Source organism: Coregonus lavaretus, assembly GCF_964263955.1.
Source record: "Coregonus lavaretus genome assembly, chromosome: 12".
Classification (NCBI taxonomy): Eukaryota; Metazoa; Chordata; class Actinopteri; order Salmoniformes; family Salmonidae; genus Coregonus; species Coregonus lavaretus.
The window spans coordinates 33,516,193-33,588,281 of NC_139999.1; the positions used below are offsets into that span (position 1 = coordinate 33,516,193).

General features: G+C 41.0%; 3 protein-coding genes and 1 long non-coding RNA gene across 6 annotated transcripts; 3 read left to right on the plus strand and 1 right to left on the minus strand.

Moving 5' to 3' along the window:
• Positions 1 to 5,568: 5,568 nt before the first annotated feature.
• Positions 5,569 to 7,961, plus strand: LOC311138215 (galactose-specific lectin nattectin-like). 2 transcript variants are annotated; one of them, XM_084172888.1, is made up of 6 exons: positions 5,569 to 5,633; positions 5,845 to 5,952; positions 6,119 to 6,291; positions 6,508 to 6,621; positions 6,730 to 6,823; positions 7,417 to 7,961. In XM_084172888.1, exons 2-6 carry the CDS (start codon positions 5,889 to 5,891, stop codon positions 7,485 to 7,487), a joined length of 516 nt encoding a protein of 171 aa, XP_084029014.1. In that variant the 5' UTR covers positions 5,569 to 5,633; positions 5,845 to 5,888; the 3' UTR covers positions 7,488 to 7,961. The 2 variants fall into 2 exon arrangements, with proteins under 2 accessions (XP_084029014.1, XP_084029015.1); XM_084172889.1 differs by having other exon boundaries at positions 6,733 to 6,823; positions 7,417 to 7,575.
• A 16,371-nt stretch (positions 7,962 to 24,332) lies between these two features.
• Positions 24,333 to 26,452, plus strand: LOC311138937 (caveolin-3-like; the record flags this gene model as incomplete). The annotated part of the gene is made up of 2 exons (XM_084173751.1): positions 24,333 to 24,449; positions 26,111 to 26,452. The coding sequence occupies 2 exons, from the start codon at positions 24,333 to 24,335 to the stop codon at positions 26,450 to 26,452; spliced, it is 459 nt and encodes a 152-aa protein (XP_084029877.1).
• A 2,857-nt stretch (positions 26,453 to 29,309) lies between these two features.
• Positions 29,310 to 37,860, minus strand: LOC311137824 (isotocin receptor-like; the record flags this gene model as incomplete). Its single annotated transcript, XM_084172422.1, has 2 exons — positions 29,310 to 29,563; positions 36,939 to 37,860. The coding sequence occupies 2 exons, from the start codon at positions 37,858 to 37,860 to the stop codon at positions 29,310 to 29,312; spliced, it is 1,176 nt and encodes a 391-aa protein (XP_084028548.1).
• A 1,527-nt stretch (positions 37,861 to 39,387) lies between these two features.
• Positions 39,388 to 40,881, plus strand: LOC311137981. 2 transcript variants are annotated; one of them, XR_014614000.1, is made up of 3 exons: positions 39,388 to 39,574; positions 40,012 to 40,178; positions 40,355 to 40,881. It is a non-coding gene; the product is annotated as an uncharacterized lncRNA (long non-coding RNA). The 2 variants fall into 2 exon arrangements; XR_014614001.1 differs by having other exon boundaries at positions 40,012 to 40,100.
• The last annotated feature ends 31,208 nt before the right edge of the window (positions 40,882 to 72,089 follow it).

Genomic DNA, 72,089 nt, shown 5'->3' on the forward strand with positions numbered 1-72,089 from the left:
CAGTGGGTCAGAAGTTTACATACATTAAGTTGACTGTGCCTTTAAACAGCTTGGAAAATTCCAGAAAATGATGTCATGGCTTTAGAAGCTTCTGATAGGCTAATTGACATAATTTGAGTCAATTGGAGGTGTACCTGTGGATGTATTTCAAGGCCTACCTTCAAACTCAGTGCCTCTTTGCTTGACATAATGGGAAAATCAAAGGAAAAAAAATGGTAGACCTCCACAAGTCTGGTTCATCCTTGGGAGCAATTCCCAAATGCCTGAAGGTACCACCTTCATCTGTACAAACAATAGTACGCAAGTATAAACACCATGGGACCACGCAGCCGTCATACCGCTCAGGATGAACGTATTTGGTGCGAAAAGGAGACAGGTACAAAAGTATCTATATCCACAGTAAAATGAGTCCTATATCGACATAACCTGAAAGGCTGCTCAGCAAGGAAGAAGCCACTGCTCCAAAACCGCCATAAAAAATCCAGACTACGGTTTGCAACTGCACATGGGGACAAAGATCGTACTTTTTGGAGAAATGTCCTCTGGTCTGATGAAACAAAAATAGAACTGTTTGGCCATAATGACCATCGTTATGTTTGGAGGGAAAAGGGGGTAGCTTGCAAGCCGAAGAACACCATCCCAACCGTGAAGCACGGGGGTGGCAGCATCATCCTGTGGGGGTGCTTTGCTGCAGGAGGGACTTTAGCACTTCACAAAATAGATGGCATCATGAAGAAGGAAAATTATGTGAATATATTGAAGCAACATCTCAAGACATCAGTCAGGAAGTTAAAGCTTGGTCGCAAATGGTCTTCCAAATGGACAATGACCCCAAGCATACTTCCAAAGTTGTTGCAAAATGGCTTAAGGACAACAAAGTCAAGATATTGGAGTGGCCATCACAAAGCCCTGACCTCAATCCTATAGAAAATGTGTTGGCAGAACTGAAAAAGTGTGTGCGAGCAAGGAGAACTGCAAACCTGACTCAATTACACCAGCTCTGTCAGGAGGTATGGGCCAAAATTCACCCAACTTATTGTGGGAAGCTTGTGGAAGGCTACCCGAAATGTTTGACCCAAGTTAAACAATTTAAAGGCAATGCTAACAAATACTAATTGAGTGTATGTAAACTTCTGACCCACTGGGAATGTGATGAAAGAAATAAAAGCTGAAATAAATAATTCTCTCTACTATTATTCTGACATTTCACATTCTTAAAATAAAGTGGTGATCCTAACTGACCTAAGACAGGGAATATTTACTAGGATTAAATGTCAGCAATAGTGAAAAACTGAGTTTAAATGTATTTGGCTAAGGTGTATGTAAACTTCCGACTTCAACTGTACTTTCAGCCAATCAATCAAGGCTCGAACCAACCAGTTTATAAATAGGCTTATTGTTCATATTATGAGGTCAAATCTGCTTACTCATCTTTAACTAGTTAATCAAAATAGTTGTATTTATTTCTACATATTATTTTCTTTACCTTGAAATTGGGAAGTAGATCAGTGGGGGGAAATAAGTTAAAATTGTGATGTAGGCTAGGTTTTGTAGTAGATCAGTGAAGAAAAGTTACAGTCATGCATTTAAATTCCATATAACGCAACAAAATGTGAGGCAAGTGACAGGCAGAACCTCCCACCCACAGAGCAACCACCTCCTCTATATTCCACACAACAGAATTCAGTATTTTAGTCTATGATTTTCATGTGAGTGTACAACAAATCTGTGAAAAATTAATTAATTACACAACTGTACCAAAAACTATAAAAGTTTATGTATTAAAATCTTAAATATTGCCAGGTTGGTTTTCACAGCTGTTTCACAAGTTGTTCATTATTTTAAGTTGTAAGGTATCCTTTGATGGTATTTATTTGTTCCGCATTATTCATTGTTGTATCCTAGGACCTACAATAGATACATATATATTCAACCACAAGGCTGTATACTATGCGAGATAGAAAAATGTAATCATAATAGAGGACTACTGAAATTATATTATTTCCGTGTAGATACGGTGAGGGAAAAAAGTATTTGATCCCCTGCTGATTTTTTACGTTTGCCCACTGACAAAGACATGATCAGTCTATACTTTTAATGGTAGGTTTATTTGAACAGTGAGAGACAGAACAACAACAAAAAAATCCAGAAAAACGCATGTCAAAAATGTTATAAATTGATTTGCATTTTAATGAGGGAAATAAGTATTTGACCCCTCTGCAAAACATGACTTAGTACTTGGTGGCAAAACCCTTATTGGCAATCACAGACGTCAGACGTTTCTTGTAGTTGGCCACCAGGTTTGCACACATCTCAGGAGGGATTTTGTTCCACTCCTCTTTGCAGATCTTCTCCAAGTCATTAAGGTTTCGAGGCTGACATTTGGCAACTCAAACCTTCAGCTCCCTCCACAGATTTACTATGGGATTAAGGTCTGGAGACTGGCTAGGCCACTCCAGGACCTTAATGTGCTTCTTCTTGAGCCACTCTTTTGTTGCCTTGGCCGTGTGTTTTGGGTCATTGTCATGCTGGAATACCCATCCACGACCCATTTTCAATGCCCTGGCTGAAGGAAGGAGGTTCTCACCCAAGATTTGACGGTACATGGCCCCGTCCATCGTCCCTTTGATGCGGTGAAGTTGTCCTGTCCCCTTAGCAAAAAAACACCCCCAAAGCATAATGTTTCCACCTCCATGTTTTCCGGTGGGGATGGTGTTCTTGGGGTCATAGGCAGCATTCCTCCTCTTCCAAACACGGCGAGTTGAGTTGATGCCAAAGAGCTCGATTTTGGTCTTATCTGACCACAAAACTTTCACCCAGTTCTCCTCTGAATCATTCAGATGTTCATTGGCAGACTTCAGACGGGCATGTATATGTGCTTTCTTGCGGGCGCTGCAGGATTTCAGTCCTTCACGGTGTAGTGTGTTACCAATTGTTTTCTTGGTGACTATGGTCCCAGCCGCCTTGAGATCATTGACAAGATCCTCCCGTGTAGTTCTGGGCTGATTCCTCACCGTTCTCATGATCATTGCAACTCCACGAGGTGAGATCTTGCATGGAGCCCCAGGCCGAGGGAGATTGACAGTTATTTTGTGTTTCTTCCATTTGCGAATAATCGCACCAACTGTTGTCACCTTCTCACCAAGCTGCTTGGCGATGGTCTTGTAACCCATTCCAGCCTTGTGTAGGTCTACAATCTTGTCCCTGACATCCTTGGAGAGCTCTTTGGTCTTGGCCATGGTGGAGAGTTTGGAATCTGATTGACTGATTGCTTCTGTGGACAGGTGTCTTTTATACAGGCAACAAACTGAGATTAGGAGCACTCCCTTTAAGAGTGTGTTCCTAATCTCAGCTCGTTACCTGTATAAAGGACACCTTGGAGCCAGAAATCTTTCTGATTGAGAGGGGGTCAAATACTTATTTCCCTCATTAAAATGCAAATCAATTTATAACATTTTTGACATGCGTTTTTCTGGATTTTTGTTGTTGTTATTGTGTCTCTCACTGTTCAAATAAACCTACCATTAAAATTATAGATTGATAATTTCTTTGTCAGTGGGCAAACATACAAAATCAGCAGGGGATCAAATACTTTTTTCCCTCACTGTAAGGGAAAGGCAGGTTAAAACAAAAACATGACAACCAGACAAGCCAGTGTACGAATCAAAAGGATTTGCATATGAATGGAGTGGAAATTAGCTGACTTCTTGATCTCTAAGGTAAGTCACTTTAATGTGCCAAGCAGATTACACATTTTCTTTGCCGTTTCCGAAACGCAGCAATGTTTAAGAAATTGATTTCATGTTGTATTGTTAACAAGGTACCCAAAAGTACAGTGAAGAGGCGACTCCATGATGCTGACCTTTTATGCAGAGTTGAAAAAAAAAGCCATATCTCAGACTGGCCAATAAAAATAAAAGATGGGAAAAAGAACACAGACACTGGACTTTTTCTTTGCAACTCTGCCTAGAAGGTCAGCATCCCGGAGTCGCCTCGTCACTGTTGACGTTGTATTTGTCCTCTTGCTCAGTTGTGCACCGGGGCCTCCCACTCCTCTTTCTATTCTGGTTAGAGCCAGTTTGCGCTGTTCTGTGAAGGGAGTAGTACACAGCGTTGTACAAGATCTTCAGTTTCTTGGCAATTTCTCGCATGGAATAGCCTTCATTTCTCAGAACAAGAATAGACTGACGAGTTTCAGGAGAAAGTTCTTTGTTGCCTGTAATCGAACCCACAATTGCTAATGCTCCAGATGCTCAACTAGTCTCAAGAAGGCCAGTTTTATTGCTTCTTTAATCAGCACAACAGTTTTCAGCTGTGCTAATATAATTGCAAAAGGGTTTTCTAATGATCAATTAGCCTTTTTAAATGATAAACTTGGATTAGCAAACACAACGTGCCATTGGAACACAGGACTGATGGTTGCTGATAATGGGCCTCTGTATGCCTATGCAGATATTCCATTAACAATCGTCCGTTTCCATCTACAATAGCCATTTACAACATTAACAATGCCTACACTGTATTTCTGATCAATTTTATGTTATTGTAATGGACAAACTAATTGCTTTTCTTTCGAAAACAAGGACATTTCTAAGTGACCCCAAACTTTTGAATGGTAGTGTATATATAATATTCACTAAACAAAAATATAAACGCAACATGTAAAGTGTTGGTCCCATGTTTCATGAGCTGAAATAAAAGATCCCAGAAATGTTCCATGCGCACAAAAAGCTTATTTCTCTGAAATGTTGTGCACAAATTTGTTAACATCCCTGTTAGTGACCATTTCTCCTTTGCTAGAATAATCCATCCACCTGACAGGTGTGGCATATCAAGAAGCTGATTAAACACGCTGGGGACAATAAATGGGCACTCTAAAATGTGCAGTTTTGTCACACAACACAATGCCACAGATGTCTCAAGTTTTGAGGGAGCGTGCAATCCACAGGCCACAATCAACAGCCTGATGCGAAGGAGATGTGTCGTGCTGCATGAGGCAAATGGTGGTTACACCAGATACTAACTGGTTTTCTGATCCATGCCCCTACCATATTTTTAAAGGTATCTGTGACCAACAGATACATATCTGTATTCCCAGTCATGTGAAATCCATAGATTAGGGCATTATTTATTTATTTCAATTGACGGATTTCCTTATATGAACTGTAACTCAGTAAAATCTTTGAAATGATTGTATGTTGCGTTTATATTTTTGTTCAGTTTATATAATATAATGGCATATACTGTATATTAACAATGTAGCATCTCTCATATGCACCCATTAAACCCCATAATTGTCATATGAAGCAGAGATAATTTATGCAGGATTATAATACAATATAGATACAAAATGCTTGGTTCAGTCAAGTAATAAGTTGCATTCTAAACATTGCATTCTAAACAGTAATCTCACATTGCACACAATGACGTTACAGATCCCAGTGACTGATTAGTGTTGCAAATACTGATGGAAATGAACACAAGCATGACATGACATGACTTGCAGATGATATCTCGAGCAGAACTTCTCAAAATCTCTGTTTATAAGGCCTTACATTTTGACTGAGAAGACACCTGAACTTTCTGAAGACTCTTCTAGGAAGGCAGAGGTCAGCTTCTCTCTGCTGACTTTGGTAAGGACCTTTAAGATTTTGGTGTTTTACTCATAACAAGGCTATGTATGCCACAAAAAGATACAATTGATTTCTACCTGTCGCTCTCAAAACAATGTAGAAGTTAAATTATAATGCATATATTTTGTATGGACTGATTTTAATTGTGCATAAATCCGTGATATATTTTCTGAGTAACACACTGTGTTGTTATAACCCTGTACATGAAAAGAACTGCAGCGAGACCACCAGAGCACCACCATTGTCCAGGTCATCATGGGAGTCATGACTGTGTCTGTTCTTCTCTGTGTCCTCACCTTCCTGGGGACCGAGGTGACTGGTGAGTGCCAGCCATGCTTGAGCTCAATCCCATCTCCACTCCAGATACATAAAAACGTTTTTCCATAATTTACTCTCAGGATTTTTTTGTTTGGTTTAATCTGTAATTGTTGTAATTATGCATGGAACATACAGCTCGCAGGGATCTGAAATATCTGTCTTCTCAGGGACTTCTCGACCATGGTATCACAGATTATCCCGACAAGTGGAGAGATTTGCAAGAAGATCTGAACCATTGCCAGATCCGTACCAGTGTCCACCTGGGTTTTCTCGACCCAGCCGTTACTGGAGCACTTGCTACCGTTTCGACAACAGTTTGAAATCATGGTCGGCGGCAAATGTAAGTGTCATGACTGATGTTTACTGACATGCATCCCATTTAGAGTGATGGTACGTGAGGTGGAATATAGTTAATTGTATTGTTCATCCTCAATATATGAATATGAATGAGATGGAACGCCTATATCACTTGAGCTTTATGGATGATAAAAAGAAAGATAATGAATTAATAAGGATAATAATAAAGTCAATGACATGCTCTTGCTTCCTCGTACAGAATGCATGCCGTCAAAGAGGTGGATCCCTTGCTTCTATCACAGACAGTAACGTGTACGAGTATGCTCTTTCCCTGGTAGAAGATGGATACACCTGGGTTGAGGGGAGCCATGAGGTAAAACAACCTGTTCCTCATCCCCAAAGTACTCTCATTTAATATTTATTTTGGTTACCACTGACTACTAAGTAAATACTGACGTTGACTTTTCCCTTTTCTCCCTAGCAGTCTGGAATTCAGCAGAAGTACTGGTTGACAGGCTCTGTGCGTGACCAGAATGGAAAGCATGAGGGCTGCTTGTCATTGGTGAAATTTGATGGTCAGTATTGCAAACATATTCTTGCTTTGGTAACACTAAACAATAGGGGTCCGGTACAAGGACTTTTATAGGGACCACATATTAACTGTATTCATATAGTTGTGCCACAACTGTCTGGACAAATGTGCTGTACAACCTTTGTGGAACCCCAAGTATAATGATCTAAGGGCTGGATTCAATCTGTATTGCAGAAGTACCGCGGAACATCTGTGTTTTAGCTCGATTTAAATTTAAACTCAATGTTCCCGCGTTCGCGGAGAATGCATTCACGGTAAATGCTGCATATGTCGTCTCAATCGGAAATCACCATTACATTTTAAATCGCATGTTCCGCGATACTTCCGCGATACGGATAGAATCCAGCCCTAAGTTGTATGTAGGTGTTGGGTGAGCAGGAGTGCAATCTCCATTCACTCCATAGTGGGTTTTAATAGCTGTAGACGAGCTCCTCTGGTTAAATACAGAATGAGAAAGTTCAGTCATTTTCATCAGTCCCATTCAGTGAATGGTAAACAGCCGTACCTGTTTTCCATGGTCACTCTTCTTCTGTTCTGCCTTACCCTGAGACTCAAAAAAGACATTCTCCTCTACAGATAGAACAGGTTTTGATGATATCAGCTGTTCCAGTCAGGACAACACCGCCTTCACCCTCTGCGAGATATAAACGTCTTATTTCGTAGTGTAAGGCCAAACAGAGAGTGGATTTTGCCAATACTCTCTGATGATCTTTTTCTCCTATCGCACCACATTGTTCTGAATTGACTTTGTCTAATACTTAGAGACAATATCATGAAAAGTGATGTAATGGCTACAGAATCATACATAATGATACATTGATTCAATTGTATTTTAGGTGGCCTTTTTTCTATTGAAAGTAATAGTCTGGTTTTGCAATGGAATTGTCACTATAGTATTTTTGAAGCTATCTTTAAGATACAGTACCAAACATGTAGGTAATGACAAAAAATGTTTGATTCCCTTACATTCCCATACAGTTATTCTCAATACTTACTCTAAAAGGGGAAATAGGCTATATCCATTATATCTGGAATATCTATTGAATTGGTGGAATTGTTATGTCATGTACATCCCTCAGTGCTTCCTTGCATATCTTTTTGAATAAAAACATTCAGCATCACCCTGTCTCAGCATGATCAACTTATACCACTGTGAAATAAACAACATCAAACAATAGGGTCACCTCAACCAGCAGCACTTTTATAAATAGTATGTGCACTATCTATTCATCTTTTATTGATCATATTTGTGAACATTATTATAAAGTGTTACAGTAACTAGTATTTGACTAGATGCATTGGCACTAAATCACTGCAATGTGCTGGTCCAGCAATATGCTGTAGGTCAATTAAATACTTTATAGTGGACCTATTGAGATAGTGACACTGCACTGTATTCTACAACCACAGAGCAAAGTGGCCAGTGTTGATTTTACAGTGTAAAATTTCTAGTGTTGATCCAGGAGTTAAATTCACTCTGTAAGAGTGTAAAAGAAACCCCCAGTGTTGATGTTAATAACCAGAGTTGTTATTTTACACTTCGGAGAGTAAAACAGTCCCATCAAAACCATGGCCATCCTTATCATATTTTTTATGATTGTTTTTAATATCTGTGTGTTTGCATGTACATTGATTGATTGATTGATTAATCTTATGCTACACACAGATAAATAAATAAATAAAATGTAACTAATCCAATCAATTAGTTAGATTTATTGCACCTGTTACTGAAATGGTTTTTCCAGTTTAAATGGTTTAGGTAGTCTTCTTATCAACTTTCCTAACCCTGACAGTCATTCCAAATGCAGGTTACAGGTGAATAAAAATTCCAACTGTTGGATGTCCTAACTTTGGCTGGATTCAAATAGGAATTACACTTCACTTTGCAAGCCAGCATATTGTGACTTGCAGGCCTGATGTGGCCTGTAAAGCAGGTAGGGTAACCTCAGGTAAGGTAAAATTAGGCCATCAACGTAAGGCCTGATGATATATGTATTGTAATGTTGTAGAGTTACATTTTAATGATAGCATTCACCTACGTACTGATTTGTTGCATGTTTGAATCTCATCATGGACAACCTTAGCGTTTTAGCGAATTAGCAATTTTGCAACTACTTATTACTTTTTAACTACTTTGCAACTACTTAGAATGTTAGCCAACCCACCCCTCCCCTTAACCTTAACCCTTTAACCTAACTCCTAACTCTACCCTTAACCTAAACCCTAACCTTAACCCCTAACACCTTGCCCAGCTAATGTTAGCCATCTAGTTAACGTTAGCATTAGCCACCTAGCCATCTAGCTAAAGTTAACCACAACAAATTGGAATTCGTAACGAATATTGTAAATTCGTAACATATCGTACAAATTGCAATTCATAACATATCACATGAATTGTTATTTGTAACATATCATACAAATTGTAATTCTTAACATATCATACGAAATGGATGATGTACATCCACAAATTGATATATACCAAACATAAAATAACGTATACTAATTTGAGTGTCCCGGATTGGCCTATAGTCCAGGTTGGCCTATAGGGCTAGCTGAAACTCCTTTGACATTGTATAATGTTCAGTTCAATGACCTTACGCATATTGTCCATTGCTTTTTTTAAAATAATTCCATTACAAAACTCCATTACAAAAAATGCACATAAATCTTTAATGTAGGTATGCATCAATACCTGCTGACCTACAGTATCACCTGTGCTTTCATCAATACATGGATGAGTAGAGGTGGACGAGTTCTGATGCTGTAAATCATGATAGATCCCAGTTGAAATTATTTTTTGTGCAATGATGTCATCGTCTCAACATAATGTGCATGTGAAAGGGACCACCATTATTTTTGGTCCACTATGGGACATACCGGTTGTGGTAAATACAGTGTCTTGCAAAAGTATTCATCCCCCTTGCCGTTTTTCCTATTTTGTTGCATTAAAACCTGTAATTTAAATTGAGTTTTATTTGGATTTCATGTAATGGACATACACAAAATAGACCAAATTGGTGTAGTGAAATGAAAAAAATTACATGTTTCAAAAAATTCTAAAATATAAATAACGGAAAAGTGGTGCGTGCATATGTATTCACCCCCTTTGCTATGAAGCCCCTAAATAAGATCTGGTGCAACCAATTACCTTCAGAAGTCACATCATTTGTTAAATAAAGTCCACCTGTGTGCAATCTAGGTGTCACATGATCTGTCACATGATCTCAGTATGTATACACCTGTTCTGAAAGGCCCCATGGTCTGCAACACAACTAAGCAAGGGGCACCACCAAACAAGCGACACCATGAAGACCAAGGAGCTCTCCAAACAGGTCAGGGACAAAGTTGTGGAGAAGTACAGATCAGGGTTGGGTTATAAAAAAATATCTGAAACATTGAACATCCCACGGAGCACCATTAAATCCATTATAAAAAAAATGGAAAGAATATGGCACCACAACAAACCTGCCAAGAGAGGGCCGCCCACCAAAACTCACGGACCAGGCAAGGAGGGCATTCATCAGAGAGGCAACAAAGAGACCAAAGATAACCCTGAAGGAGCTGCAAAGCGGAGATTGGAGTATCTGTCCGTAGGACCACTTAAACCGTACACTACACAGAGCTGGGCTTTACGGAAGAGTGGCCAGAAAAAAACCCATTGATTAAAGAAAAAAATAAGCAAATGTTTGGTGTTCGCCAAAAGGCATGTGGGAGACTCCCCTAACATATGGAAGAAGATACTCTGGTCAGATGAGACTAAAATTGAGCTTTTTGGCCATCAAGGAAAGCACTATGTCTGGCACAAACCCAACACCTCTCATCACCCCGAGATCATCATCCCCACAGTGAAGCATGGTGGTGGCAGCATCATACTGTGGGGATGTTTTTCATCGGCAGGGACTTGGAAACTGGACTGAATTGAAGGAATGATGGATGGCGCTAAATACAGGGAAATTCTTGAGGGAAACCCGTTTCAGTCTTCCAGAGATTTGATACTGGGACGGAGGTTCACCTTCCAGCAGGATAATGACCCTAAGCATACTGCTAAAGCAACACTCAAATGGTTTAATGGGAAACATTTAAATGTCTTGGAATGGCCTAGTCAAAGCCCAGACCTCAATCCAATTGAGAATCTGTGGTATGGCTTAAAGATTGCTGTACACCAGCGGAACCCATCCAACTTGAAGGAGCTGGAGCAGTTTTGCCTTGAAGAATGTGCAAAAATCCCAGTGGCTAGATGTGCCAAGCTTATAGAGACATACCCCAAGAGACTTGCAGCTGAATAGTTATGCACGCTCAAGTTTTCTGTTTTTTGTATTATTTCTTGTTTGTTTCATCCCAAACAATATTTTGCATCTTCAAAGTGGTAGGCATGTTGTGTAAATCAAATGATACAAACCCCCCAGAAATCAATTTTAATTCCAGGTTGTAAGGCAACAAAATAGGAAAAATGCAAAGGGGGGTGAATACTTTAGCAAGCCACTGTATACTGAACAAAATATAAATGCAAGATATGCATCTGTTGGTCACAGATACCTTTTTTTTTTAAGGTAGGGGCATGGATCAGTAAACCAGTCAGTATCTGGTGTGACCACCATTTGCCTCATGCAGTTCGACACATCTCCTTCTCATAGACTTGATCAGGCTGTTGATTGTGGCCTGTGGAATGTTGTCCCACTCCTCTTTAATGTCTGTGCAAAGTTACTGGATATTGGCGGAAACTGGAACACACTGTCATACACATCGATCCAGAGCATCCCAAACATGCTCAATGGGTGACATGTCTGGTCAATATGCAGGCCATGGATGAACTGGGACATTTTCTTGCAACATACTGCCGTGCATTATCATGCTGAAACATGAGGTGATGGCGGTGGATGAAGGGCACGAAAATGGGCCTCAGGATCTCGTCACGGTATCTCTGTGCATTCAAATTGCCATCAATAAAATGCAATTGTGTTTGTTGTCTGTAGCTTATGCTTTCCCATAACATAACCCCACCACCACCATGGGGAACTCTGTTCACAACATTGACATCGGCAAACTGCTCGCCCAGACAACGCCATACACGTGGTCTGCGGTTGTGAGGCCGGTTGAACGTACTGTCAAATTCTCTAAAACAATGTTGGAGGCGGATTCTGGTAGAGAAATGAACATTCAGTTTTCTGGCAACAGCTCTGATGGACATTCCTGCAGTCAGCATGTCAATTGCACGCTCTCTTAAAACTTGAGACATCTGTGGCATTGTGTTGTGTGACAGAACTGCACATTTTAGAGTGGCCTTTTATTGTCCCCAGCACAAGGTGCACCTGTGTAATGATTAAGCTGTTTAATCAGCTTCTTGATATGCCAAACCTATCAGGTGGATGGATTATCTTGGCTAAGGAAAAATGCTCACTAATAGGGATGTGAACAAATTTTTGCACAAAATTTGAGAGGAACATTTCAGGGATCTTTTATTTCACTTTACATGTTGCGTTTATATTTTTGTTCAGTGTCAAATCTGCTTACTCATGGTAGCTAGTAAATCAAAACATTTGTATTTATTTCTATATATTCATATTCTATTCTTCACCTTGAAATTAGGAAGTATGATCAGTGGGAGAAAAATATACAATTGCGAAATAGTCTAGGTTTTGTAGTAGATCAGTGGAAAAAAAGGTTACAGTCAAGCATCTAAATTCCATATAAGGCAACAAATGTGTAAATTGTGCCAAGGGTTGAACTTTACATTTCCAATAGTCACAGTGTGCATGTCAACATCACAGGGTTGCTTAACTTTAGAACCTTATCTGGATCTGATCAAAGGTCGGTTAAGGACATTGGTTGCTATGACTTTAGTTCCTTGTATTTCGAACATCATTACTGTATCTTTATTGTTCGTTATCGTCTTTGAAAATTATTCAATGTATCTTCCTACATTTGTTTATTAAGGCAGATAAAATTATACGTTTTTAACTTAGAAGAAATGACTATATACAAATCGTTTCAGTGAAGAGGGTAGCCAGCATGTTTTCGGGGACACTAGTGGTCATATTTGGTCTCTTAGTCTACTGTTCATTCTGTGTAATATTACATAACTATCCATGCAAGTCTGGTAAGGTGCGACAGTACAAAGAGTTTGAAGACATGGTCCGAGGCAAAGGTAAGTGTCATGACTGATGTTTACTGACGTGCATCCCATTTAGAGTGATGGTACGTGAGGTGGAAGATTTGTTGTCAAGAACCTCAGCTACTACTGAACACCAAGTAGATGCTGACGTTGACTTTTCCCTTTTCTCCCTGGCAGTCTAGATTTCCCCAGAAGAACTGGATGAGAGGTTCTCAGCGTAACATGAGTGGACAGAGTGAGGACTGCTTGGCACTGCTGAAAATCAATGGTCAGTATCACAAACTCACAACTGTCTGGACAAATATGCTGTACAACCTTTCTGTAACCCCAAGTATAAGGATCTAAGTGATCTGTAGGTGTTGGGTGAGCAGGAGTGCAATTGACTGTCAAATCAAATCAAATTTTATTGGCCACATGCGCCGAATACAACAGGTGCAGAAATTACAGTGAAATGCTTACTTACAGCCCTTAACCAACAGTGCATTTATTTTTAACAAAAAAGTAAAAATAAAACAACAACAAAAAAAGTGTTGAGAAAAAAAGAGCAGAAGTAAAATAAAATAACAGTAGGGAGGCTGTATATACAGGGGGGTACCAGTGCAGAGTCAATGTGCGGGGGCACCGGCTAGTTGAGGTAGTTTAAGTAATATGTACATGTGGGCAGAGTTAAAGTGACTATGCATAAATAATTATCAGAGTAGCAGCAGCGTAAAAGGATGGGGTGGGGGGGCAGTGCAAATAGTCCGGGTAGCCATGATTAGCTGTTCAGGAGTCTTATGGCTTGGGGGTAGAAGCTGTTGAGAAGTCTTTTGGACCTAGACTTGGCACTCCGGTACCGCTTGCCGTGCGGTAGCAGAGAGAACAGTCTATGACTAGGGTGGCTGGAGTCTTTGACAATTTTGAGGGCCTTCGTCTGACACCGCCTGGTATAGAGGTCCTGGATGGCAGGAAGCTTGGCCCGAGTGATGTACTGGGCCGTACGCACTACCCTCTGTAGTGCCTTGCGGTCGGAGGCCAAGCAGTTGCCATACCAGGCGGTGATGCAACCAGTCAGGATGCTCTCGATGGTGCAGCTGTAGAATTTTTTGAGGATCTGAGGACCCATGCCAAATCTTTTCAGTCTCCTGAGGGGGAATAGGCTTTGTCGTGCCCTCTTCAATTCACTCCATCGTGGGTTTATAGCTGTAGAGGAGCTCTGGTTAAATACAGAATGAGACAATTCTGTCATTTTCATTGGCCCCTTTCAGTGAAGGGTAAACAGCTGTACCTGTACCACAAGGATATTCTCCTCTACAGGTGAAGCAGGCTTTGATGACATGAGCTGTTCCAGTATCATTGCCTCTGCCAAAACTCTCTGCAAGAGATGACAATGCCCCCATCCACAGGGCACGAGTGGTCACTAAATGGTTTGATGAACATGAAAACGATGTCAACCATATGCCATGGCCGTCTCAGTCAACAGATCTCAACGCAATTGAACACTTATTGGAGATTCGGGAGCGGTGCCTGAGACAGCTTTTTCCACCACCATCAACAAAACACCGACTGATGTAAATTCTCGTGGAAGAATGATGTCACATCCCTCCAATAGGGATGCCAAGGTGCATTGAAGATCATGGTGGCTCATGCTGGTCCAACACCCTGTTGAGACACTTTATGTTGGTGTTTCCTTTATTTTGGCAGTTACCTGTACATACATAATGATAGTTAATTCAATTATATTTTGGGTGGCCTTCTTTTGTTGAAAATGATTGTCTGGTTTGGCAATGGAATTGTCACTATACAGATGTGGGATCTTAATTTGATCATTATTTTATTGATGAGGAAATGCAAACTTATCATGCATGCGAGGTTTGAAAAGGCTTCTAAAGTTTGTAATTTCCACTTTAAAATGTCAAACTTGATTAGCCCTAACAAAAAATGTATGAACCCCTACAAAAAAAATGGCATTAATTATAATCCACATAATAATTCACATTTCCTGTTGCTTCAGGATAATTTTCCTGCTGTAGCAAACTGGCTCAAATTAAGATCCTACATCAGTAGTATTCTGGAAGCTATCGTTAAGGTTCAGTATCAACCATTTAGGTATGTACCAAAAAAATCCAAAATAAAATAACATTTGATTCCCTTACAATCCCATTTTAAAACAAAGGATATATTTACGAACACATACAGTCATTCTCAATACTTACACTAACAGGGGAAATAGCCTATATCCATTATTTCTTGAATATCTAATGAATTGGTGGAATTATTGTGTCCTGTACATCCCTCAGTGCTTCCTTGTTTATTTCTTTGAAGAAGAACTTTCAGCATCATCCTGTCTCAGCATGATAAACTTATACCACTGTAAAATAAACAAAATCATTCAATAGGGTCACCTCAACCAGCAGCACTTTTATAAGGATTATGTGCATTATCTATTAATATTTTATTGATCAAATTCGTGAACATTATTATACAGTGTAACAGTAACTAGTCTTTGCCTAGATGCATTGGCACTAACTCACTGCAATGTGCTGGTCCAGCAATATGCTGTAGGTCAAGTGTGGTCCTCTGTAGCTCAGCTGGTAGAGCACGGCGCTTGAAACGCAAAGGTAGTGGGTTCGATCCCCGGGACCACCCATACACAAAAATGTATGCACGCATGACTGTAAGTCGCTTTGGATAAAAGCGTCTGCTAAATGGCATATTATTATTATTATTTAAATACGTTATAGTGGACTTATTGAGAGAGTGACACACAGTACACAGTATTCTACCACCAGTGAGGGTTGACTCATAAAACATTTATTTTTTATTTTTTCAATTCTAATTGCTTGCTGTACAGACTATTATAATTTGTTAACAGATATAAAGGAAGTTTTATTATTTCACTGACAGCTTCTTAACTGTAACATTTGCAGTGTCAGCGGCAGTTTATCAATATAAAGCTGTACAGGATTCTTTATAAAATACATTTTATCACAGTGGGAGACAGCTTTAATGATGACTGAAAATGAGCACCTCAGAAAGCTACACTATATATACAAAAGTATGTGGACACCCCTTCAACTTAGTGGATTCGGCAATTTCAGCCAGACCCGTTGCTGACAGGTGTATAAAATCGAGCACACAGCCATGCAAACTCCATAGACAAACATTAGCAGTAGAATGGCCTTACTGAAGAGCTCAGTGACTTTCAACGTGGCACCGTCATAGGATGCCACCTTTCCAACAAGTCAGTTCGTCAAATTTCTGCCCTGATAGAGCTGCCTCAGTCAACTGTAAGTGCTGTTATTGTGAAGTGGAAATATCTCGGAACAACAACGGCTCAGCCGGAAAGTGGTAGGCCACACAAGCTGAGAGAACGGGGCCGCCGAGTGCTGAAACGCGTAGCGAGTAAAATGTGTCTGTCCTCGGTTGCAACACTCACTACCGAGTTCCAAACTGCCTCTGGAAGCAACGTCAGCACAATAACTGTTAGTCGGGAGCATCATGAAATGGGTTTCCATGGCCGAGCAGCCGCATACAAGCCGAAGATCATCATGCGCAATGCCAAGCGTCGGCTGGAGTGGTGTAAAGCTTGCCGCCATTGGACTCCGGAGCAGTGGAAACGCGTTCTCTGGAGTGATGGATCACGCTTCACCATCTGGCAGTCCCACGGATGAATCTGGGTTTGGCGGATGCCAGGAGAACGCTACCTACCTGAATGCATAGTGCCAACTGTAAAGTTTAGTGGAGGAGGAATAATGGTCTTGGGCTGTTTTTCATGGTTTGGCCTAGGCCTCTTAGTTCCAGTGAAGGGAAATCGTAATGCTACAGCATACAACGACATTCTAGACGATTCTGTGCTTCCAACTTTGTGGCAACAGTTTGGGGAAGGCCTGTTTCAGCATGACAATGCCCCCGTGCATGAAGCGAGGTCCATACAGAAATGGTTTGTCGATATCGGTGTGGAAGAACTTGACTGGCCTGCACAGAGCCCTGACCTCAACCCCATCGAACACCTTTGGGATGAATTGGATCACCAACTGCGATGAATGCAATGAATTGAAACGTTGACTAGTGCACTTGCCAGAGTCTTTAGGGTGTCTATAGCTAGCTTTCCATCCAATTGGCAACAGATTTTCATGTGAATATTGTAAAATCTTCATAAAAACAATATGCCATTTCAGAATTTCCTTTAGGAAAATTTGGCGCCGGACATCATGACAGGGAACATTTATGGACATTCATATGCATTCAGATTCAACCTGGCGCAGCCAGAGCCACCAATAAACAAGGGCTGTTGGCGAAATGAGCCACGTTTAAGTGTCCTTAAAAACAGCCTATAACAAATTACAAAAACACTATTCCTTGTGTTTCGATGTATAGCATATGCAGAACAATGCAAAGGCTTGGGTGTCCACTGTATGAAGCTTAGGCCTAACCCCAGAGAGAAAGATATATGCCAGTGGCATGCTACGACACATAAAGTTGAAATCTGAAGTTTACATACACTTAGGTTGGAGTCATTATAACTCGTTTTTCAACCACTTTTTCAACCATTTCTTGTTAACAAACTATAGTTTTGGCAAGTCGGTTAGGACATCTACTTTGTGCATGACACAAGTAATTTTTCCAACAATTGTTTAAAGACAGATTATTTAACTTATAATTCACTGTATCACAATTCCAGTGGGTCAGAAGTTTACATACACTAAGTTGACTGTGCCTTTAAACAGCTTGGAAAATTCCAGAAAATGATGTCATGGCTTTAGAAGCTTCTGATAGGCTAATTGACATAATTTGAGTCAATTGGAGGTGTACCTGTGGATGTATTTCAAGGCCTACCTTCAAACTCAGTGCCTCTTTGCTTGACATCATGGGAAAATCAAAAGAAATCAGTCAAGAAATGTAGACCTCCACAAGTCTGGTTCATCCTTGGGAGCAATTTCCAAATGCCTGAAGGTACCACGTTCATCTGTACAAACAATAGTACGCAAGTATAAACACCATGGGACCACGCAGCCGTCATACCGCTCAGGAAGGAGACGTGTTCTGTCTCCTAGAGATGAACGTACTTTGGTGCGAAAAGTGCAAATCAATCCCAACACAACAGCAAAGGACGTTGTGAAGATGCTGGAGGAAACAGGTCAAAAGTATCTATATCCACAGTAAAACGAGTCCTATATCGACATAACCTGAAAGGCCGCTCAGCAAGGAAGAAGCCACTGCTCCAAAACCGCCATAAAAAAGCCTGACTATGGTTTGGAACTGCACATGGGGACAAAGATCGTACTTTTTGGAGAAATGGCCTCTGGTCTGATGAAACAAAAATAGAACTGTTTGGCCATAATCACCATCGTTATATTTGGAGGATAAAAGGGGTGGCTTGCAAGCCGAAGAACACCATCCCAACCGTGAAGCACGGGGGTGGAAGCATCATGCTGTGGAGGTGCTTTGCTGCAGGAGGGACTGGTGCACTTCACAAAATAGATGGCATCATGAGGAAAATTATGTGGATATATTGAAACAACATCTCAAGACATCAGTCAGGAAGTTAAAGCTTGGTCGCAAATGGGTCTTCCAAATGGACAATGACCCCAAGCATACTTCCAAAGTTGTGGCAAAATGGCTTAAGGACAACAAATTCAAGGTATTGGAGTGGCCATCACAAAGCCCTGACCTCAATCCTATAGAACATTTGTGGGCAGAACTGAAGGCCTACAAACCTGACTCAGTTACACCAGCTCTGTCAGGAGGAATGGGCCAAAATTCACCCAACTTATTGTGGGAAGCTTGTGGAAGGCTACCTGAAACGTTTGACCCAAGTTAAACAATTTAAAGGCAATGCTACCAAATACTAATTGAGTGTATGTAAACTTCTGACCCACTGGGAATGTGATGAAAGAAATAAAAGCTGAAATAAATCATTCGCTCTACTATTATTCTGACATGTCCCATTCTTAAAATATAGTGGTGATCCTAACTGACCTAAGACAGGGAATATTTACTAGGATTAAATGTCAGGAATTGTGAAAAACTGAGTTTAAATGTATTTGGCTAAGGTGTATTTAAACTTCCGACTTCAACTGTACATGCATTACTTTATGTCAAATGGCTACTACGTCTGTTATACAGATACAGTATATGTAGGCTCAGCCCTAATTTATGTGCTCTTTGACACCTGGAGTTGCATGGCAAATGGTCCAGTAGAACAAGGAAGACAAAGGTCAATGCCAAAGGATTAATCAGCCCTTCCCCCTCTGAGGGGACAAAATGTATATATGTTACAGTCTCCAGAGGACACTATTGAATGAGTGATAGAATAATGATATAGTATCCATGTTTGATAGATATCTACAACTTGTTCACTGAGGATAACTCTGATGCTATTGTAGTGTATTAGGATTATGGAATGTTGTTTATCTTAGTTCAAATGTAGCAGTTGTAGGGTGACGCCCCAGGGGGGATAGGTGATTGGACGAAAAAGGGAGCAACCCATTTATTGCCATTGTTTATAAGGATGGGCTAGACAAAGAGCGGGCAGAAGCATTCAGATTAATTTGGGACGGTGCTTCTCCAGACACCGCGGGTCTGTAACTTATGCTGAAAGCTTGTGATATGAATAAATCTTATGATCCAGGTTCAGTATGAGCGGACTCCTTTGTTCATCAGCAATAATTGCCAGCATTTACTCGATACGACACTATCTTTATGGATGTATTATCTCTGTGGTAACTTGTATCTATACAGGGTGAACTCTAAATTACTCTCAAAGAGGTTTTATTGTCCTCTCAGGAATTCTGTCTCATTTACATTGGTCGCATCCCCCACACAAGCTTTTAGATGCTTTTTGACACCCTGTGGAGATTGGGCCTTTCTGGTCAGGTTACACTGTAAACTTGGTATCGTTTGATTGGTCAAAGGTAGTTGGTTTTGGGTTGAAAGATTACACCTTCAGATGTTATAAATGGAATTAAATGCCTTGTTCTCTCTCTTATCCTGTGTCCAGTCCATGGAGGAAGGTTGTATGATCAATTCTCATTTCCTAGGCTTCTAGGCCTCTGGCCTAGTAAGCATCTCTTTGTCCATGCTTTTCCTTGTAAGTTAACCTTAGAATCTATTTGCCTAAAATAATGAATTGTTAATTTAAGCATTGCCTTGTAACTTAAGCTTTGCCTTGAACCAATTCATTTGACAAAGGTATTAAATAATACTTGCTATGATATTCACTTCTCATGACCATTCCTTGATCTTAGCCAGCTAAACGCATAATACTTGATTGCACATGGTTCAATTGTAGTCTCTTGCATATTGCTAATTATCTTAATGGAGTCAGATATAAAGTTTAATAGGCTAATTGCTTAGTCTTATTATGAGTCACATGTGAGGTATAATATCATATACACTGTATATACACATGTCAAATATTACTACCCACTACATATAGACTTACAGAAAGAGGGTAATTCATAAATTTTAGATCAGAATGTTTTGTATAAAGATAAGCATTATATTGTTAGATTATAGGAGTCATTCTGGTAGGCCTGAAACAGTCATTCTCACCTCAAATTCAACTGTCGGAGTCAATATGAGCGCCGGGGCATACTGCCTTCATATTATAGGCCTGCAGTAGCTAAAGCGTAATAATAGCCACACCATACCAAACCTTCACAAATGTTTGTAAACTTCATTAGGGTAATATCAAAAGTAAGTCAAACCATTGTTTATAGGGAAAATACGAGCAGAAGAGTGAATGTAATCCAGGGAAAAATGCACTGCCCTCCCCTGTGCCCCCCAAGAAAACACCCAACCCTGCACAAATCCCCCAAAAAATGTTGGACCCCCCCCCCCCCCCCCCCCCCCCAAGTAAATGTCGATCTGTCCCTTACGCACATCGTCCATTGCTTATTAAAAGTTATTCCATTACAAAACTGCATTACAAAACTGCACGTGAAATGCATTTTCCTAATCTTTAACAGAAGTATGCATCAACACCTGCTGACCTGCAGTATCACTTGTGCTTTCATCAATATATGGATGAGTAGAGGTGGACGAGTTCTACTTCAATGACCAGTAAGGATACAGAGAGAGGATCACGTTCCCCTTTTATGAATGAAGGGAAGAGATGAAGACACCGAGCTAGGATTACAACATGAACCCTGTGCTAGTGACCAGAGGGTTACACAGTTAAATAACATTCAATGACTTTTGGCCTCTGTTACCTTTCCATTACTTCCCTCAAAGAAATGGAGAATGAAAACAACAATGTGAATGACGACAGATCTGGAAAATCCAATGTATGAACCTTCTCATCCTTTACTTAATCCCTTTATCAGTTGTCACTCATTTAGAAAAAAATATACACATTCACTTATACAGATGTAGGATCTTCATTTGATAATTTTCTCACAGACGGATAATAATCCTGCTGCAACAGGAAATGTGAATTATTGTGTGGATTATAATCAATGGACATTTTTGTAGGGGTTGATAAATGTGACCGACTGGCTCAATTCGGTCTTATATAGCAACATTTGAAATTGTGTTTTTTTCATTGGATAAAAGTAGAGACTCAGAGCTAGAAAATGGTATATCATACACTACAGTTGAGGAACAATGGGAAAGTAATTCTGCTTTGAAAGTTGATAAACTTGTAACCTCATTTTTGAGAAAATGGCTCTTGAATGTTTTGGTAAGCCTACTGGAGAGCTCTTTGTTGTCTGCACCCATTCAGCATCGTTCACACCCTCTTGAGCCTTAGCTCCACCCATCTCTTTAAGGATTCACATGTGAGGCCATGTACTAAACAGCCAAAGATTTCAAGACTAAACGCTGGTTTATACTACGTCTATTGACAGTTGTCGCAGTGACATCATGAACATTCTATTGTCGTCCGACATCAAACTTGTTGTTGTCGTTATGAAAAAGTATAAACACAAAAACTACAGGCTGCATGACATCAGCAGCCTGGTGGTCCAAAATAGCATAACTAGTGTATTTTAACACCAATAAACCCACCCGTTTAAAAAATAATGTAGTATATGTCAATCTAGCAAACCAGGCAACTAAAAGCAACTTTCTAAACAATGTTTTGGTTTGTGTTCTAGCTTGTTAGCTAACTAGCTAATGTTAAGTTAGCTGGCTAGCCAGTTCAAATAATGACCATATCATATTTTTTTAAAACATTTTATATATATATATATAGCTGACAACGTCTTCACTTTAGCTCATTTGTCTTCATTATTACAGGGAAATAAACTCACAACAAGATCATTATTTACAAGTTAATGGAAAATAGCTTACGCCGTAAGTTACGGTTGTGAGTGTGACTAAATAATATCAGGGCAGCCTTCCGGAGACACTGTCTCATTGGCGTAACGTTATATCCTAATTTGAATTTGGTACAGGTCATGTTCTTCACATTACTTTCTCTGGGAAACACATACTATATCAAATAAAATCAACGTTTATTTGTCACGTGCACAGGATACAGGTGTAGTGAAATGGTTACTTGCATAGTGGAGTCTTTTGTTTAGACATGTAGCTAGCTAGTTAGCTAGCTAGCTAGCTAAACAATGAACCATAATCCCAACTCATAACGTTACTACCCTGCATGAATCTGCAGGGAGCTAACCAACCAGGTTCAATGTTAACTAGCTAGCTAACATTAGGCTATAACTAGCAATGCAAATATCTCTGAGATACGAATAATATTACTACACAGATTATACATGTAACGTTAGCTAGCGAGCCAGCCAGCTGACATTAGCTAGCTAGCTTACAGTACGCTTTAACTTGAAATGAAAACGACTTTCTGACAAAATTAGAAACGTATAATATCTGAAAATGTAGCTAGCTTGACTATCTTACCCGTATACATGGATGGACACTTTTCCCTCTCTGTCACGGATGCCATGGTTGCCCTTAGTTTGAAGATGTAATCTGGAGACAGGTATTTTATACAACAGCCTTCTGTGTGTTCTCTTTTCGACTCCCTCTGCATTATTCCACCGGGCATTCCGCTGATTTCAAAACTTGGTCCTCCAGAAAGTGGAGAGGAACACTTTTGCAGTTCTACTACGTGATATAAAAAAAAAAAAAAAAACCCATGTTAGGAAGGAGTACCTACACATACTGACCAGCTTATGTTATAGACAGAAGCGAGCTACATGTCAGACCAATCCGAACTCATCTCTCGGCATGTCCAGCTCATCCATTATCTCAGCCAATCATGGCTACATTTACATTTTAGTCATTTAGCAGACACTCTTATCCAGAGCGACTGCATACATTATTATATATATATTTTTTCTCCATACTGGCCCCCCGTGGGAAACGAATCCACAACCCTGGCATTGCAAGTGCCATGCTCTACCAACTGAGCTACACGGGACTACATGGCTAGCAGGAAGGTTCCTGTCTTTTTCCATGGTTAAACCAACTAGGCTCGTAATTTAACCATTTTATTCGTATTTACAGATGACATACACATTTGTTATTAAGGCACATGAAAGTCCACATGTTCCAGAAGGCATTTCTGCCAAAAAAAAATTTGATTTAAAAAAAAGTTTACGTTCAAATGCCTCTCCTGTGAAGTAGTGACGTGCAACATGCGCCTAGTTTTCTGACATGAGTCACAAATGTTGCATTAGGGTAAATCAAGTCTGAAATGTTAAAGTGGAAATTACAAACTTTAGAAGCCTTTTTAAATCTAGAGTACACTACAAGTTTTTGTTTTCTGCTGTGCAGGAAATTTCCTGCAACAGGGTGATCAAATTAAGATCCTACATCTGTACTTTGCTAACTAAGCATACATTACATTACATTTTAGTCATTTAGCAGACGCTCTTATCCAGAGCGACTTACAGTTAGTGAATACATCTTTTTTTATACTGCCCCCCCCGTGGGAATCGAACCGTATATAGTGGATTACTGTTTATGACAAAGACCTACATTCTTCCTTTCTGGAAGTTTTGGGTCAGTGTGGATCGTACTGTAGTGAACTGTTGGTGTTAGTGGGAGCAGGAGTAGGAGAGTCCTCACTGCATCATGCCACCATGTAAACCCTACCCGGCTGACCCCACAGCCCAGTGTGAAATTTGACACGGCTCTGGGGTCCCCTTTAAGACATACTTTTGCTCTTTGTGAGCTATGATGTGTGTGTGATGTGTTGTGTGGTGTGTGTGGGGGGTGGGGGGTTAGGTCCCCATTTCCAGCAGGACGTCTGCAGCAGCTGTCCACTGGCATTTCAGCCATATCGTCACAGTAGTGAGAGGGGGGATCAGTGAGACAGAGGGGGCTGCCTGCAGTCTTCTTTTGTGGGTTCACTCTCGCTGTCCTCGGCCCCAGCCCTCCACGCCCCACTACTCTCCCTGCCTCTGCCCCAACCCAGGCCCACGGCCCCACCATGGCCGACCAGTACCAGTACAACACCAACGAGGAGAAGATCGTGAAGGACAGCCACACCAAGGAGATCGACCTGATCAACAGAGACCCCAAATTTATCAATGAGGATGTGATCAAGGTAGGTGAACCATGATGACGCCATCCACTCACACACACACTGAATCTACAGGTTTAACTCCTTTTTTCCTAAAGTAAGGAAAGACAAGTTTTAAACCTTAGTTTAAAATTTAAGTCTAAAGTCTAAACTTAAAGTCAACACAGTACACTGTAGTACATTTATGTTGCTGTGTTGCTGCCAGGAAGGTCCCAAAATAGTCCCAAGGCCTTGTGCCTCAGCACGGCGCCCAGGGTTTATTTCTGGAATGGGACTAAAGGGGTGTGACAGAAGGGGAAATTCTAAGGCTGTTTCTTTTTGGATCTTTATCACTGCTTTTCCTGTGTTTTTCCTGTTTACATATATTAGTAGCAATCACAGCGCTATATTTCCCCAGCGCTCAGGAGAGCATGGAAGGAGATAGTATACTGCTAGGCTAAACAGGGTGTATGGCAAAACTTTCATTTACTTGAGTCAGTCATGTTAAGCATATTTCTTATATGTGAGGGCCAAGGGCACTACTTCTATGGATTTTATTGTGAAAAGTGTTGTACATGTTAAGTAGATGATAGGATTTATGAGGAACACGTTCTATATTTCAGTGTTATCTACACAATCTTAGTAGTTTATGTTACAGTATGCACTTGAAGTTTTAAAAAACTGTACAGAATGACATTTTCCTGCTGTCAAATCATTCATTTAAAACTTAGCTTGTCTAAGAAATGTTATATTAAAATACTAAGTATGGAAAGCATGTCTACAATTTTAAAGGTGTGTTAAAATGAATAGACTGTGATTCAGAAGTAGAACTTCTTATAATTATTCAAATTATGGAAATTGGTTTACCTTTGTTAGGAATCTGTTGCGTGTAACATCCCCCTGTCATGATCACTGACAAGTGAATTACCATTCAGGATTGAGTTGCAGATGTCTATGCAACAGTGAGCCAGGATTTTGTAAGGACCAGGTGTTGGATACTGAATACAACAAGCAATTACAAACTGGGCCATCGTGAGCCTCATGCATTTTACATGAAGGAACTCTGAGTTTCCGGAAACTTGATCCAAAACGTGATCTGAGAAAAGTTCGGACTATACATATTCATCAAGAGTGCAAAACTGAGGGACATAGTTTTGAGCTACACTGGCACTGAGATAAGTGCAAAGTAACCAGAGGGTGAAAGTTGACAGGATTCTCGTCACTCATAAATAAACAAAGACTATGTTAGGACACAGAACAGATGTGAGCATGGTATAGTCCCTCAGTATAGCTGTGTTTATTTCATTACTCTGTATCCCAGGCATTAGTGATGATAACAGTCATGGTGCTGAGTCACAATAACACATGTATGTTTACATATCACATCGATCACATTGATTTGTGAGGAAACTGTGAAGGGATTTAATCAAGGGTGCTATGTCACCAAGCACATTGTCACCAAGCGCATTGCTCTTGACTTTAAAAGGGAATTTACACTTGAGCCGACATCTGCAGCATTTACTGTGACTGCTTCGTGAATGTTGCGAAAATTACCTTTAAAAGGCATATTGTCGGCAGTGCAATGGGCTTGAATGACAACGTGCCGTTGATTGAATCATGGCTCTTGTGTTAGGTACTCAGACAACCCTCAACTTTTTCCTCAGAGAGGTTCCACTAACGTTGTCCATGGTATTCCCTCCCTGCAGGTGGAATTTGAGGATGTGATCGCAGAGCCCGACGGCACACACAGTCTGGATGGGGTGTGGAAGCTCAGCTACACTACCTTCACCGTTTCCAAGTACTGGTGCTACCGCATCCTCTCAGCCATCTTCGGCATCCCTGTGGCTCTGCTCTGGGGCTTCCTCTTTGCCTGCATCTCATTCTGTCACATCTGGGCTGTGGTGCCCTGTATCAAGAGCTGCCTGATTGAGTCCCAGTGCATCAGTCGCATCTACTCCCTCTGCATCCAGACCTTCTGTGACCCCTTCTTTGAAGCCCTGGGCAAGATCTTCAGCAGCGTGAAAGTGGCCCTGCGCAAAGAGGTCTAGACACTCACACCTACTGAAGTGTTTACACGTGTTTGGATGAAACGCTGCACCCTTTTTATCCGCCAGACCAGATAACCAGTCCTGGTGTCCTCATATTTCCTAAGACACCCCCCAATACCCTCAACCAGCCCAAAGCCCAGGGCCTCGCCCGTCTTAGCCCTTTGAGTCCTGACATGCTCAGAGCGACCAGCGCCACCAGAGGCTCTGTGACAGCTGCAGCATGGTTGGGTGACAGCTCTGGCTCTGTTGGAAGGCAGAGAGCTATCTGTTCATTGAGGGAATACAGGGCTGGCAGCCATGGCATGGGCAGGACTTGTGTCCCAGAGTGAATGTATTTTGCGATGCTGAGGACAGTGGCACCTCGGTCACATGACATAAACACCCCAGTGACACTAACGGCATTGCAGCACCCGTAGGACAATGCTGCCTGTATACAATCTCTACTATATTGGCTAATTCTGAATTTATATACAGTATATTAAACAGTCAGATGTGTGTGGGTATGTGTATGTTTTGTGCCTGATGATAAATTAGTTGTGCAATGGAAAAGAGAATTGTAGTGCTTGAACAAGATTATATCACGTTTCACAGAATCAATAAGATGCTGTTTATTTACTGAATCATTTTGATTAAACACATCCTAAATTGTCAACTTTGCTTCACATTTCTTTCACATAAGCTTCCAATAACTTGACTGTGTGGGTATGCAAACTATAAGAACGTTAGGAAAAAAGGAGACCCAGGTTTTAAAATTACAAGTGGAATGTTCTATTCGCAGGTCCTACAATTCAGCCAAGTAAGTGGTATCAGAGTGTATGCTAAATATTTCACTAAAGATATACGACATTGGTAATATTGCATTTGTGTATGTATTGATTGAGAAAGAGATGTACAAATTATCTGTTATTGACTTATGAGTGGGGAATTTGCTCTATCAGCAGCTATAAATTTTCCAGAGTACTATTTGGGATTATTGTTATTATTTCAAAAAATTTCACAAGAGCCTTGAAACATTCTGTGCCCTTAGTACATTATAGTATCCTCTTGGCCTCTACCTCTGTTCATAAGGTCTCCATTCCCCTGTCATTCCTTCTTTTTGTCACCAGGTGGAACCAAGAACAGTTCTGCTCATTGGAAGGTAGGGATAGAAAAGCCAATTGCGAACCACTGGTCTGATCCTGACATGTCAGTGTGATTGACAGTTCTGAAAACCATACCAAGAAAAGTAGAATTGCTCTAACTGTCTCCTTCTTTCTAAGAAATGTATGTGCATGAATCAGCCTCTAACAGAATTGAATGGTTACATTAGAGTGACAGAGGCTCAACATATGAGCCTCAACTCCATTTGATGCAAAAAAATCAATTCAGACTCACTTGATAGAACACGTACAATTTATTTCAAATAAATAAGAGATACATATGTACTTTTCCAAAATACAACACTCTAAATACAAATAAGCCAATTATGTTTTCTACAAAATGTTCAGTAGCCTTAAGGACAAGTTGAAAACCAAGACATTTACAGTAAAAGGCGAAGCCAACTTCTGCCTTATGCAATAGTTTCTAAAATACATTGAATAATCCAGATAGATCAAAGCAGGATTCATGAGGTTGCTCCCCCAATTCGGAGTGTTCTGAGGAGTGTTCTGAGTGTGTGCAATCCATTTATCAATCATATTTAGCAATATAGAAGACGCCAGCCTAAGACTCAAAAAGTACAGTCAGATTATGTAGAAAATGAAATTGGTGACAAAATAAACCACCATTTTCATAGAAGTACATTTGGATGTTTGTGTTCATCCTAGGAGAAAACTGTGGCTAGTTTGCTGAGTTGCTTTCTGTAAGAATAAGTAAATTAGCCTTAAAGGGGCAATCTGCATTTGCTACATCCATTTTTTTTTATATAAATGAATGATATGTACCCATTGATTCTTTAAAAATATAACTTATAAATGCCTCAAGAGCTTAGATCAACTGTTGTACCCCATCAGAATGCAAAATATAAGGTTGTTTTCCTCCAATGTTTGTAAACGAAGTCAATGTAAACAAACACTTTATAGCCTAAAAACTATAATTTTGATATCATAGATGATCAGACCTTGCATCTATAGCTCTGTCTATGAATTTGAGAGTGATTACGTTTCCCCAGCTTTTTACCGAAACAGGGGCAGGCAGAACTCTTTGTCATTGTTTCAACTGCTGATTGCCGCTTTAACAACTTGACAGATATCGCTGTTGTCATAAAGCTAGGACATTTTACAAAGTGGATAGTTGAAACATACTGTGTGTGTGAACTAATATGTAAATATGTGCAAAACAATGTAACAGGAGAGTAGCTTTACCTTCAGGTTGACAAAGTTAATAAAAAATGTCCCTCTGGATTGGTCAGTATTCACAACCCAAACCACCATTACAGAACTGATTGACACAGAGTCTGTGAAATGGGAGGCCTATGTTAATGGCCTTTAAGTCCATGGTGAGGAGAACACAGCTCTCTCCTTTCCTTGGTTGGGAGTGACAGACACTCAGTCCTTCATTTTCCATTCACCACCTCCTGTCCTCCTCCCCAGACCAAACACGTAAATCCATCAGTCTGAAAACACAATCAATGGATGACTCACTCTGATCTGCGACAGGACATTTGCCTGTGAGCGGAGACATTCAACAAAATGTCCCCAAATAAATCTCCATCTGTACAACAATCAATCGTTAATTATATTCTTGACCAACCGAGTCTGAGACAAAAAAAAAGCAGTGCAATAGTATTAGGTGGGTCTCCCCCGGAGCGGGACAAGAGTAGGGGAAGGACAAGTCTGGGTTTTGGGGGGGGAGAGGGTACCATTGGAGGGAGTGCATCTCATGTGGTGGAGGTCTGTGTGATGCTCCTCTGACTGCTGGTGCTCTTGATGACGTAGGTGGAGGAGTTACTCTTGCGGCTGGAGTCGTGGTCACGTTCGCAGTGGCATTGGGAGGACTTGAGGTAGCGGGCCGAGCAGCACAGGAAGTTCTGCCTCAGGTCTGAGAACAGGTGGCCTGCGAAGCACATGTAGATCCATGGGTTACAGCAGCTGTTCAGACTGGCCAGCAGCATGGAGATGATGAAGGGCATGGCTAGAGAAACAAGACAAACAAGACAAACACACAAATTACATTTCTACTGATACTTCAATCACACATGATTGCAAATTGACAACTGGTGCTATAAGTGTGTTCTAGTGTTTTGTAGTTAGGGTTACAAAGCTACCAGTAATTTACCAAAGTTACCCAAAATCTTCAGTCATTTTGTTAATTAACTGGTAATCTATGGCAATCTATGGTAACTTTGGTAATTAATGGGACTTGCAAAGCAAACGTCCCATTCTAAATCTTCTTCTTCTTCTTCTTCTTCTTCTTCTTCTTCTTCTTCTTCTTCTTCTTCTTCTTCTAATTTGGACAGCTACTCCTACACATTTAAGCTAGTAGCAGGTAGCCTAGCGGTTAAGAGCGTTGGGCCATTAACGACAGGTCTGCCGTTCTGCCCTTGAGCAAGGCAGTTAACCAACAACTACTGCGCCGATCATGTCGATTAAGGCAGCCCACCGCACCTCTCTGATTCAGAGGGTTAACTGCAGAAGACACATTTCAGTTGAATGCATTCAGTTGTACAACTGACTAGGTATTCCCTTACCCTTCACAACTGCTAACCCCACAACTACTGACCATCTGTCTTCCGTTCCACAGACACAGAGAACTACACACAGTCAGAGCTTGGCTGCCAACAGCTGACACACGCTCTCTGGGGGGGATTTTATCAGAAAATCGCAGTGCAGCCGCTGGAAAATACACTAGAGGTAAACAGAAATCCTGCTGAACGAGGGAGCGCTCAGTTTGTTGTTTTGGTATTTCTGTTTTTTATTTTTAATATATTTGCAACATTTCTAAAAACCTGTTTTTGCTTTGTCATTATGGGGTATTGTGTGTAGATTGATGAGGATTTGTATTTATTTAATCCATTTCAGAAGAAGGCTGTAACGTAACAAAATGTGGAAAAAGTAAACGGGTCTGAATACTTTCTGAATGCACTGTATTTAGGATATTGTTTTACAGCTTTGTCATTCTATTTTTTATTTTACAAAATCAATTTATTTGATTATGTTATATATTTTACATGTGATGAGGCCACACAGAGGGCCAGAGATAATTACAGACACCTGTGATAATCTAAAGTACCCAAAAGGACCACATAAAATCCTTGAAAGTTACCAAAATTCTGGTAGTTTATTGGTAAACTTCAAAAGTGTAGAGTAATGTACCCTTCATTTGTTTGAAGATATAAAGGTCATTTTTAAAGATGACATCTGATTGAATAGTATGATTTCTATTGATCTCATTCACATGTTGTAATAATCTACATTTCACCTTAAAGTCGTATAAACATGGTTGTTGTGAAATGCCAGTCTGTCTCATTATGTTCTTATCCTCTGGATCTTCTGAGGACCAACATGAGGAAACCACTTTCATCCTAATTATCTCTCTCTCACTCTCTCTCTCCCCCCCTCTATCTCTACTACTCATTAATGACATCCCTGATTGGATTGTTCTTAACACAAACACAAACACACATATACACACACACACCAACACAATAGACACACCCAGAATGCATTCACAGTGTAAATTGAATAAAATGAGAGATAGAGCTACTGGGGGAGACAGACAGCGGTGATACATCTTGCAGAGTGGCCTGCAGTGTTGCGTGGGGTGACATTTATGCTACAGATGTAGGATCTTAATTTGAGCCAATTTGCTACAGCAGGAAAATAATCCTGCAGCAACAGGAAATGTGGATTATAATTAATGGACATTTTTGTAGGGGTTGATAAATTTTTCATATGGGAAAATCAAGTCTGAAATTTCAAAATGGAAATTACAAACTTAATAAGCCTTTTTAAACCTCAAACACACTACACGTTTACATTTTCTGCATTGCAAATTAAGATCCTACATCTGTATGTCCACCGGCCAATTGACATATAGTAACTGAGTTTGAGATTAATGGAATGGGCCCATGTCCTGTATTTAATTAACCTCTTCTGATTGCTAATCTCTCTCCCTTTGTCTCTCTCGCATCGTCTTTAATGGCTGGCCATCCAGCTCTGATATGAAGGTTGCTCAAATCTAAATCCCTGGGAACAATCGGCGGAAGGGCACGGCAGCACCGCCAAGTAATTAGGAGCTAATTGATTTGTCAGTCATTAAGGCTGTGAGTTATGGGCACACAAGTGTCCCGATGTGAACACTGTAAATCATTCTATTGTCTGTCTTTTACAGTGTCAGAGCAGGGAGGACACATGTTTAGTCTGGACCGGGGACAGGCCTAGGGCCTACACAGTTTCCTAACTCGAATGAATGTGTGGTAAGAAATTGCAGTGATGCAAAGGTAAAGTGGAATTGATCTACTAGATAACTAAAATGAAAACGTAATATAGATCAAAGTAAACTCCACCATATGACAAGTCTTGATGTCCTGCAGCTATAAAGTAGTTACACTGTAATTCCATTGCTTTATAACTTTCAGCCACAAAGTTACACGACTTCAATCTCAAAGGAACACAAGGCAGTATGATAGATGAATGAATAACTCAATAAGTTTCCTCTGTAATATTCATAACCTTGCTCTTGTGAGGGAGGGAGGAATATGAATTAATGCAGCTTGGCATTGGATCATTCATCTTTTCACTGAGGCATGTCAGGTGGTTAGTGAGATCTAAAGAGGGGTACTAAGCAGCAGTCAAACAGACATACACAGACTAACACTGACACAAAGCTTCTTTGATCTAACTCCGTTAGGCAGAGCCATGCAGAGCTTCCTTGTTTGGATATTATTTACCAGTAAATAATGGTTCCATTAAACGTAAGTCAAAATGTAAATGAATGTTCTGTGTAGGCTCCTGTGCATTCAATATATATGCTAAATGTCTTCACACAGCACAGCAGGATCACATATCATGACTATTAAACATTCTTATGGCTTTGTAAAAGGTGGGCGTGTGGGTGAGAAAGGGGCCAAGATGTGATTTGAAGGAAGGAATTATTATGAAAATAACCATTGGTAGATTAGCTCATGGTGTCGTTCACAGGAGACGATAAATCACACAAACCCGCAAATTTGCTGAAATGTGCAGAAAATTATTCCCCTCATTGGTAAATCTGCTCAACTATCAGGTTCTGTACTGACTAATGACCACAACCTGACTGGCACGATCATCTGAGTTTAATATCAACACTGTATTTCAGAGGATTTACTATGCCAGAGAAGCTAAGCAGTAGAATTCCTAAACAAGACCGTACAAGAGAGGGGCCTTGCTTTTCTCATTTTTTATTTTGGCTCTCAGCCAACCACTGACCTGGCTATCAGATGCTCCATACTATTTCAATGGAAGCTCTATATTTAGTCTCTGATCACATGTTTGTTGTTTGAGTCGACACAACTGAAAAGGACTTCCCTGTTTTAATAAAAGACGCATCTAACATTATGTATAACGCTGTACTTTTCAAATGACTGTTACAACAATGAGGCTTGGCATCTGTTTAATAAATCTGCTGTAAAATGCAGAGAAGAACAGACAGTGGCCATGGACAAAAGGAGTCCATGGGGACTGGGTAGACAGCCAATCAATAGAGTCAGTGCCAGTCAGCATCACACAGAGCAGAGGGTGAGTCAGCGTAGGGAGAATGGAGGCTGTACACTCAGGTATGGACAAGGGCATAGACACAGTTCATAGATGGGCCGCTGAATGCTGCTGCAGATCAGAATCTGATAAACAATATTGAGACAATATAGGCAGCAGACCTTGTCTTGGCCACACAATGTTTACGGTTTATCCAGTCTTCTTCATTATGTTGCCAGTCAAAACAAATTAAACTATAGTGTTGAAACCAACAGGAACAAGCTCAAGATAGGGTTAATGTTTGTGTGTGTGTGTGTTTGTTTTACTATCCTTGTGGGGACCAGAAGTCCTCACAAGGATAGTAAAACAGGGAAAATATCGAACAAGTGGGGACATTTAAGGTAAGGGTTAGGTTAAGGGAAAATATATAATTTTGAATGGGAATCTATTGTCCCCACAAGGAAATTAAAACAAACGTTTGTGTGTGTGATAATTATTTTCCATGTGTGCGCTCTAGTGTGTGTTTGTATAATTAGTATGAGTGTGTATTCAAATCCTAAATCCCTTAAATATGAGCTATGGGACTGTTGTGTAGCAAGAGGGAGGAAGCGCAAGTCCACATGGCGCTTCAATGAAGGATATTGCTGTGGGTTGCTGTTTGGGCAAACTGTTTCTGCTGAGTTCACCCCTTTTCAGGGAAAGCAGGAAACAGAGAATTTGCAGTTTGATTTATTGTGAGAGTGATAGAAAAGTATCTTCTTATTTGAGCCCATCTCTGGGGAGCTAATGGATAATGGTTCTCCAGGAGGAAAACAACCACTGACAACCATTCTGTACTAACTGATGTTTTCTATTTATAGCAGTTTTGCTTCTCTGTGGCAGGAAAAGGAAGCTACAGGTTATCAAAGTTATCTAGACTCCATCTTAGTTCTATCAAGGGGTAGGTCAAGTAATCAGCTCTGTAATTCTAGAAGTGTAATGGCATAGGCCTAAATCATAATATCATCATCATAAGAGTATAAACAAGTTAGTCTTGATAGGTCATTATCTGAAAGTGAATAGGTGTAATGCTGGCATCATTATATGCCACGATGGAGGTCATAGGCAGTGTGATGGGCTCCTTATCAAACATTAGCAAAGTGCTGCATGTGTTAGTAATGGCCTCCTCAGTAATAGCCCTTTAGTCTGTATGGCTGTTTGGGCTCACTCTGCTGGCCGTAGTGCTGCTAGCTAATGGATACTTTATCTCTCCAGGGCCAAATGCAGCCAGGTGATACACAGCCTATTTGCAAACACTCACATGTGGGCGCTTATAGCAGGACCACTTCTGCTCAAGTGTAGAAATGCCTCGATCAGACAACCATTGGCCTATACCTAAGATGTTCCACTACTCAACCTGTGAACCTGGCTCTCTTCCAGAATGGCTGCTTTCAAATGGTTTATAACAGAATTTGTCAATTCTAAAGCCAATACATTCAGAAATGTCCAATTGTATAGTGAAAATAAATTATTTGCACCATGTTATTTGCACTGTGTATCTGCTATCAGAGGTAATGCCTAATATTGTATAATAACGCAATCATTAATTTCAGTAAAAAGCTGTTTAACTAGTCAAATCCACTGATTGTGTGTTGTCCTCAGAAGGGTTAAAACGTCTCCAGTGGATGCTGCACTCCCAAGAGGTTGTCTTTGGGAGATCACAGGCTGTGTGTTTCTGTTCAAGGATGATAAGAAAAGCTGTGTAAATAAACACTATTCTCTACCAGGGAACAACAGCCTGCCTGCTTGAACCTGCCACACCCCTAAAGGCTTACAGGGACAAAGCCTACAGTATACTTACTCATCTTGGATCATCCTGCAAGCTTCATGAGGACTTTGGCTGAGAATATTATTTTCTATACTTTTCCATACACTTGTAATGCACAATTGTTTGGGGAATCTAATGACTGGTGTTTGTCTTGAGATGTTGGGAAATATAACTAATTTGTGCTGGAGCTGCTGTGGGGATCAGGAGGGAACAGCACAGAACAGATGCGTTGAATACAGAGTGCTGTGCTGTAACTCTGATGTCTTTCCAATGTATGGATGGTCTCACTTTGATTTACCACACTCCTTTAGCTGTTTACAGCTTCAATAATATATTATACTTCTTCAAAGGATAGAACATAAACAACATGGCAACCCCAACCAATAGGCCATCTACTGTATTTGGTTTAGCACATTTTGCCCAATCCCCCTCTAGTCCATGCCAGTATAAGCCTAATGTGAATAGGCCATACCATAAAGCCCACAGAGCTAAACACTGATATTACTCATCCCAGGAGCATTGGTCAGTCACTGAACCACCATTGAACAGACTATCTTTGTATGATAAAAATCCCCATATTCTCATACTTGCATAGTCTAGACTTGAGGAGGTTTATGAAAACAACAGTGTAAATGTGTTTGCCTTCAGGCCAGTCATTAAAGGCCAATTTGGTTGGAAAGGAATGTAAACAAAAATTAAATACAAAACTGCAACAACAGAGGTAGCGTAGCCTATTGGATGAAAACCAACTCAGATCTGCTCAATTTAATTAATAACATTGGGTGTGGCGTTAAGGCCGGTCATTAAGAAATGAATTGCTCTGGTGGGCTGTCTTCTCCATTGAAGCACGTGCTCCCCTGTGTCCTGGACTGAGGAGATGACACGCGTGGCCCCAATATTACATGTCACTCATGCGCTCCGACGTGCCTCCCAGGTAATCTGATTAATGGTTATGCGTGTAGGCTGCAGGAAGGCTCAGATGGTTGGACCTCAGAAAAACATCCATGCAGAGGTGTGCACAAACCATGGAGGTTACAGTCCGGAAAAACTGCTTCCAGTGACTTAAGTTACTTTGAGTTGCATGGACATTTGCGTAGGTAGCCTAGGCCTACTTTGCTTCGCTTCAGAGGAGGGGTATTGTAAGTAGATGACCCTCTAAGTGTTGTTGTTGTTCGTTATGGCAAGTGAATCAAATGGAGGTGGAGGTGGTGTTTTTAGTTTTCATAAAAAGTATGTAACAATTCTGGACAACCATTGTAATATTCAGCCCACTTTTCTCAAATTAAGGATATTTTGACGGCTTATGCACTATATAGACCTATATGAAACGAATATAAGGAGATAATATTTTTGGGCCAATTTAACATTATTCCATACATATTTGTTCGGATCGTTCCACCCGTATCTCCACAAGTCACCATAACATTCTATAGGTGGGCAGAGCTTCATTTGCATCATGGTATCTTTGTTGGCTGGAGGCACACCATAGCCTATGAAGGGCTGCTGACTTCATCCACTGCCTGTGGGTAGGCTATTACTCTATATGATGCGTCTAATTTTCCTTTACAATGGCATACATCCTCTGATGTTCCTCGGGTTGGCCAAAATGTAATGCGTAAAAGTGCAGTGTCCAACCTGTGCGAATTTAAATTGACTGTCAATGGCAAAGGCTGTTGAAGTATATTTGTATTACCATCTAGGCTATTTGGTGAAAATCAGAGACATGTATTTAGATAAATACATGGCTCTGGTCATAATTTACGTATACTGGAGGAGTAGAGTCGGATATTAAAACAATACCGAATATCGCATGAACCTAATATTACGCACACCGCATTATAAGCCCCGAGGCAGTATACGTTCCGAGCGTTTTAAATTAACCATGGACATTTAATTTCAAGATGGACATTTTAATGGCAACAGTCTATAATTGCGAAGCCGCCTGGTTAAAGTATTTCATATTACGCACAGAATCTCAAACTGCAGAAATAATTTTCCTGGTTATTTTCAAGGTGGAGTTTGAACTTACCTTCCCGGGGCGCCGTTGGATCCCAAGCCGTCCACATCTGCACCGTGAAGAAAGGAGTCCAGCAAACGATATACGCCAGAACTATGACAAATGTCATTTTAACAGTAGTTATCTTCGCTTTGGAGATCAGCTTTACACTGCTCACCCGGGCGAGCGCATGACCTTTCGAAGTCTTCGGAGTGAGGCTTATGCACTGGTCCCTCTTGGTTTTCATTCTAAAGTTTTGCCATATCTTAAAGCTTATAAGTCCATAGCATAGGCTCAGGATAGCCACTGGTATGATGTAGATGGTAAGGCTAATCCAAGTTATATACGCTTTGGCACCCCAGGGCTCCACGAAGTCACCCCAACAATCATACACTCCGGCGCCAACGTCCTTCAGGGAAAAAATGTACATCTGTGGGCTGCTGAACACTAGGCTGAGGACCCAGGAGATAATCACGTAGAAACGGTCCTTTCTCTTGTGCAGAGACCGAAGCGGCTGACAAATCGCCAAGCACCTGTCTACAGACATCAAAACAAGCATATAGGTAGATGCGAACATCCCGACGATCTGGAAGTATTTCACCAACCTGCACAGCATATCGGGTCCATAGAAACGGAAAGTAATGTCCCAGATAAGTTGTGGCAAGACCTGAAATATAGCCACAACCAGATCCGCAATGCTGAGGTGTTTCATGAAGTAGTACATTCGGGACTGGGTGTGCTTGGTGGTGTGAATGGCCACCAGGACGCACAGGTTCCCCGCCAGCGCCAGGAGCAGGACCAGAGCGAGCACAGTCACCTCCACTTTAGCCACCTCTTCATTCCGTTTCAGGGGGTTCGTCTGGTTTCCCCCGGTGGTCCCGTTGCCAAGGGTTGAGTTCCCCAATGATTCGTTAAATGGCCAAAAGTCCTGCTCATTTAGTATACTACTTTCCATTGTGTTGACCGTATCCTCTGTCAGTCCTACTGCGACGCTAAAAATCATGCAATAGCAGCAATGTTCAGCCACCCTACATTGGAGGGTTGTTTTACAGGTGTCAAGACAAAGCATCCGAGTGTGGAGCTGTGTTGTTACCATTTACGCACGATGGGAAAACGGAATCCCAATTTTGCGTTGAAGCCTTATTTCTTATTCATAGCCAAATAGGATCAGACACTGGTGAGCGGAAATAGAGGAAACACATTAACGCCTTGTTTGAATTCAAAACAATTCAATTATATAATACGGAATTAAAGGGGGAATCTGCGATTGATGCATCCATTATTTTAACTTTTAAATTAATTATATATAGGCCTAACCATTGATTCTAGAAGAATATACCTCCTACAGTAAATGCCTCATACTCCATCAAAACCCAAAATATAAGCTTATTTTACTCCATTGTTTGTAAAAATGTAATTGTAAACACACATTGTATAGTCTCAAAACATGGTTAAAACTAGATTTTTTCTGATTCTTTTTATTGTTTGAACTGCAGATTGCCCCTTTAAATTAAAAATTAACAGAACCACAACATATAATTCAAGAAACTATTGATAGAAGATGCTCACCTAATTCACACAAAAAATATTCTCCAGACATCTAAATTATATTTTAACATAGCCTACAAGTAATAGCATATTATGATGGGTTTTCCTAATGTAAATGTAGGCCTACTTACATGTGCATCTGCTTTACCGTCTTGTAAATTGAATACTGGAACTCCAGTTGTTTTTTAATTCATAAACGCAGTGAGACCTGAAAGTGAAGCATCCAGCCTCCCTCACTAGTAGGGATCGGATTGGCCGGCATCATGATATTTATACGACTTGTATATCCCTGGCCAAGATTATGCATGAGAAATTGATTTACACATTATTTCCACTAGGTGTCCATGTGCGCACTCTAATAGATGACGGCCTAATGGCTAACAATTCCCTGCATCTAAAATTAAAACATTTTATATGGATAGTGTTCTGTTTTTTTTAAATGAAGCGTCATCATCATTTAGGCTACCCTAGTCAACGATAGGCATAAAGGAATCATAATGAAATTTTCACAAGTAAATGTACACTATATAGGTATCTAAATATAAGGACACTAGCTTTAACTAGTTGACAGCATTAGTTGATTCGGCTACAACAAGAAGGCTAGGCTAGTGCAACATTTCATTCCATTCCATCAATGCCTCTGAAACACTACAATGTTACCTTTCCTCGGCAGCCTGCTGCTCAAGGTAGCCAATGTGAATCATTAACATAATGTTGGCAAGTTATATTGTTACAAATGTTTAACCTTGCAATGCCATATTTGTCTCATTGACTGCTACTGTGCAGTGACATGTTTTAAAAAGCCTTTCGGCAGAGAAACCTATTTTATTTGCCTGTGATGAACTGCACAACACTATCTCAGAGTATGTGTATCTTAGTACGCAATAAACTGGTGCGTGCGGCTCCGGCCGCCCAGAGTGGCTCGCTTGTGGGTGTGCTGGCAGCATATAACAGCACGTTCGATTGTGCGTCAATAATTCAGCATAGCAAGTTTGTATGTAGGTCTGGTTATTAAATGGGTAAATAGTTTAATCCATTCTCCATTTCATGAATTTCTACACAGGTGACAAACTTTGCTGCCCTGTTTCCAATCGTCCACATGGCTGGGAGAACCGATTCAAGTAAGTAAATACATTTCGAAAATGTAAACAAAATGATGTATTATTAGCTAACTAGCTACAGTGCAGGCTAACTCAAATGAGCTGCCAAAGTAGCTAGCTAGCTATCTGGCCAACTTTACATACTGTATAGCTAGCTAAGTGAATTAAATATCACCAGCTACCTAACTTCATATTAGCTAGCTACCTTGATGTATTTATCATTGTAAAAAACAAACTACAAATGCATTTGTGGGTAGCTAGCTAACATCCATGGAGGAGGGTGAAAGGATAGCAGCCCCAACTGTCAAAGTGAGAGAGTAGGCTATTCTAGATAGGGCAGGTACTTTTGTGTAGTTCCAGTCCTTAGAAGTGAGGACAGAGATAATAGTAACATCATATTCAGTGCTGTCTAATTTGAGTATAATGAAGTCTGTTCTTGTGATGTTTTCTGTCCGCAGATACAGAGAGCTGTGAAAGCCTGTCTGCAGATGAAGAGGTCCCAATGAAGAGCAGTGGTTCTCAGTCCTGGTCCTGGGGTCTCAAAGGGGTGCACATTTTTGTTTTTGCCTTAGCACTACTGTACACAGCTGATTTAAATGAGCAACTCATCATCAAGCTTCAAGTGGTATTTATGTATTCATTTGTGATGCTATCCTTGATATGATCCTGCTGTTGTCACATGCTACACATGCTATCTATCCAATGTTATCATGATTTGTTATAAGAGTTATTACACTTTAGTAATCCACAATGACCTGGTGATGTAAAAGTCTAATGACATTATCTTCCATATTCCTACAGATACCTTGCAACTGAAGATTCCTTCAAAACGATTGCCTACAGTAACCGTGTAGGGCACTGCACGGTTGGGTGACCAGGGCCATCTGGGACTGCCTCCTGGGGAAATTCAGGCATGTGTGAAGGCTACTTGTGTCCTGCATAACTTCACGAGGATGGACATGAGGAGCAGGAGGGGATCTTTAGCTCGCCGCCGTGTGCCAGAGGAGAGGTCTGCTACTCTGCAGGATGTTTCAAGGATTGGGTGCCAACAACGCAGCACGGGAGGCAATCCGTGTGCGGGAGATCTTCATCTCCTACTTCTTCGAAGAGGGTGCTGTTCTCTGGCAACACCATAGACTACACTATGCACAACCAAAGGCTCTTTTAAAAGCCATCCACATTGCTATAAGAGTATTCTTCCCTTTACTTAGCTATGTCAACTGCAGTTATTCAATTCCCAGTTTCTCTCCCTTTGATTTCTACTTCTCAGGTGAGGGTGCTGTTTAGGTAAGGGTGATGTCTGTACAAAAACAAAACAGGCTCTTTCAGGCTTCTATACTTTCTTTAAAGTCTCACTGCCCCCTTCTCACAAATGATCCCAAAAATATAAAAATTAAATAAAGTTGGTTCAACACAGTGGCGGGTCATTTTGACCCTAGGACAACGGGAGGGTTAAGAGTCACCCATATTGAAAAAAAATTGAACAATTAGACACCCTATAACCCACACCTACACACTTGTGTATCAATCTGATTGATGGATTTTTGTGCAGTAAGCAGGCTCAGGTGTATAACTGTGGCTCCTTCCACCTTCAAAGAATAGGCAAGAGGATGCCAACCATGGAGAATATTAAGACACTTCATTATTTATATTTATATAACTATGCTATATTGTTTGTCTTCGTGTGTCTGTGCATGTTTTCCAGTATAAAGTACTCTGCAGCCACTTAGTGTGGACACCAGGTGAGGCCACACACACAGGTTCCTGTTGAACACTGTCTCTTTAACTACCATATTTTCTCAATAATGAAGTCTCTCCTTCACTTCATCCCTCTCCCCCTTCTCCCTAAATCCTCTAGCTTTTATCAGCTGTGTCGGTGAACCCCTCCCGCATCTGAACTGGCTACATAGAGGGCACAGCATGATCTTAGGTGAGAGGTTACTTGGTTGGGTCAACAGGAAGTATTATTAAAGAGATGCTTTATATTGAAATACAGATAGAGATGTAGTAGTCCCAGAGTTAATGATCCAAGGTCAGTTTTGCATTTCACCTCCTGATGATTATGATGACTGACAGTGTTGGAATAAAAAAACACAAGGCACTGCGGTCTAAGGCACTGCATCTCAGTGCTAGAGGCGTCACTATAGACCCTGGTTCGATTCCAGGCTGTATCACAATCCGGACGTGATTGGGAGTCCCATAGGGCGGCGCACAATTGGCCCAGCGTCGTCCGGGGTTGGCCGTCATTGTAAATAAGAATTTGTTTTTTACTGACTTGCCTAGTTAAATAAAATTAAAAAATCATGCTATCCATCTCATCTACAGGTATGTTTTGATTTGAGATAGGAAGCCAACCCCCAGTCCCGTCATCACCACCTCACCCGCTCTTAAGATAACCTTCGGGCCAACTGGGGGCCCAAGGCTGGTTAGGAGACACAACTAGAGTAGAGTAGTATATTAGGGTAGCACTGTAATTCATTAAACATATGCTGTCTTCCCTGCTCCTCTGTTCTTACCCCTTTGTCTTTTACACTCTTTCTCACACCTCTCTCCCCAACTCTTCTTTCTTCCTCTGTTTTTATAATGCACACCAGATGTGCATTGAAGTACAGATTGAACTTGTATTTATAATATTACAATTATAATATGTATAATGCATGTGCTGTATTATGTATTCATAACACTTGGATAATGAACTTCTTTCAATTAAGCATTTCACATTCTCTACTGGTTGAAATTAAGTCTCTCTTTTGATGAAATACTACACCTATCCTGTGTCCTCAGATCAGTGCTGATGAAGGAAATTAGATACTGAGATGAACCGGTTTTAGAGTATTTACACGATGCATAGGAAGTGTAGTGTACTGTTTTTTAAAATTCAGTTTCTGTATATATGAATAAAAAATCATCAAAATTGCATAGTTACAATGTGTAACCATTGATGTCCCTGGACCAGGATTGGTAAACACTGTTGAAGTGTATAATTGGAATACATACAGGCAGACACCGTATCATTCAAAGACTGGAGTTTGATACAACTGGTATTGGATATGACTAATAAATGTGCCATGGTAGAGTACATGATAAGTGAATATATTCAATGTACAGGCTACAATGTGGGAAACTCATGCTTGGTAATAACTACGTGTATATACAACTTGCATCCTTGGCACAAAGTTATATTATATTCTACTCAATCCATAGGCTTCATTAATGCCGTTCAAACTGTTTTGAAGTCGATACAACCAGCTATGATAGCTGAGGTTCATAGCTAGGTTCTGAACTAATATTTATACCAAACGTTTAAGGATCCATACACAGATCGGCTACATAGCTAGCTACACATCCATAGGCATATGGGAATTGTTATCCTCCACTATACAATAAGCAAGAAAATAGTTAGCTAGCTACGTTACTTCAGCTGCATTGCATGGCAAATATCAGCAAGGTAAGCTTACAAAATGGTACATTACATTTGCAGTAAATGCTTAAGCTAGCTAGAGTCTTTACATCCACTGTTTCACAAGATGACAGCCTGGTTTGCTGGTTTTCTCAGGACTCCCTAAAACATTAAACAACACGAATTACAATTTCATACTCAACACCCATAAAGCTAGCTAGCTAGCTAGCTGGCTAATGTTAGCTAGTCAGCTAGCTTGCTAAATAGAGATTTTCGTTAAATAAATTAATGACAAAAAAAATGCATAATCGCTTGTCTCTACATTAACTAACGTATTCCTCTCAACCGTACATTTTTTGCATGATTCGTTCTGATGTTATAATTTCTTACATTTGCTTCCATCCTGTTTAGTCCCCTGTAGCTCAGTTGGTAGAGCATTGCGCTTGCAACGCCAGGGTTGTGGGTTCGTTTCCCACGGGGGGCCAGTATGAAAATGTATGCATTCACTAACTGTAAGTTGCTCTGGATAAGAGCATCTGCTAAATGACTAAAATGTAATCCTAGTATTTTTGTCAGCCATTTTTGCTGAAGAAAGTCTCCAGCTTTGGGTCGCTTAACGTCTAATTCGTCATGGGAACCACTCGATATGATTGGTAATCGCCCAGCGGTCGGCGCTGGTAATTTGCATAAAGTTGGGAACCGCTGAACTTTTTCACTGTCTCCCACGCCAAGCTCGCGCCGCCCAACGGTCCCCCACGAAGGGTCAGCCACTCAATGGAATGGGAAGTCTGCATCCAAGTCCCCTGGACTGGAGGACTGACATCTGAATTCTGAAAGACAACAAGTTCCCAAAAATAAACCAAAGAAAAGCTAAGAAGGATTGGTGTGCTGGAAGATTATTGAGGAACAAGTGTGAGATAATGTGCAGCCAGTTTCAGGCGAGAGGACTATGTGGACTGACTTGTCTTGGCCTAATGTTAAAACATGACCTCTCCTTCCAACTGCATGTCAGTCAGCCCTGCACGCTCACGTTACTCGCCATTAGTTTCGTCATTGTTGCTGCATTTTATGTCACTCACATCAGTTTGAAACATGGCAAAGGTTCAAGGGCTTGTTTTCCTAATTAGGCAATTTAATGGCGTAGATTGTAGAACAGAACAAAATTAGGAGATCCCCTTTGTAGTTCACCCATTTAATTTTACTCTTAAAACAAAAATGTTTCCTGATCAAAGGTAGTGGAATGGAATGGAGTGGAGTTTTAAGCTGTAAGCTTCCATTGTGTAGTTAATGTTAGATTAATTAGTTATCATTCCTGAAGTTCTTTTGTCCATGATAATAGGGAAACGTTCATGCAGATTGCATTTAGAGTAGACCAAAGGATAGCCTGTTGGCCATAGCGAACAGGGCCATAAGAAGAATGTGCTCTTCTTACTAATTTGAAGGGTACTGAGGGGGAAAGTAATGACGTTTTCCACCCCCTGACACATAATTTGTTTTCATTAACTCCATATAGCTCACATTTTTTAAGATTCTTAGCCTACCGGTTAAGAATATTGGACCAGTAACCGAAAGGTTGCTCATTCGAATCCCAGAGCCACCTAGGTGAAAAATCTGTCAATGTGTCTTTGAGCATGGCACTTAACCCTAATTGCTCCTGTAAGTCGCTCTGGATAAGAGCGTCTGCTAAATGACAAAAATGTAAATGTAAACATGTTTATTATAGTAATAATAGTATGGTGGTACTAAACTCCCTACTTGGCTCTCCCCACCTCACACCCCACATTAGAATCCTCATTGAGTCTCCAGGTGTCACAAGGTCGACTTCAAGAACACTCGACTATGTGACATACAGTGCCTTCAGAAAGTATTCACACCCCTTCACTTTTTTCACATTTTGTTGTGTTACAGCCTGAATTTAAAATGTATTACATTTAGATTTTGTATCACTGATCTAGATACAATACCCTATAATGTCAAAGTGGAATTATGTTTTTCGAAATGTTTACAAATTAATCAAAAATGAAAAGCTGAAATGTGTCAATAAGTAATCAAACCTTTTGTTAAGGCAAGCCTAAAGTTCAGGATTAAAAATGTGCTTAACAAGTCACATAATAAGTTGCATGGACTCACTCTGTGCAATAATAGTGTTTAACGCTATTTTTAAATGACTACCACACCTCTGTACCCACACATACAAATATCTGTAAGGTCCCTCAGTCGAGCAGTGAATTTCAAGCACAGATTAAACCACAAAGACCAGGGAGGTTTTCCAATGGTTCGCAAAGAAGGGCACCTATTGGTAGATGGGTAAAAAAAACATGGTTTGCGGCAAATCCAACACAACACACCACTGAGTCCCACTCTTCATATTTTCAAGCATGTTGATGGCTGCATCATGTTATAGGTATGCTTGTCATTGGCAAGGACTAGGGAGTTTTTAGGATAAAAAGAAACGGAATAGAGCTAAGCACAGGCAAAATCCCAGAGGAAAACTTGTTTCAGTCTGCTTTTCAACAGACACTGAGAGACAAATTCACCTTTCAACAGGACAATTACCTAAAACACAAGGCCAAATATACACTGGAGTTGCTTACCAAGATGATATTGAACGTTCCTGAGTGTCTAGTTACAGTTTTGACTTAAATGTGCTTGAAAAACTATGGCAAGACTAGGAAATGTCTATCTAGCAATGATCAACAACCAGCTTGAAGAATTTTTAAAAGAATAATGTGCAAATATTGTACAATCCAGATGTGCAAAGCTCTTAGAGACTTACCCAGAAAGAGTCACAGCTATAATTGCTGCCAAAGGTGATTCTAACATGTATTAACTCAGGGGGTTGAATACTTATCTTATCAAGATATATTAGTGTTTTATTTTCCATTAATAAAAAATTAGCATTTTTCTTCCACTTTGACATTAAAGTATTTTAAAACAATTACAATTGAATCCATTTTAATCCCACTCAAGGGGTGTGAATACTTTCTGAAGGCACTGTAAATCACTTCCAACATCAACTGTAGCCCACATCCCCCTAACCCATCCAAAGCTGATTCTCATCCCAGTACCTTCTCCATTCTCCCACAGATTCCAGGGGCTGTGGAATTCCCACTGACACAGAAACCCACTAAGGAGCTAAGTATCCTATAGCCCTGATGATGAGGATGGTGGTATATGTACCTATAGACTATATGTACAGCGCATTCGGAAAGTATTCAGACCCATTCATTTTTTCCATATTTTGTTACGTTACAGCCTTATTCTAAAATGGATTAAATTCATTTTCCCCCTCATCAATACCCCATAATGACAAAGCGAAAACAGGTTTTTGCAAATGTATTAAACAGAAAAAACGGAAATACCTTATTTACATAAGTATTCAGACCCTTTGCCATGAGACTCGAAATTGAGCTCAGGTGCATCCTGTTTCCATTGATCATCCTTGAGATGTGTCTACAACTTGATTGCAGTCCCCCTGTTGTAAATTCAAGAGTCCACCTGTGGTAAATTCAATTGATTGGACATGATTTGGAAAGGCACATACCTGTCTATATAAGGTCCCACAGGTGACAGTGCATGTCAGAGCAAAAACCAGTCGAAGGAAATGTCCTTAGAGCTCTGAGACAGGATTGTGTCGAGGAACAGATCTGGGGAAGGGTAACAAAATATTTTGGCAGCATTGAAGGTCCCCAAGAACACAGTGGCCTCCATCATTCTTAAATGGAAGAAGTTTGGAACCACCAAAACTCTTCCTAGAGCTGGCCGCCCGCCCAAACTGAGCAATCGGAGGAGAAGGGCCTTGATCAGGGAGGTGACCAAGAACCCGATGGTCACTCTGACAGAGCTCCAGAGTTCCTCTGTGGAGATGGGAGAACCTTCCAGAAGTACAACCCTCTCTGCAGCACTCCACCAATCAGGCCTTTATGTAGGGTGGCCAGACGGAAGCCACTCCTCAGTAAAAGGCACATGACAGCCCGCTTGGAGTTTGCCAAAAGGCACCTAAAGGACTCTCAGACCATGAGAAACAAGATTATCTGGTCTGATGAAACCAAGATTAAATTCTTTGGCCTGAATGCGAAGCGTCACGTCTGGAGGAAACCAGGCACCGCTCATCACCTGGCCAATGCCATCCCTACGGTGAAGCATGGTGGTGGCAGCATCATGATGTGGGGATGTTTTTCAGCGGCAGGGACTGGGAGACTAGTCAGGATCGAGGGAAAGATGAACGGAGCAAAGAGCCTTGATTGAAACCTGCTCCAGAGCGCTCAGGACCTCAGACTGAGGCGAAGTTTCATCTTCCAACAGGACAACGACCCTAAGCACACAGCCAAGACAACGCAGGAGTGGCTTCGGGACAAGTCTCTGAATGTCCTTGAGTGACACAGCCAGAGCCCAGACTTGAACCCGATCGAACATCTCTGGAGAGACCTGAAAATAGCTGTGCAGCGACGCTCCCCATCCAACCTGACAGAGCTTGAGTGGATCTGCAGAGAAGAATGTGACAAATTCCCTAAATACAGGTGTGCCAAGCTTGTAGTGTCATACCCAAGAAGACTCAAGGCTGTAATCGCTGCCAAAGGTGCTTCAACAAAGTACTGAGTAAAGTGTCTGAATACTTATGTAAATGTGATATTTACGTCTTTTATATTTAATACATGTGCAAAAGATTTCTACAAACCTATTTTTGCTTTGGCATTATGGGGTATTGTGTGTAGATTGATGAGGGAAAAAATACAATTTAATACATTTTAGAATAAGGCTGTAACGTAACAAAATGTTGCAAAAGTGAAGGGGTTTGAATACTTTCCGAATAGCTACCTCAATTACCTCGTACGCCTGCACATCGACTTGGTACTCCCTGTATATAGCTATATTACTTTTTACTCGTTGTTGTTATTAATTATTCACTGTGTATTTATTCCTCATCTCACTATTTCAATTATTATTTAATTTTTTATCTTTAACTCTGCATTGTTGAAAACGACCCGTAAGTAAGCATTTCACTGTTGTTTACGAAGAATGTGACAAATCACAGACAAAAGGATCACTGGTTGCATAAGCACACCCCGAGGCCCAGACCCTTCTCTTCTCATCCCCCTCTCTGTTCTAGTGGATGCAGCAGGGTACTATGAGGCACATGGCCAGTAGTTACGCTCTCTAACAGGGAGTGTGCTGTGATTCTACCCTTTGAACCACACTGGGACACCTTCCGTCTCCCCAATTATTTATGCAGGTACATGCATTTGGCCTTGGGCACAAACCAACTAGCCTATTTAGCTCAAAGTAAGGGCTGGTATCAGTTGATTCTCTGATGAAGGCTGTGTGTGTCAGAGGTCTGCCAGCCCACTGATTTAGGAGCGGGTTAACAAGTGAAGTGAAGTAATGCCTCTCACGGTCACACCAGTCCGGGACGTATCGCACCCAGGCCTCAAAGAGCTGTAAATTACAAGTGTCAAGGGTGGGTTAGTGGGACATGTGACATCCAAACGGTGTTACATGCAGTGGTGCAGCTTCTTTATATGTATTTTACTGACTTTGACATATTATACTTAAAGGGGCAATCTGCAGTTGAAAAAATAACAAAACCTGTCCCCACCACTGTTTCAGTAAAAAGCTGAGGGATGAGGCTGTCATGAATCCCGCTTCCTGAGTCGGTTTCTGTCTGAGTTGACTGTTTTTTGTCCTGGAGTTGTTTTTTCCTGAGTTTCTTGAACGCACCCTGTCTGGTTGCCGGGCGACGAAGCATGGCGGGAGATCTCTCCATTACCTGCACCTGCATCTCATCAGCTATCTGCACACCTGGTTCTGATCATCACCTCTCTGACCTGACATCCATTCCCTGCCGGATCATTAGCCATGAACAGTATGTTGTGCCTGCGTATCAGCCTCAGATTACTAAGAGTTCGTTTTGCTGTTCTGTACTTTTTGCTTGCTGTGAACTCACCTTCGTTTACTCTGTCTACAGTTACTCTCCCGGAACATTCACTCCACCGCTGCCTGGTCGTCTGTGGTTTCAGAGACATCATTGGATCTTCCCATTCACTCCCACCAACTCACCTCCACTGCCAGCTCCGTCACCTGGATTCTCCTGCTTCCACATTTAAGTCTTTAAATAAATACTCACCTTCATTCAACTCACCTTGTCCTGGTCTGCTTCTGTGTTCTGCTTTAGAGAATCGTGACAGAGGCTTGAGTAATTGTCAGGGTTGAGTGTAGAGGGAACGTGGAATCACACGCAGGACACAGAGATTCAAAAAACAAATGTCTTTAGTGAAGTCCGACAGTACAAGCCAACACGGCAACAGGCCCCAGGCGAAACAAGCGTACACTGGAACAGTCCAAAGTACATACGCACAACGTGCAGGACTCTCTCACACAAAACGAAATACAGAGAGCATAGAACAGCGGACCAACATCTACACGTGACATAGAACAATTACACACAACACCTGACCAAACACAAGAGAACTAAATAGGGTGCCTAATGAACACTTAACAATGAACAGGTGTAACAAACAGGCAAAACCAATCAAACATGAAACATCGAACGGTGGCAGCTAGTACTCCGGAGACGACGACCGCCGAAGCCTGCCCGAACGAGGAGAAGGAGCCGCCTCGGCCGAAACCGTGACAGTAATGTAACCACTCTCAAATTCATACAGAGCTATGGATGCAAGTACTGACCATCCCATGATATCAACATTATAGTTGTAACCATGTTTTTACGCTATACAGTTGATGTCGGAAGTTTACATACACCTTAGCCAAAAACATTTAAACTCCCTTTTTCCTCCAAACATAACAATGGTCATTATGGCCACTATTTTTGTTTCATCAGACCAGAGGACATTTCTCTAAAAAGTACGATCTTTGTCCCCATTTGCAGTTGCAAACCGTAGTCTGGCTTTTTTATGGCGGTTTTGGAGCAGTGGCTTCTCCTTGCTGAGCGGCCTTTCAGGTTATGTCAATATAGGTCTCGTTTTACTGTGGATATAGATACTTTTGTACCTGTTTCCTCCAGCATCTTCACAAGGTCCTTTTGCTGTTGTTCTGGGATTGATTTGCACTTTTCGCACCAAAGTACGTTCATCTCTAGGAGACAGAACACGTCTCCTTCCTGAGCGGTATGACGGCTGCGTGGTCCCATGGTGTTTATACTTGCGTACTATTGTTTGTACAGATGAACGTGGTACATTCAGGCGTTTGGAAATGGCTCCCAAGGATGAACCAGACTTGTGGAGGTCTACAATTTTTTTCTGAGGTCTTGGCTGATTTCTTTTGATTTTCCCATGATGTCAAGCAAAGAGGCACTGAGTTTGAAGGTAGGCCTTGAAATACATCCACAGGTACACCTCCAATTGACTCAAATGATGTCAATTAGCCTATCAGAAGCTTCTAAAGCCATGACATCATTTTCTGGAATTTTCCAAGCTGTTTAAAGGCACAGTCAACTTAGTGTGTATGTAAACTTCTGACCCACTGGAATTGGGATACACTGAATTATAAGTGAAATAATCTGTCTTTAAACAATTGTTGGAAAAATTACTTGTGTCATGCACAAAGTAGATGTACTAACTAACTTGCCAAAACTATAGTTTGTTAACAAGAAATGTGTGGAGTGGTTGAAAAACTAGTTTTAATGACTCCAACCTAAGTGTATGTAAACTTCCGACTTCAACTGTACATTGTTTGTTTACATTTACTTTGTTTTGAAAAAATAAGCTTACATTTTGGGTTCTGATGTGGTACGACAGTTGAACTAAGCCCATGAGGCATTTAAAAGTTATATTCTTCAAGAATGAATGGGTACATATCAATCACTCAAGTCCAAAAGTGGATGCAGCAACTCCAGATTGCCCCTTAAAGAAATAAGTATACTTTTATTCTTAAGAAGAAATTTGAGATTGAAAATGCATCCTTTGTACCTATAGTGTAAAAAGGCTAGAACTGAGCCTAAACAGACCCCTGCAATAAAGGTCTCATCTTCTGTCCTAAATCTCACCATTAACCAAACACCACTCATGTTTAGGTCTAGGACCTATAGAGATGAAATGAAAGCACCCATGATTCAGCCCCTGTTCCTAGCACTTGTTTAAACATCCTGTTTTATTGTCCAGACAATATGGATCTGCATGAGAGGGAAATGTTATTGTCTAGTTATAACTACAAAGTCAACCAGCCGTCCTGTGGAAACCAGGTTACAGCTGATGACTGATCCTGTTTCTGCACTGCTGATATCCAGTCGATTAACCGCACTTGTCTCAGCAACTGGTCCTCTACCTGTCTAGGATCAACATTAGCCAGGGAACACGCTATCACCTGGCAGGTCAATGTTGTTTGTCTTTATTGACAACCACACGCAGCTCTATTTGTCTGCTTCTAAAATAATCCCTCAATTGAATTATTTCCCATTGCCACTATGAGATTCTACATTTAAATGAATGAATTAAATTAATTGTGTCCGTTAGAGAGCTGTATACTCTCTGAACTTTTATGTCAAATCTATTTTTTCCTGGAATGGACCAGCGTTGGCTCAAAAGTTAGAATCCATCGAATCGGTATCCTGTGACTTTAGAAGGGTGTCCAGTCTGCCACTCCCCATCAGGACCACAGTGCCCTTGGCTCAGCCAGGAGTTGCCGGTCTCCCCAGCCCTCTCAGGCCCACTCTCTGTCCATTAGCCAGCATTACAGCCCTACATTGCTCTGGCAGCTCCCTCCCTGACTCACCACCACTGGGTTGTCAATGTCACACTCACAGCAAACTGACAGGCAGCAGAGAGAAATGAAATTCACTTTCACTCAGTTTTAATGATAGGAAATCAAGTTTTCTTAAATTGAAATGAATGGTTATGAAAATAGCCCAGTCAGTAATTGCTATGTGTTGTTCATATATGTGGGAAAACAAAAATAAGTTAGGATTACTGAATTATGTTTATATTTTTCTGACTAATTTACAGATTCCCAATTGGCTGACTGATGTCCTTGCTCTCACCTCAACTGAACTGAACTGAGATGGGGACCTATGTGATGCTGTAGTGTCCATGTAACCAAGGTAGGACTGCTTTATCCTGTTATTATTTTGGCTCTTAGTTAGGATTCAAAGGTATCGTCCATCCCAGCTGCTCTCCTGCCATCTTATTGCTCTCCATCACCTCTCAGGTATTGTAGAGAGGATGATAAGAAACGGGTTATTGGACTCCGAGGTTATCAGACTAAACAGACCAACGAAGAAGTGTGTGTGTGTGTGTATGGGAGATTAATCATCCCTCCCAGAAGTATTGTGTTTACCCTGACCATTACTTCCGATACAGCTGGTAGCTGATCTCGGTCATCGGTTGGCTGTTGGCTATTCCCTATTGGCTGTGGTGTGGGGTTAGGAGTGTGTGTGGACTGGGGGGGGTTAGCTGGGGCTCTCATATTTCACAACAGCGAAACGGCTTACAAGGCTCTGATCTTTGCTGGGCCGGGGTTGAGCTTCTGGCTCTCATTTCAGATGTAGTTTATGTCAGACCACCTCTGCTATCAGTCACAATGTCATAGTGAGGTAACATACCACAAGGAAGCTCATGGTCTGTAAAACAACACCAGTCATGTTAATTTTGAGTGGGAAATACAGTGGCTTGCGAAAGTATTCACCCCCCTTGGCATTTTTCCTATTTTGTTGCCTTACAACCTGGAATTAAAATTGATTTTGGGGGGGTTTGTATTATTTGATTTACACAACATGCCTACCACTTCGAAGATGCAAAATATTTTTGATTGTGAAACAAACAAGAAATAAGACAAAAAAACTGAAAACTTGAGCGTGCATAACTATTCACCCCCAATTACAGCTGCAAGTCTCTTGGGGTATGTCTCTATAAGCAAGGGCACATCTAGCCACTGGGATTTTTGCCTATTCTTCAAGGCAAAACTGCTCCAGCTCCTTCAAGTTGGATGGGTTCCGCTGGTGTACAGCAATCTTTGTGCTGGAGATAATGAAAATTAAGTTGAAAAGTGGTAAGAATTGCCCTTTAAGAAAGTACCTTAGCTCCCAACCTCCTCATGTGTCAGAGGTCATAAGAGTTTAATTATGTTATTGTTGGGCAAAGGGTGGGAATTACAGGAGTGAACTTTTGCCCCACTCATCCCCATCTCAGCACCAAAGAGCATGAAATCAATGTCTGGTAAATCTCATTTACTTGAAACATAACATAATCCTCTTAGCTCATGAAATGTAGCTTATTAGTTTGGCAGGGCAGGGAGAGCCCATTTGGTCCATTAAAGGCCCAGTGCAGTCAAAATTAGATTTTCCTGTGTTTTATATACATTTCCACACTATGATGTTGGATTAATACAATGAAATTGTGAAAATGATGATAATGCCCTTTTAGTGTAAGAGCTGTTTGAAAGACCGGCTGACATTTCAGACTGTTTTGGCCTGCCTGGTGACATCACCAATAAGAAAGAGAGTTCCAAACCTCTCTGCCAATAACAGCTAGTTGTAATTCCAACTCAGACCACAGTCCTAGCAAAATTATTGCTTGAGGACATGCTCTTTGCTAAGAAGCTATTTCTGTTTATTTTTGACCATTTTAATTGAAAACAATCAGAGTAAGGTATTTCTTTGTAACCCAGAAATTATTTGATATTAAGAAAAACGGCTGCATTGGACCTTTAAGAAACTGGGTGAGGGTTAAAACCCATCCTACTCTTTTGTTCAGTTTGTTGGTCAGCCTACAGACATTTGTCAGGCTAGTTTGACTTTCTCACTCCATTCACACTTTATAGGTGAGAGAATATAATAATACACATTGTAATGCATAGCCTGCTGCCAGGGACGGCCTGTTCAATAGGGCGATATGGGCGACGCACTGCCAAACGGGAAAAGGAAGGGATTTTTTTTCTAATCAATTATATCACGGCAACAGTAGTTATCAGTGTTGTAATCTATACGTCTGATCTGCCACAGTGCCACACTGCCACTAAATGTCGAATCAGGCTAAAGTCGTGCTTCAAATGGCTCCACCCCCTTTTGGGGCGATTTCAGTCAGATTGAAAATCGCCCAGAATTTCTGTCATAGACTCCCATGTAAAATCTATTTTTTTCAAATTTCAGAGCCTTCAATACAATCTCAATGGGTGTCTGTGGGCTTGCACTTACGCGCTTTCGTCATACGTTACGTAACCATGAACGTAACTGAGAAAAGAGTGGATTGTTTGAAAGAAGTTCCTTTTTGTCGGCGAACAAATGAAGATAAATTGGCAACGAAACAATTAGGACCTCCCAGACCAAATTTAATAATTCAACAGGTTTCTACTAAAGGCGGAAAGTCCTACACCCGAGGATTTTCCAAAAATTGGTACGAACGGAAAAAGACATTGCCACTCACTCAACTGGATGACGAGGGATACAGGCTAGCTGTCCGCCGCCACAACGATGAGGTTAGTGTTGATAATCACAAGTTTACTGGATGTGGATATGGTGTAATAAAGGCAGTTTATTCAGAGGTAAATATATCTGGAATCGCGTTCACGGACCCGTTCGTCAAACTCTTAAAAATGAACTTGGGCTGGGAATTGCCAGGAACCTCACGATAAGATATATGCATCAGCATTGCGAGTCTCATGATTCTATACGTATTGCGATTCGATACTGTGATTTTATTGCGCACCATATGTCTGTTGCAGAGGGATCAGAAAGCCATGAGAACGAGTTTTGATCAGTCATGGAAATAAAAGTGCTGAAAACAAATTGGCTCCCAATGTGAAAAGATTGAGAACAAGCTATGAAGGAACAATAATGGTGTTTTGGTGCAGGTACAGCCAACTAGCGCTAAAATATTGCGATATTGTCAATACAGTATATCGTAAAGTATCACTATGTAACTCGATTTCTTTCACCCCAATCCCTCAAATTAACGGTAAATAACTTAATTGTTTGCCCCACATTTAGCTAAGATGATTAGCTAGCCAGCTAAAATGTTTTAGTTAGTTAGCAGTCGCATCTACAATAGTTTACTGTCAATAACATGTCTCCAAAAATGACGTGATGTCTCCAATTGTGTTGACATTTTACAATTGCAATGCGCATCCATGAGTATCCACTTTCTGTAGCTCAGCTGGTAGAGCATGGTGCTTGTAACGCCAAGGTAGTGGGTTCGATCCCCGGGACCACCCATACACAAAAATGTATGCACGCATGACTGTAAGTCGCTTTGGATAAAAGCGTCTGCTAAATGGCATATTATTATTATTATTATTATTATTATTATTATCTGAAGAGAGCCCCGAAACATTGTGTGCAGACATTTTATGCAATAAATGAAGTAGGTTCAATCTAGTAGTTCTGATCTTCTGATTGGTCCTGATGAGTTGGGCGAGGTCCCCTGCAGGCTACTGTCACTGTTGCATTGGCTCTGAGTCGGGTTCTCTGTCTTCAAATGTTCAGCCTAAGAGAGGGGATTTTTGTGTGTGTGTGTGTGTGTTTAACAGTGATGATGTGTGTGTGTGTGTGTGTGTGTTTAACAGTGATGATGTGTGTGTGTGTGTGTTTGTGTGTGTGTGTGTGTCCTCAGAGCAAGAACTCGTGAGTTGGAAGAACTGAGAGGCCTATGGCGTGGGTGTTGTCCTTGGCCACCTGCTGACAAGGCTGACAAGATAGGACCCTTTTGTCCATTGTTATTGGATAGGAACAGAACTTATAACCAGCTCCTGACCTAAATAGATCTTAGCACAACATTTTACTCAACATATCATATTCCATATTCACTATAACAAATATATTTACTACGACATTAGCAAGAACCGCCACATCCTCAGCCGGCTAATCCAGTGTGTGAAGTTTTGCGGAGTGTTTGAGTTAGCTTTGCGAGGCAAAGATGAAACTGAGGGCTCCACCAACCCTGGTAAGCCAACACTTTTGAGATCAGTCAATAAATGCTTCTGGTATTGACTTATATGCTGCCCCTGTCTTCATGTTGTTGCTGGACATATCTTTTTTTAAATGTGTGTAGGTCACCTAAATCATCAGAAAAATTGCCCCTCCTGAGAATTTTTTCAGGAGCCGCCACTGCCTGCTGCTGAATGACTACATAGTGAGAGAACATCAGTGGTTTATTACACGCCTGAGGCTGACTGTACCTCACTGACAATGTTCTAGCTGGGCAGTCATCTGACTAGAGGCAACTCCAGTCAGTCCATTTCACCTCCTCCTTCAAACTTTACACAGAGTCATGAGGAAGTTGATTCTGGAAAAGGGGGGGATTCTTCAGGTGAAGAAAAGCTGACGGTTTGGCACGTAGTCCCAGCCAAGGTGATGCTTTGAAGCTGTCTATGTTTAATCCTTCTCAGTTTCTTCTCTTCATCTTCAGTTTCACCCCACACTCCTGGCTGGTTTACTAATCCCATCTCACTTCCCTCTCCTCCTATTATTACTAGTTTTCCTTTGTTTGTTCATTCCCCCTTACGCTGGGACTCATCAGAGGCCATCTTTGTTATCACACAGTACATTTACATTTTGCAGACGCTCTTATCCAGAGCGACTTACATGAGCAATTAGGGTTAAGTGCCTTGCTCAAGGGCACATCGACAGATTTTTCACCTAGTCGGCTCGGGGATTAGAACCAGCGACCTTTTGGTTACTGGCACAATGCTCTTAACCACTAAGCTACTTGCCGCCCTACTTGTCTTGGTTGCTGCGCCCGTCGGTTGCCATAGAAATAACTTTGATTGATCTCCTCTCCAATTTCTGGACCAATATGGATTACAGGACATGATATCAGTTAGAGGAAGAGGGTCCCATCAAATAAAACTGCAATAAAGCGCATGCACTGATGTTAGAGATTAACAAATGAACTTTCTGTAATATCCTGCTTGGATGGAATACGGGTCAGGGACTCAAATAAATTAATTGGAGGAATTAGCAGGAGAAAATGCTGATACTCTAGACTCCCTCCTTTAATTTATCACTGAAATCCATCAAATACAATGAAAGTCAGCTATTGAACTAACATCTGACGGAAATTAAAGTAAGAAAATATTGGCCATTAAACTAATATCTTATTGCTACTCATGCTGTGCTGTACTGCACTGTGTGTGCTGTGTCACGACAAGACTGTTTAATATTCCTGAAAGGTCCTAATTCAATTCCCTGCAGCATTGTGATCACCATTGCTAAATAATTTCCATTTATACCTGAGCTAGGTATCTAAGAGCTAGGTATCTAAGAGCTAGGTATCTAAGAGCTAGGTATCTAAGAGCTAGGTATCTAAGAGCTAGGTACGTGAGAGTTAGGTATCTAAGAGCTTGGTATGTGAGAGGTAGGTATCTGAGAGCTAGGTATCTGAGAGCTAGGTATCTAAGAGCTAGGTCTCTGAGAGCGAGGTATCTACAGTGCCTTCAGAAAGTATTCATACCCCTTGACTTACTCAACATTTTGTTGCCTGAATTCAAAATGGATTAAATATTTTTTGTCTCACCCATGTACACACAATACCCCATAATGACAAAGTGAAAACATGTTTTTAGAATCTTTTGCAAATGTATTGAAAATGAAATATAGAAATATCTAATTTACATACAATACCGGTCAAACATTTTAGAACACCTACTCATTGAAGGGTTTTTCTTTATTTGTACTATTTTCTACAATGTAGAATAATAGTGAAGACATCAAAACTATGAAATAACACATATGGAATCATGTAGTAGCCAAAAAAGTGTTAAACAAATCAACATATATTTTACATTTGAGATTCTTCAAATAGCCACCCTTTGCATTGATGACAGCTTTGCACACTCTTGGCATTCTCTCAACCAGCTTCACCTGGAATGCTTTTCCAACAGTCTTGAAGGAGTTCCCACATATGCTGAACACTTGTTGGCTGCTTTTCCTTCACTCTGCGGTCCAACTCATCCCAAACCATCTCAATTTGGTTGAGGTCGGGGGATTGTGGAGGCCAGGTCATCTGATGCAGTACTCCATCACTCTCCTTTTTGGTAAAATAGCCCTTACACAGCCTGGAGGTGTGTTGGGTCATTGTCCTGTTGAAAAATGAATGATAGTTCCACTAAGCCTAAACCAGATGGGATGGCGTATTGCTGCAGAATTCTGTGGAAGCCATGCTGGTTAAGTGTGCCTTGAAGTCTAAATAAATCACAGACAGTGTCACCAGCAAAGCACCCCCACACCATAACACCTCCTCCATGCTTAAGGTGGGAAATACACATGCAGAGATCATCTGTTCACCCACACCACGTCTCACAAAGACACGGCGGTTGGAACCAAAAATCTCCAATTTGGATTCCAGACCAAAGGACATATTTCCACCGGTATAATGTCCATTGCTCGTGTTTCTTGGCCCAAGCAAGTCTCTTCTTCTTATTGGTGTCCTTTAGTAGTGGTTTCTTTGCAGCAATTCGACTATGAAGGCCTGATTCACACAGTCTCCTCGGAACAGTTGATGTTGAGATGTGTCTGTTACGTGAACTCTGTGAAGCATTTATTTGGGCTGCAATTTCTGAGGCTGGTAACTCTAATGAACTTATCCTCTGCAGCAGAAGTAACTCTGGGTCTTCGATTCCTGTGGCGGTCCTCATGAGAGCAGTTTCATCATAGCGCTTGGTGGTTTTTGCGACTGCACTTGAAGAAACCTTCAGTTCTTGAAATGTTCCTTATTGACTGACCTTAATGTCTTAAAGTAATGATGGACTGTCGTTTCTCTTTGCTTATTTGAGCTGTTCTTGACATAATATGGTCTTGGTCTTTTACCAAATAGGGCTATCTTCTGTATATTGGCCTTGTGTTTTAGGTAATTGTCCTGCTGAAAGGTGAATTTGTCTCCCAATTTCTGTTGGAAAGCAGACTGAACCAGGCTTTCCTGATTTTTATCCTAAAAAACTCCCTAGTCGTTGCCGATGACAAGCATACCCATAACATGATGCAGCCACCACCATGCTTGAAGAAAAGTGTAATTAATAACTTTACCATGCTCAAAAAAATATTAAATGTTTGCTTTTTTACCCATCTACCAATAGATGCCCTTCTTTGCGAGGCATTGGAAAACCTCCATGGTCTTTGTGGTTGAATCTGTGTTTGCTGCTCGACTGAGGAATTGTGTGTGTCAGGTACAGAGATGAGGTAGTCATTAAAAAATACATGTTAAACACTATTATTGCACACAGAGTGAGTCCATGCAACTTATTATATGACTTGTTAAACACAGTTTTACTCCTTAACTTATTTAGGCTTGCCATAACAAAGGGGTTGAATACTTATTGACTTAAGCTTTTCATTTTTCATTAATTTGTAATTCCACTTTGACATTATGGGGTATTGTGTTTAGGCCAGTGACACAACATCTCAATTTAAACCATTTTAAATGCAAGCTGTAACACAACAAAATGTGGAAAAAGTCAAGTGGTGTGAATACTTTCTGAAGGCACTTTAATAGCAACGTATCTAAGAGTTAGGTATCTAAGAGCCCAGAGGAGATCTAAAAGTATATTTCAGTGTAATTGTGATTTTATAAAACAACTATTTGATCCTTAATCTGATTTGCGGCTTGCCAGATAATTTTAATTCACTGTAGAATCTATAATATGGACCTCAAATAAGATTATACTAGATTAGATTACTTGTGATTAATTCCAGGCAAACGTAGTGGTTTACCTGAAACATAAAGCAATGATTACGTTGAAAGTTACTATTGCTGACAAAAATGGAACTGTTGGAATACCTCATCCACGTTTAGAAAACAGCCAAGTGTGGCACATTGCATACTCAAATATGGAGTGTTTTCAGAGTATCGTCTACATTGATGCTGTTTACATGATGGGGAATTGTTTATGGACTTTTCAGCGCAGAATGTGGCATTATGTCATGCACTTAATTAAATCAATTAGACTTGGTGTTCTTTAATTTCCCAGGCCCTATTTCTTATGGAATAACTGGTTTATAATTGAGTTATCAAAAATGTGTTTGACACAAAGATGAGCATAAACAAGTGATACAGTAGTAAAGTGAAATTCACCTAAAGATGTTTGATAATCCTCGATAGAGAACATTATGGATCCCAATCAACTACATGCAATCTCTAGAGGACAGGACAGAACAGGACAGGACAGAACAGAACAAGTGTGTCAGATTCAGAACAAGGCCTCTGCATGACACTGACCATTAATGTAGTTTAAAAGTGGTTAACATAAAACTGTGTGACAACTGGATGGATGGCAAAATCTCTCTTCCATTGATATTTGAATGACTAGGCAGAGGATAGGAAGTTCAAAACCAGTGTTAATATACTGCCAACATAAAAGAGAAATCTCTGACATGGAAAGCAATGTCTCCTGCTTTCTAACCCATGACATTTCCATTACACGTGAGATTCAACATATTTTAAGACACGCTACACGTTTAATTACTTACAACAGTTGAGTCGAAATTTAATTGGGCTTGGCTTGAAAATGATAGCTTTATCAAAAACACCTAAATGAATCCATTACACTGCTAATCTGATTGAAATCTGTTTGTTGTAAAATAAAATAAAACTATGTTTTGTGCCAATGTGGTGCTGTTTGTCCTAATAAAATTTGCACATACCTGTACTACATCCCATGTGATTCAGATAATGGATGTTATCCCTGGTATTCTCTCACACTAATGTGTGTTCTCTGTCCCATGCTGCCTGTGAGAATGGGATGATATAGCACTATGATGACAAATGACATCACCTGGGCTCCTCAGTACAAATGAGAGAGGAGGATGGGGCCTTTACCTATATACTCCCGTAGGAGATAACAAAAGCATTATGGTCCATCATCAGAGCCAGTCGTGATGGATGAAGAAGATTCATTTCTGGAGCCATTACGGTGCTGTGTCTCTATACTGCTCCTTCCTCTCCTCAGTGGTGGTGTGGTCCTGTGGATGTCACAGTCTGACATCGTCCACACTCAGTAACCAGAGAGCCATGTCGACAGCCAGCGTACCCCTGCATAGTCGGCTAGTCTGGCACGGAGCTGGCTGCAGGTATGGAATACGCAGCCCCAGGGGCAGAGAGGGAGGTGATATGTATCCTATCAGAAAGAGACAGGGAGAGAGGGAGAGCAAGGGAGAGAGAGAGACAAAAATAGTTGTGTGACAAAGAGAGTCCCTGAGGGAGAGAGAGAATGTGTGTGTGTGTGTGTGTGTGTGTGTGTGTGTGTGTGTGTGTGTGTGTGTGTGTGTGTGTGTGTGTGTGTGTGTGTGTGTGTGTGTGTGTGTGTGTGTACGGGATAGAGAGAGAGAAAGAGAGAGATAGAGTTTTGTGTGAGTCCCTGAGGAATATGGACCCACATATACCCACATTAGCATGCTGCACATTTCCATAGAGCAGACCACTCCACAGGGTTGACACTCTTGCATATTCACCTCTATCCAGCCATGACTCACAGCAGGACCCAATCATGCAGTCTAGTCTGCATTCTGAGTGAATATCAATCCCACCAGACGGGGGGGGGGGGTCTGTTTGGTGTTTGGGTTTAGGGTGGCTTTGGCACAGCTGCACCAGGTCTGTCTATCTCCGTGGTGACGCAGCAGAGGGTGATTGACAGGGCAGTCCGAGCTCCTAGGTAATGGAGCTCATTTGACAGGTGCTAATGAGGCCCACAGATAGCCAGGAACGTCTGCTCTAATGTACTATAGCATGCAGCAGAGAAAATTTGGCCTTACAGGATGTTGTTTGTACTACTTGTCTACAGCTCTCTTTACATCTGTTTGTAGACAGACCAGTGGAGAGAGACAACCACAGCCTTTTATTTATTTATTTTATTTCACCTTTATTTAACCAGGTAGCTGGAGGTCTGACCCCTGACCCCAAACAGCCCAGGGAGGGAGGCCTATCTGTAGCATTATTCAGAGTTTTGACTGGAATATTGGTGGAATATTGGAACCTCGCACAAGAGGACAGCTCCCAGTGTGCAACCTGCATGGTGGAATGGATGATTTGTTCTGAAATATTCAGTGGAATATGTGACGCAATGCTGGAGAGAGGGCCAAAGTTAAATATAACTATGTAAGCAAAGGGGAAAAGGTATGGGATCGGTGAATTGCATGCTTTGAATGGTAGGTCTGCGTTGATGCATCGGCATGTTGGTAGATGCATATGGTTCAGAGGATTTATGGATGTGACTACACTATATTATGTGGTAGGTAGGAAGATATACAGTTGAAGTCGAAAGTTTACATACACTTACAGTGGGGGAAAAAAGTATTTAGTCAGCCACCAATTGTGCAAGTTCTCCCACTTAAAAAGATGAGAGAGGCCTGTAATTTTCATCATAGGTACACGTCAACTATGACAGACAAAATGAGAATTTTGTTTCCAGAAAATCACATTGTAGGATTTTTAATGAATTTATTTGCAAATTATGGTGGAAAATAAGTATTTGGTCAATAACAAAAGTTTCTCAATACTTTGTTATATACCCTTTGTTGGCAATGACACAGGTCAAACGTTTTCTGTAAGTCATCACAAGGTTTTCACACACTATTGCTGGTATTTTGGCCCATTCCTCCATGCAGATCTCCTCTAGAGCAGTGATGTTTTGGGGCTGTCGCTGGGCAACACGGACTTTCAACTCCCTCCAAAGATTTTCTATGGGGTTGAGATCTGGAGACTGGCTAGGCCACTCCAGGACCTTGAAATGCTTCTTACGAAGCCACTCCGTCGTTGCTCGGGCGGTGTGTTTAGGATCATTGTCATGCTGAAAGACCCAGCCACGTTTCATCTTCAATGGCCTTGCTGATGGAAGGAGGTTTTCATTCAAAATCTCACGATACATGGCCCCATTCATTCTTTCCTTTACACGGATCAGTCGTCCTGGTCCCTTTGCAGAAAAACAGCCCCAAAGCATGATGTTTCCACCCCCATGCTTCACAGTAGGTATGGTGTTCTTTGGATGCAACTCAGCATTCTTTGTCCTCCAAACACGACGAGTTGAGTTTTTACCAAAAAGTTATATTTTGGTTTCATCTGAACATATGACATTCTCCCAATCCTCTTCTGGATCATCCAAATGCACTCTAGCAAACTTCAGACGGGCCTGGACATGTACTGGCTTAAGCAGGGGGACACGTCTGGCACTGCAGGATTTGAGTCCCTGGCGCGTAGTGTGTTACTGATGGTAGGCTTTGTTACTTTGGTCCCAGCTCTCTGCAGGTCATTCACTAGGTCCCCCCGTGTGGTTCTGGGATTTTTGCTCACCGTTCTTGTGATCATTTTGACCCCACGGGGTGAGATCTTGCGTGGAGCCCCAGATCGAGGGAGATTATTAGTGGTCTTGTATGTCTTCCATTTCCTAATAATTGCTCCCACAGTTGATTTCTTCAAACCAAGCTGCTTACCTATTGCAGATTCAGTCTTCCCAGCCTGGTGCAGGTCTACAATTTTGTTTCTGATGTCCTTTGACAGCTCTTTGGTCTTGGCCATAGTGGAGTTTGGAGTGTGACTGTTTGAGGTTGTGGACAGGTGTCTTTTATACTGATAACAAGTTCAAACAGGTGCCATTAATACAGGTAACGAGTGGAGGACAGAGGAGCCTCTTAAAGAAGAAGTTACAGGTCTGTGAGAGCCAGAAATCTTGCTTGTTTGTAGGTGACCAAATACTTATTTTCCACCATAATTTGCAAATAAATTCATTAAAAATCCTACAATGTGATTTTCTGGATTTTTTTTCTTCTCAATTTGTCTGTCATAGTTGACGTGTACCTATGATGAAAATTACAGGCCTCTCTCATCTTTTTAAGTGGGAGAACTTGCACAATTGGTGGCTGACTAAATACTTTTTTCCCCCACTGTAGGTTGGAGTCATTAAAACTAGTTTTTCAACCACTCCACAAATTTCTTGTTAACAAACTATAGTTTTGGCAAGTCGGTTAGGACATCTACTTTGTGCATGACACAAGTAATTTTTCCAACAATTGTTTACAGACAGATTATTTCATTTATAATTCAGTGTATCACAATTCCAGTGGGTCAGAAGTTTAGATACACTAAATTGACTGTGCCTTTAAACTGCTTGGAAAATTCCAGAAAATGATGTCATGGCTTTAGAAGCATCTGATAGGCTAATTGACATCATTTGAGTCAATTGGAGGTGTACCTGTGGATGTATTTCAAGGCCTACCTTCAAACTCAGTGCCTCTTTGCTTGACATCATGGGAAAATGAAAAGAAATCAGCCAAGACCTCAGAAAAAAAATTGTAGACCTCCACAAGTCTGGTTCATCCTTGGGAGCAATTTCCAAACGCCTGAAGGTACCACGTTCATCTGTACAAACAATAGTACGCAAGTATAAACACCATGGGACCACGCAGCCGTCATACCGCTCAGGAAGGAGACACGTTCTGTCTCCTAGAGATAAACGTACTTTGGTGCGAAAAGTGCAAATCAATCCCAGAACAACAGCAAAGGACCTTGTGAAGATGCTGGAGGAAACAGGTACAAAAGTATCTCTATCAACAGTAAAACGAGTCCTATATCGACATAACCTGAAAGGCCGCTCAGCAAGGAGAAGCCACTGCTCCAAAACCACCATAAAAAATCCATACTACGGTTTGCAACTGCACATGGGGACAAAGATTGTACTTTTTGGAGGAATTTCCTCTGGTCTGATGAAACAAAAATAAAACTTTTTGGCCATAATGACCATCGTTATGTTTGGAGGAAAAAGGGGGGCCTTGCAAGCCGAAGAACACCATCCCAACCGTGAAGCACGGGGGTGCAGCATCATGCTGGGGGGGTGCTTTGCTGCAGGAGGGACTGGTGCACTTTACAAAAAAGATGGCATCATGAGGAAGGAAATGTATGTGGATATATTGAAGCAACATCTCAAGACATCAGTCAGAAAGTTAAAGCTTGGTCGCAAATGGGTCTTCCAAATGGACAATGACCCCAAGCATACTTCCAAAGTTGTGGCAAAATGGCTTAAGGACAACAAAGTCAAGATATTGGAGTGGCCATCACAAAGCCCTGACCTCAATCCTATAGAAAATTTGCGGGCAGAACTGAAAAAGCGTGTGCGAGCAAGGAGGCCTACAAACCTGACTCAGTTACACCAGCTCTGTCAGGAGGAATGGGCCAAAATTCACCCAATTTATTGTGGGAAGCTTGTGGAAGGCTACCCGAAACGTTTGACCCAAGTTAAACAATTTAAAGGCAATGCTACCAAATACTAATTGAGTGTATGTAAACTTCTGAACCACTGGGAATGTGATGAAAGATATGAAAGCTGAAATAAATCATTCTCTCTACAATTATTCTGACATTTCACATTCTTAAAATAAAGTGGTGATCCTAACTGACCTAAAACAGGGAATTTTTACTAGGATTAAATGTCAGGAATTGTGAAAAAACAGAGTTTAAATGTATTTGGCTAAGGTGTACGTAAACGTCCGACTTCAACTGTAGTAGTCATTTGCGGTTGGAAGTTATACCTCTTCCACATGCATCATCTGTCAGTAAATGCAGACTTGGGAATTCAATCTCCCCTAGCCCATCTCTTTCCCTCATCTGGCATGAAATAGTTATGGCATCCAGTCCAGTAAATAACATGTTAAGGAGCCCAAGAGGTTCTGAACAATTACATAGTCACAACACACAGCATTATAAGGGCCTGTCTTTGGTGAGCTGAGCAGCCTTCCAGTTAAACAGCTTCGACATTGTGAGCATAATGTGCTGTCGCTAGGGACCCATTTAATTTCCCAGCCATTGGAATTATTACAGACTCGATGTTCTGAACTGATTCACAATAGTGCTGATGGCTTCTTCTTACCTTAATCTTATTATGCTCCTTTACAATCCCCATGACAACTGGGGGTGATTCAAAGAGGTCCTCAGCTTAGCACACCCATTCCAACAAGCAGAACAGACAAGCACGCCACTGTGCAGATTTGGTATTACATCCTTCACACTCATAAAACGTATTAAACCTATACCTCAACCTAATATCATCTGTAAACCTCAGTCTGGCTATAGGAATATAGCAGTACACAAATTAATAATTTTATTCTGGACAGATGTGCGTATAGGATCTGTGTTTCTCTGAGTGAAGTTGTGGTTGTGTGGTCTCCAAACCCTTGAGAGAAATGTGAACCTCAATGTTCTGTGCACTTTAATAATCTATTAAATCTCCCCACACTGTTTAATAGCAGTGGAGAGGGATCACCCCTGCAGCAGCGCTGACTCCCTCTCAATAGACAAAATATAATAACATGTAAATGTAATTCTATATGGTCTGGGAGTCCTGCTGATACATTCCTGCCCTCTGACCCTATGGGAGGGTCTGTGTGTTCCTCTCTGCATGTAACGTAGACACAGGGAGTCAGGAAGCAGGTGCAGTTAGTGAGTTTAATAACAATGAACATGGAACGATACAAAACAAGAGCCGCATCTGACATGGAAAAACAATACTACCTGATGACAAAAGAGTGCTATATAAAGGGTAGGTAATCAAGGGAGTAATGAAGTCCAGGTGTGACTGATGATGATGAGATGCAGGTGTGCGTAATGAAGGTTACCAGGTGTGCGTAAAGATGGGTTGCCAGGACCGGTGGTTAGTAGACCGGTGACATTGAGCGCCGGAGCGGGGGAGCAGGAGTGGACGTGACACTGCATTAGCAGGAACTGTCAGTGGAGGTGGCCTGTCTGTCAGTGCTCACTCTGTATTCAGCTGGCAGGATCCTCCTAGCGCATATTTACACAAACCGTTTCACATTGTAAACACAACAAGGGAGAGGTAGCTTCCTTACGATTATCACATCACACTGTGGCAGTTACACAATAGTAGTCCAATGATGCTGCCAGTCAAGGTATTTTAGCATAGTCTCACTTTCTTGGGTCATAAAAATCATAAAATCATCCAGCTCTGACCATTACTAGTCTATAAATAGCATGCACACAGTGCCTGTCACTCTGTTTAAATTCCTATATTCAGACTATTACAAAAAAATAACTATTACTTTATAGCTTAAGTCTTCAGATTACTCTAATTCTGCCTCTGTTTAATTAGCTCCTCGTAATGAAAATACTGCAATGAACAAGTTCCATTTCGCCAACAAGAAGGATAATGTAGATCAACTTTTGCATTCAACAGAGTATTTCAGCTTGTCCAAAAAATTATAATTTTTTCGTAATGCCTGAATTTTTCTAAATCGACCGTTCCTTCCTCAAGGAAGCAGAGGTACGTGCTGCCGGGTCTTCATGATGCCACCGTGGATAATCAAAGAGCCAGGGTGGAAATCAATAATCTACTGAGCAAGCTCCAGACATGCCAACAAAAAACCCAGTGTGCTGGAGCACATATTTACAGATTTTTCCTGCTGGTGGCAACAGGCTGCTACATTCTACATGCCCCCCCCATTAACAGATTTCACCCCCACCCCTCAAATTAGCATGGCAAACACAGATGTGCCATCAGGGTGACAATATCTACAATGGAACGCACACTCAAGTGCTATAGAAAAAATATGAATGAAATAGCAAAATACATGTCACATACTGTAAATCCTGCTGTGTTCCAATCTACCATATTTTCAATCCTCGCTTTACTCTGTTTTTCTCCTCTTTGAAAGGTGCATTGCACTTTTATTGGTGTAATGTACAGGTAACCAAAATAAAGGAAACATCAACATAAAGCTTTGGTCCACCACGAGCCGCCAGAACAGCTTCAGTGTGCCTTGGCATAGATTCTAAAAGTGTCTGGAACTCTATTGGATATTGGAGGGATGCGACACCATTCTTCCACGAATCGAAAATGCTGGCACTGCTCCAGAGTCTCCCATAAGTGTTCAGTTGGGTTGAGATCTGGTGAGTGACACACACACACACACACACACACGCACACGCACACGCAGACACACACACACACACACACACACACACACACACACACACACACACACACACACACACACACACACACACACACACACACACACACACACACACACACACACACACACACACACACACACACACACACACACACACCCTATGCTCCTTAAAGACACCTCTTTCAAAGTCACTGAGAACTCGTCTTCTAGCCATGGTAGCCAAAATAATGGGCAACTGGGTATTGTTATACATGACCCTAAGAATGCTGGAATGTTAATGCTTAATTAACTCAGGAACCACACATGTGTGGAAGCACCTGCTCTCAATATACTTTGTATCCCTCACTTACTCAAGTGTTTCCTTTATTTTGGCAGTTAGTTGTAAATTATATGTAGTATTTCACTTTAATAAATGAAATAACATTGTGTTGGCATCAAATGACCTGATATGAAATAAAGTCACTGACGTGATCTGATTACATCATTGCTATCCACTGAAGGTCCAGCTTACTTACACAGCAAATTCTCCAGTGTTAAATCAACACTGAGAGTGTTAAATGTAATACTGGGCCAGTGTCTATATGGGTCCACACTCTTCAGTGTTAAACTAACACAGTACTTAGTGCGGACGCTGTTAAACTTTGTCAGTGTTATGGAATGAACACTTTTAACACTCTTTAGGACAAAACATTAAATATATAATAAGGCCTTACTTTGATGGTCAAGTTTTACCTTAACACTGTGGTGTTATGAACCAGTGGAGGCTGGTGACTTGAAAAATTGAGGAGGATTGGAGACCCGCGGTATAGGCGCGGAACGCACAGAGACAACAAAATGTGTTTAGAAAATCGTCAGTCTAATTATTTTAACGTAAAGCATTTAATAAAGACATTTACAGTACAATATTATGGAGAATGGGAGTGAGAGGGCTACTTACAGTGTTGGAAAGGGATCACCGCAGTGACTGAATGAGGGTATGAGGCATGAGTTGAGGTGTTCAGAGGCTTGACCAGTGCAGGACAGGATTTGACTGGGAAGACAAAAAACAATAACCCAACACACTTCACAGTTAGACAAAAGAGCTAAGAATGAGTTAGTCCAAGCAAGGAGTAAAATCATTGATGTGTATTAATGTGATTGTGTTTGTGTATGTGATTGACTTGAACGAGAGAAAATTGATAGGGGTACTCACAGTGCTTGGAGGGGAAACATTCAATGTGCCAGTGGATGAGCGGGCACATGAGACGTGGCTTCAGTTCTTGTCAGGAGAAAGTTGACAATGGTAGTGGAGTGGTGTAGTCATCACCTCTTAATCAGGGAACAGGAGGGGACTTAGCTGTAAATACAAATAGCATATACATTCCATTACAGCTGCGCCATCGTAGGTTTGGACAACAACTTTCTTTATGAAGTTAAACTCAGACATCTCAAAATTAATTAAGTCAAACACAGACTGCGCATCTCGCCCACTTGACACATCAAGTAGCCCAAGAAACGTTCCTGAATAAAGCCCTGATCATCCACATACCCTGACGATAACTGATAACTGCAAGCAGACTGGTGGCACCATAGGTCCCAGAGCGATGGGGCAATATTTACCCCCTTTGGCCTGGAGTTTTTCCTTATATGTTAACCTAACTAGGAAAACACTGGACCCTATAAGGTATGACAGTGATTAATCAGTTTTAAAAAGGTTGTATATGGGCTATGATGGGACCAGATTTTCCTAATCAGGTCACATGGTTTTTAAAAACTCCTGAAAAAAACTCCTGGCCCTGGGGGGGATGAAAACCATGTCAAACTGCAGCTACCTTATATTTGTTCATTTAAATTATATTTTGACTAGATTAGGTGGGGGAGTTCCTCTGCCCAGACACATAGAAAACAACTGATAGACAATAGAACTCACATGGCTGTGTCACGGATTCAGCCGAGGATGCCCCTCCTCCTTGCTCGGGCAGGCTTCGGCGTTCGTCGTCACCGGAGTAGTAGCTGCTACCGATCTATGTTTCTGTGTTCGACTTGTTCTGTCTTGATTGTGTACACCTGTTTCCCATTATGTTGTATTGTCTTCCATATTTAACCCTCTGTCTTACACTGTGTGTTGTGTGTGATTGTATTCGTGATCGGCAGTCGTTAGTGTGCGGGTTATTTTCTCCCTGTGTGGAGATTGTGTATTCTCAGTTTACTTTCAAGTAAAGTACGTTTTCGGATCAGCTCTGTGTCCTGCGTTTGACTTCGCCCACCGCATTTCACTGACGCCTTTGACAGGCTGTGCTAGCTTTATGTATGTTTGCATCATGCAGGCCTATGCATCACTATTATGTTGATTGATTAATTCCAGTTAATCATTTTGGATGAAAACGTAGAAGCAGCCTAGCCAGCCCAATTTTGAATATAAGCTAAATTTGATCACATTCACATTTTCTCCTGACACACAAATTGACTATAAATACATAATGTTACCAATTAGTTACCCTGACCAAATGGACAGCGCACATAGGCTGTATGTATCTGCTCTTATAGTATCCTACAGTTGATCAAACTGAAAAATTGTCTCGTTTTCATACCATACAGCATGTCAGATTTCTAATGTTTAGGTGTAGCCTAGGTTGCTGCAACATATATGTCATGAGTTTTTGCTTGTGTCTGTATTATCATCTTTGCTAAATAAATACCGGAGGAAGATGCTTTGCTGACTCAAATAATCTGATGCGCCGAATGAGGCATTAAGTTCCATGTCCACCCAAATTGCCCTAGTCGAGTTCTCAATAAAGAGAGAGCCTATTTGGGAAGCTACAAAGGCTTCTTGAAATAATTGCATGTTAGGGAGCTTTAATCCTCCCTTCTCAGTCTTTGCCTGTAATCTCGCTAGTTTCATCCTGGCCCTTTTACCGGCACAAATAAACTCAGTAATAATTTTGTTTATGGATTTAAAAGTATAGACAGGTATGGATAGTGGTAACATGCTTATGACGTAATTCAGTTTAGGAGCTATGACCATCTTTATAACCTATATCCTACCCCATAATGAGATTTGTAGCTTATCCCAGCTCTTAAACTGGAGTTGAATTTTGTTCAATAGTGGGTCAAGGTTTTCAGAAATCATGTTCTCTAGACCAGGATTTAAAGCGATCCCCAGGTACCTCAAGTTTTTAGGGACCCATTGAAACCTCCAGTTGAGGAAGTCATTTCTCAGACAATGTTTTGATAGGGGCATTACTTAGAGATTTGGTCCAGTTTACTTTATAGCCCAATATCTCTGAGAATGCATTTACAAGGTCCAGTAAAGGCGGTATGGAGAGTTGGGTGTCTGACATTAATAGTAAAATGCCGTCTACATAAAGCAGTACTTTATTCTCCCTACCTCCCATATTAACCCCTTTGATTGACTGATGCAGCCTAATGTCTTCGGCTCATGGTTCTAATGCTATAATAAATAGGAGAGGCGAGAGACAGTCACCTTGTTTCATGCCTCGTCCTACAGAAAATGTAGATGATCGTAGTCCGTTAGTGACTACTATGGATTTGGGGTCGTTGTACATAAGTTTAATAATATTCTGAAAGCCCAAATCCAAATGTATTTATTGTATAATGCAGGTAGTCCCAGCCCACCCTATTAAAGGCTTTCTCCGCATCTAGGGATAAGGCTGCCACTGAAGTATCCAAATATTTTGCCTTCCAGATGACATACAGTAGGCGTCTAAGATTATCAGATGAAGTACTGCCTTTTACAAATCACACCTGGTCTGGATTTATGATTTTCTTAATGATTTGATTTACCCTCATAGCCAGAAGTTTTGTAAACAATTTTCCATCACAATTTATCAAAGAAATTGGATGGTAGCTCCCACACTCATGGGGATCTTTTCCCTTTTTGAGGATTAGGGTGATTACTGCCTCACTCATAGAAGGTGGGAGCTCACCTGTGTCAATCGATGTGTTCAATGTTTTCAATATGTCTGGGCTAAGCTGCTCTGCAAACCTTTTATAGAATTCACTGGGTATCCCATCCAACCCTGGAGTTTTACCACTGGGTGCTTGTCTTATAGTTTCGGTCAATTCCTCCAAAGTAATAGGGCGGTTGAGACAATTCCTGTCTTCCTCTGTTAGTTTAGGAAGGTTTGAATTCTGAAATAATGCCTCTGCCTTCTGCATATCTAAAGGACCGTCTGAAGTATAAAGTTCCTGATAGAAGTCTCAAAATATACTGTTTATTTTTTTATGATTGGTAATCAGCTTGCCTGTCTTATTTGTGATTCCACCTACTTGCCGATCGGTTTCTC

Excerpts from the sequence above, each read along its gene's own strand:
- LOC311138215 (XM_084172888.1), top strand. The coding sequence starts at position 5,889 with ATGGGAGTCATGACTGTGTCTGTTCTTCTCTGTGTCCTCACCTTCCTG. Across the intron at positions 5,953-6,118 it reads CCTGGGGACCGAGGTGACTG|GGACTTCTCGACCATGGTAT; the intron begins GTGAGTGCCAGC and ends CTGTCTTCTCAG. Across the intron at positions 6,622-6,729 it reads GGGTTGAGGGGAGCCATGAG|CAGTCTGGAATTCAGCAGAA; the intron begins GTAAAACAACCT and ends TTTTCTCCCTAG.